The sequence below is a fragment of the Eumetopias jubatus genome, unplaced genomic scaffold, assembly GCF_037043125.1.
Source record: "Eumetopias jubatus isolate StellerSeaLion01/CBP00866 unplaced genomic scaffold, mEumJub1_p1.0 scaffold_9, whole genome shotgun sequence".
NCBI classification, from domain to species: domain Eukaryota; kingdom Metazoa; phylum Chordata; class Mammalia; order Carnivora; family Otariidae; genus Eumetopias; species Eumetopias jubatus.
The window spans coordinates 86055927-86128015 of NW_028274815.1; the positions used below are offsets into that span (position 1 = coordinate 86055927).

At 39.5% G+C, this 72089-nt stretch overlaps 1 non-coding gene across 1 annotated transcript; it reads left to right on the forward strand.

Moving 5' to 3' along the window:
- The first annotated feature begins 22365 nt into the window (after positions 1 to 22365).
- LOC114199399 (U2 spliceosomal RNA) lies at positions 22366 to 22556 on the forward strand. The gene has a single exon (XR_003607282.1). It is a non-coding gene; the product is annotated as a U2 spliceosomal RNA (small nuclear RNA).
- The last annotated feature ends 49533 nt before the right edge of the window (positions 22557 to 72089 follow it).

Below are 72089 nucleotides of genomic sequence, written 5' to 3' on the forward strand. Positions count from 1 at the left end.
AAAGTGCTCAACATCGCTCGGCATCAGGGAAATCCAAATCAAAACCTCAATGAGATACCACCTCACACCAGTCAGAATGGCTAAAATTAACAAGTCAGGGAACGACAGATGTTGGCGGGGATGTGGAGAAAGGGGAACCCTCCTACACTGTTGGTGGGAATGCAAGCTGGTGCAACCCCTCTGGAAAACAGTATGGAGGTTCCTCAAACAGTTGAAATTAGAGCTACCGTTCGATCCAGCAATTGCACTACTGGGTATTTACCACAAAGATACAAATGTAGGGACCCGAAGGGGTACGTGTACCCCAATGTTTATAGCAGCAATGTCCACCATAGCCAAACTGTGGAAAGAGCCAAGATGCCCATCGACAGATGAATGGATAAAGAAGATTTGGTATATATACACAATGGAATATTATGCAGCCATCAAAAGGAATGAGATCTTGCCATTTGAACAACGTGGATGGAACTGGAGGGTGTTATGCTGAGTGAAATAAGTCAATCAGACAAAGACATGTATCACATGACCTCACTGATATGAGGAATTCTTAATCTCAGGAAAGAAACTGAGTGTTACTGGAGTGGTTGGGGGTGGGAGGGATGGGGTGGCTGGGTGATAGACATTGGGGAGGGTATGTGCTACGGTGAGCGCTGTGAATTGTGCAAGACTGTTGAATCACAGTTCTGTACTTCTGAAACAAATAACGCCACATATTTTAAGAAAAAAGAAAAAGAAGAAGATAACAGGAGAGGAAGAAAAGGGGATTATGTCAGAGGGGGAGACGAAGCATGAGAGATGATGGACTCTGAAAAACAAACTGAGGGTTCTAGAGGGGAAGGGGGTAGGGGGATGGGTTAGCCTGGTGATGGGTATTGAGGAGGGCACGTTCTGCATGGAGCACTGGGTGTTATGAACAAACAATGAATCATGGAACACTGCACCAAAAACTAATGATGTAATATATGGTGATTAACATAACAATAAAAAATTAAAAAAAAAAGTAAGTAGCTCTGCAGACAAAGCAAGAGAAAGGCCAAACACACCTCTATGTCCACTGGTTGGATCATCCAAGCACAGATGCCCCTCTCAGCTGCAACTTCCTCTCTGCTGAAACACAGAGGAGATTTCTAACTCCGCCGCTGTCCCCAGATTTCTGGGTGACCTTGTACACAGGACTCTGGCCCCCAGTCCTCACTGTCTCTCCAAAGCTGTGAACTTTGATAAACCTGTCCATTCCAGGCACCTGGGGACCAGGGTGGTCAGCGTGGGGAAGAGAGATGCTAGAGGATGGAAGAAGCAGGTGACCGAGATCCGAAGGGAAGCAGGAAACCTAGCATGGGGGTGGGGCTGGGGGTGAAGGGGCAGGGTAGCACTGGTGAGGAGCTTTGTCTCCCTCCCTTAATGTTAGTTTTCCTTTTCACTTGTTTTGTTTTGTTTCTCTGGTTCCTTGGTGGGTGGCCCTTGGCCCACATTTATCTTTTCAAATGCTTGAGTCCTGCTTGAATAGGTGAAGTGTTAGCATCTTCACCCTCCCCATAATGACTTCTTCAAGTTATTTAAAGAAGCTCCATGTGGACCTGGAGGTTGAAAGAAGGGCAAATGGAAAAGGAGAAAGGAGCTCAGGTGAGAACAACATACACTCAATCACACAGGGTTTGGAATAAATGGTTAAGTCTGCTGTTGTGGCCATTTCCTGAGAGCAATAAGTGATTAAAGAAATCAGTATGGGGTGCCTGGGTGGCTCAGTCGTTAAGTGTCTACCTTCAGCTCAGGTCATGATCCCAGCGGTCCTGGGATCGAGCCCCACATTGGGCTCCCTGCTCGGCGGGGAACCTGTTTCTCCCTCTCCCACTCCCCCTGCTTGTGTTCCTGCTCTCGCTGTCTCTCTGTGTCAAATAAATAAATAAAATCTTTAAAAAAAAATAAATCAATATAACATTTGGCTTCTTTCTGTAAAAACTTGGTTAGGAAGGTTTATTTCTATTTACCACTTATTTTTAAGCTCATTGCGACAAGGTGGAAAAGCAGAAAACTGAGCCTATAATTGGGTTATTTGAAATTGTGCACCATGATCTACAGCTGTAGTTATGTACATCAATTGTTTTTGGTTCTTTACCTGTTGATTTATTTTGACAACATGGTAATAACCCATGGCAGGTATTGAGAGGTCCCTAAGTGTAGTAAGTGACCAGATATGGAACACATACCCACTATTAATAACCCTGCTTCATTGTTGGTGATTTAGTAGTACTGTGGCACAGCATTTCCTCTTGTATTACCTTGTTGTTGTTTTTTTTTAAGAGTTATTTATTCTTGAGAGAGAGAGAGCAAGAGCAAGAGGGGGAGAGGGAGAGGGAGAATCTCAAGCAGAGTGTGCTGAGTGCAAGCCCACTGCAGCGCTCGATCCCATGACCCTGAGATCATGAAATGAGCGGAAATCAAGAACCAGGTGCCCTGTATTACCTTGTTGATTGGGATACACACCCAAAGGCCCACAGCAACTGAGATGCTTGTTAAAAGCAGACTCCTGGGCCCCACCTCCTATCCCCCAAAGCTCTGAGGGACACTATTAACCTTGCCTGCAATGCTGTCTTCTTTCAGGGGAAGAGAAGCTTGAACCACGTTAACCTTCAGAAACAACCATCTTAAATGGGGGACTTCATTATATTAATTTTGACATCACAATGAAGCAAAATCGCATAGTTAGTTACATGGCTAGCAAAGCAGAATCTATAGCCAGTATGGAATCTACTATTTAGAGATTATCTGTGAGACATTTATAACAGCAGTTTTACTAGCGATTCTTTCTCTTTATTTCATGATGACTAAGGTGTGGGAAGATCTAAAAATTCCAGAGAGCACCATTTAGGCTATTATAATTGGCTTCTCTTTGGTAAGCCAGGGATGACTTCTTCCCAGAACTGTGGATGAGATATAATTCCTTTGGAAATATCTGTCTTGTTTTTTGTTTGTTTGTTTGTTCTGTGGTTAGAGAAGAGAAGGAGCTTATAGAGAATCAATAATTGACTCTAATTAATTTAGACTCCTGGGTTTGTCTCTGCAATCCAACTCTCCATCCAACTTGCTTTGTGTCTCTTCCTCCAAATGGAATGATCAGTATAGTTGTCCTCCAGCCCTTCCCTGTACTGACACCACCAGACCTCTACTCATGCTTTTTCCAACACTAAATGAACTCTCTCCCCTGCTTATGCAAATTACACCCATAACCATTCTACCCTACAGCAAATACTTTTCTCTGTTCAGTTTGCAGGATTTATCATGTATAGCCTCCACTATTTTGGTGGCATTTAATCATATTTTCGTTCATTACATCCCTTGCATTGTTATTTAACGTTTTAACATTCTATAAACTCTGACTGTAGTAATCATCTGTTCTATTTCTTTGTTTTCCCCCACAGGCTATCGTGCAGCATACAGAGTATACAGAACATGTACAGTGAAATGACTATTCATTGTTTTACCTCAGCAAATTATATTTCAATTCTGGAAGATTGGAAGCATTTAAACAGACAATTTATTTTTGGAAATCAATAGGATTGTATAAAATATAAAAAAAGATAAACAGATTCTTGAATATTCTTAGAAATTAGAAATGTTCAGTTTCTTAAGAAAGTGTGAGCATCATGTTTTTCTCGTGTACATTTACATATTTTGCAAACATATGTATATGGTACAGGATTGCTCCTCAGGAAGAAGATTCTTTTCCTCCATAGGATAACACCTGGCTTATAAAAATGAATAAAAATTCAAACATTCTTCTCTCCCTAAAAGGAAGCTACTGTCTGCACTTAGAGACCTGTCTTCCACGCAACAGCACCCAAAGGTTTTTTTAAGTGATATTCGATATTCACATCTACCTTACATTGTTCTTTTCTTTCATTCTGTCCTGTTTTCCCTCTATGGATTGTCTTTGAGAATTTCCTGTAGTCATACCTGATTCTGATATTTTCTATTAGTTATTTAGCTTCTGCTAATAACAATGAGCTCTTTTTGCTCCCCAATTTTATTTAATCTTTTTACCAAATTGTACCTTGTATTTAAATTATTTTTATGTTTTTGGGAAAAAATGAAAAACTTAATTTATCAGTCTTCAAAAAGAGGAATGAGAATGAGGATATATCTACTGCCTCTTCAGGCCACCATCCAGATCCGGAATATCTTAAAGTCCTGGAATTTCTTCCTTCTTTTTAGCAACCATATTTATCTAGAATGAAACATGATATATGAGTTCTGAGTTTTTTTCTAATCTATTTATTCATATCAAAACCTTATCAGAGTATGAACTGAAATAACTTCCATTAATGTAATAGAACAAGGTTACATAGATAAGAACTGTTCCACAAAATCCAAGCTGAGTTGTGTCCACGTGTGTGGATGTGGCCAACAGAGAAGTCTGCTTTAGGAATGCATGCTAAGGGGTAATAGTGCTCAGTGGGCTAGACAAATGACAACCTAGTAAATAATAAATGAGGGTTTAAATGAAATACATAAAACCTTAAAACTAAGATTAAGTTTGTAGCCATGAAAATGTTACTGAGACAAAGTGTGTAGGTAGGATTATGGGGTAATCCATATTTAAGTTGACTTTGTTGACAGGAGTAATGTGATGTTTCTTTCTCAGCTTAACACTTAAGGGTTAATTAAATATCATTGGGGGTGCCTGGGTGGCTCATTTGGTTAAGCATCTGACTCTTGATCTCAGCTCAGGTTTTGATCTCAGGATCATGAGTTTGGGCCCCACATTGGGCTCCATGCTGAGTGTGGAGCCTACTTAAAATAAATAAAATAAAATAAATCATTGAATGAAAGTAGTCAAAAAGTACGAACTTCCAATTATAAGATAAATAAGCACCAGGAATGTAATTACAACATGATAACTGTCATTGACACTGCTGTATGGTATATTTAATTGACAGTTACGAGAGTAAGTAGATCTAAGAGTTCTCATCACAAGGGAAAAAGCATTTTTTTCCTTGTACCTATGTGAGAGACCTTCATCATACTGGAGGATAGGTTTCAACATATGAAACCTGAGGGAACCCAAGAGTTCATTCTATAGCAACCTATGAGCTAAAGAAAGAGGAAGTAGAAGGAGAATAGAGGGGGAAAGCAGAGAGGAGGAAGCTTAGTTCTGATCCTTGTGGGTAAGTGAGTGTGGAGCCTGGGATCATGTGTAAATGAACAATGGGAAGAGTGTGTGTGGCTGGACAGGAAGAAGAGTGAGGAGAGCTGGACACAAGCTAGCCTTGAAGTCTACATCGCTCTGGCAACACTGTCCCTTGCCAAGAGTAGGCTTTGCTCACTGAGAGAGAGAAGGACAAGGCAATTTTTAGAAATATAATATAGGGACAAGCACCCTCTACTTATTTTAGCTTGCTCCTTTGTACCTCAGGTGTCTTAAGAACTAAAGGCCAAACATACAAACAAGTCAATAAAAGAAGTAAATTATGTCAAAAAAATCATGTCTTAGGCACTGTATCAATTTATCCATCTATATAAATTGTAACACATTAAGTCATAAAATGCAATATTAGATCTTTTAAATATTCAAAATCCCAAGGCTGACCATAATCTATCTCCCTGGTTATCTCCATGACCTCGAATTCAACTAATCTGTCATGGTAAGCTGGCTTCTGGGTTGGTGGGTCACTGAACTAATGCAGACGTGCTATTTTGATTTCAACAAGGTATATCATAAGGTTCAAAGAGGTCTGTGTGAGTTGAGCCCAGCCTGAAAGCGGCTGGTAAAAAGTGAGATTTTCTTCTAAAGATTTTGTACAACAAATAGAAAGGCAACCTTGATATAGAAATCGAGTCCCAAAGTGTAAAGAACTTTCTGAAAGATTTCAGTTCCCATTCCATACTTTATATGCTTGCCTTCAAGTTAGAAGCTTTAGCAGAGTTTAAAGACTTCATCTCTTTAGATGTGGAGTTCTTTATTTAACACTGAATTCCATCTCTTATACTCATAAGTAAATACATTAATAAAATTCTGTTACAACTTTTAAAGTTTATAAGAAGTGAGCTTGCAGATGGCTACTTAGTGAAGTTCTCAATAGATCTTACTGAGAAAAACGAAGGGGAAAGCAATCACTCCCTCTTCTTTTCTTGTGCACCACATCCTAGATATGACTTTGGAACAGCTGAAGCAGATGCCCTTTGAGTTTTCAAATTTGACAAAGTTGGGATGGAATTTATTTTCCCTCCTCTATTATTTCTGGTATGTCAGTTTCCCCGTAATTTTGGGGCAGGTACCATAGTCAAGTGGCCATTAAATCTCATTTCCTTTTTCTCTGACTATTCCTTTGACTCTGGTGACTAGTCCAGCAGTCTCCAAAGTGGAGTTCATGATCTCCAAAGTGGGGAAGGCACAAGATCTCTTGTGGGGGTGGTGCTGAATGTTGTACCTTTACCTACAAAAATTGGCATGGGAACATGATGACAAGTATGAGTTTTATCTTCTACGTACCCAATTTTTAAACTTCATACTTCTTCCTTTTTAGGAATCAAATGATTTACTGTCTTTGTATGTACACAATTTTGCTAGTATATGGGGATTGGAATGGGGCACATGGTTTAATCACAAGTACCTCAAGAATTGAGTTAAAATGTTTCTTCTGCATAGCTATTTAAAACATAAGACTTATGTCTATTTTGTAATGAAAGGGTTATTAAAAGAATTTCTGGCATGAAGAAATAGATGACAGAAGAGTGCAGGGGAGAATTTGGGTCAGATCTTGGAAGTTCTCAACCAGTCACTGTGAGGCAGTTATTTAGTCCTGAATTGGCCTGAATACCCACTTCTCCTCCTCATCCTGCTCAAGAGAAGGGAAACTGAGCTGTGTCTGTGAGGAACCATATGAACCAGAAAGTGGAAAATCCCTACATGTTTGATCCTGCAGTTCCAATTCTAGAAATCCACTTTAAGGAAATAATTGAAAAATGAGGCAAGTATTCACATATATACATGCTTACTGAAAAATATATTAAAAAACACAAAAGAGAAACAACTTAAACACCCCCAGCTAGGGTACTGGGCACATTCATGCTGATAGACCCGTTCAGTGGATACGTGGACTATCGTGCAGCCTTTAACACTGATGCTGTGTAAAAAAATATGAAAGCATAGAAAATGACTCTTGATACGGAGTTCAGTTAAGAACTAATGATCAAATACTTTACCCTGATACTGATATTTAAAGAGAAACTATAAAGTATTGGAAGAAAATCCACCCAAATCATCCACTGTCGTAATCTTTGGGTGACAGGGACATGGGTTATTTTTACATTAAATTTTTATATTGTGTACGTTAAGATTTTATTTTTTATAAGGAGCATACACTGCATTTACAATCAGTAAAAGAAAGACAAAATATTTAAAAACGAGAGAAAACGATGAGTCCGGCTGGCAGGAAGCCGCAGAGCTGGCGCTTCCTCTGGTAAGTTATGGTTGCTGATGCTCCTTTTCGTTTCCCCCTTCCCTGCTGAGAGAAGGGATGTGCTGTCTTCTCCTTCCCAGCTACCCAGCCCAGCCACACAGTCACTACTTACTCCTTTTAGAAAGGATAGATAGATCTCTGTGAAGAAGTGTGGCCTTTTCCAGATGCACACCAGCCTTTTACAACTTTCCGGAAAACCGTCTCAAAGCAGCAGAAATAACCTCTAACGACGATGAAGTCAGGATCTGTACTTACACGAGTGCCTGACGAGGCACTGCCCTTAGGGAACCCAATTAAGAACATGTAAATGTGATCTTTCTGCCATCAAGTCCGGAGCTCCTGTAGCCCGCAGGGCTATGCAATGCAGCCCCCACGTGGGAAGGGGAAGGCACTGTGCGTGTTCATCCACTTGCTATTATTACCTACGTGTGCTTCTACTTAAAATCCACAGGTTCATAAATAATCTGCTTTGATGAAGCAGTGAAGGCAATCTTTATTCAGACTGGATATTTTCTGCTTTGTTTTCAACTTTTTTATGGAACTATGGTTCACATGCGATGTTTCGTTAGTTTTAGGGGTACAACATAGGGATTGGATGATTCTGTACATCACTCAGTACTCGTCGTGATGAGCGTAGTCACCATCTGTCACTGTGCAGTGTTATTACAATATTATTGACTGTATCCCCTATGCTGTGCTTCTCATTCATATGACTTATTTATTTTATAACTGAAGTTTATACCTTTTGTACCCCTTCTGTTCTCTGTTTTGGATATTAAAAATATATTTTGCCATATTCTTCCAAGCTGTTATGCAAATTGAGCCCCTGTCTTCAAAAGGGGGGTTTCTGGAAGGATCTTAACACTGGCTGCAATACAGCTGACATATGAAATTCCACTGCGATCGAACATGCAAGGTGGGGAGCCTAGCTCCATTGTCCTCCACCCCACTCCAGTGTCTCCTAAGCTCTGGAAGTAAGACAGAGTAATTCTCCTTGCTGACTGTCTACTCAGGGACTCACACTTCTGTGGCTGTCAGGTATGAACAGATTAAAGCCTTTTTGTAATTTTCTATCAGACACAGGCAGCCTTGGGATATCCTTGGCCACCTCATTCCCCTTATGTTCAATTTCCCATCATCAGTCTTGCCTGCTTTTGCCTGCTTTCTCCACAAAAGGGCCTTCGTGGGGGCTTTCGCATGTGTTGGGGCAGTGCAGGAGCTGGGCGGGATTTGTGATGAATTTCTTACCAGAGCTAATACAGATTGAGGTGGTAGAGACACTGCATGATTGGTTTTTCCTTCAAAGGTATGTTTGGGCCTCTGCCTCCGTGAGCTCTCACCCTGGCCTCTTACATGCTCATTCATTCTGTACAGGTCTCAGAAATGCACACACACGCACACAGGCAGTATGAGCATGATCACCTCCCTGGAAATAAAACATTTCAAAGGCTTTTCCCTCCCTTTCTTCAGTTTAAGTCCTTCATCATCTTCCTGCCTAGTAATGCCCACATCTTTTCACATTTTATCTGTAAACCACCCCTTCATCTGTGGATCATTCATCTTTTGGGATCAGGATTGCTTTAAGGATCAGATGGCAGCTATCATAGACACGGTGCTTCTTTGAAAAGTGAGGAACAGTCTACAGGGAAACAGTGGGTTTGTATTGTTATCTCATAATTTCCACAGTTAGTGCATCTTGCCTGGTGTTAGAACACAGTGAGGGATTCTCATCCTGCTCTCCTTCCTCTCATGACTTGGGACTCCCTCCTAATCAGGAAATCTGGGAAGAGGGGAAGGCAGTCTGGCTCACATTAAGCATGGTGTATTATATTCAATCCTTCTTGGAATCTTGTGATGTAAATATGATTACCTTTTCTACTGATGAAGACACTATGGCTCAGGATAGGAAGGCCAAAGCCACCGAGCCAGAACATAGCAGGGTGTAAAAGGGCATGATAATTCCTCTGCAGCTTTTCTACTTATTCCGGACAATGCTTCTCCAAGAGCCCTGTAGTGTTACTTCTGTGGTCCACCTTATAGAGAGGTATGTATATGTGTATCAAGGTGTTTCTCTAGTGGAGGCAACTTGACAGGTTCCTATTGTCCTTTCTCTTGACAATGACCTTACCCAAGTATTTTTATTCTTGGCCTGGCTGGAAAAAAATTATTGCTCATGTAGGGGGAGAAAAAGATTCTTCCTCTATCCTCTTAAGTTCAGTGGTTAGGACCAGAGAATCGAACGGAGAAAAGACAAATTAACAAGAGGAAGAAAACAATTGTTTATTTATGCATGCAAAGCACATACACATGGGAGAATTCAGTGATGAATAACTCAAAGGAGTGGTTAGAATTTGGAACTTATATATATCTTAGCGAAGGGCAATAAATTTGTGGAAGGGTGACAAGACAAAGGAAAGGGGATTTGGGTTTTGGGGGTTGTAAATCGTTGGAAGGTAAATATATGGGGAAACTAATGGAAGACAAGGGGCTTTTTTTAGTAAGATTTTTTTAAATTACAAATCCAACTCAGTACCAGCTTTCTGTCTCCAGGACTAATGGCAGTTCTCCTTCTGGTATGGGAAAGAGGGGGAGGAACACCTTCACAAAGGGAAATTTATGCCCTGCTTTTAGGCGGAAAGAGAGGATAGAGGATTTTCCCTGTGTCCACAGTTTCTTATGCCAAAGTGAAATATTTTGAGGTGGCATGTTCTGATCCCCTTCACTGCTTCTCAAATTCTGAAAAGGGAGGATGAGTCTGAGTAATACTGAGGGTGATGAGGGCCCTTAAGCCACAGAATGTTTTGCAAGCTGCTGCCAACTATGAGATACCAGCACAAACTAAAAAGGACAACAGGCTGACAACCTCTATTTTAATGGGCGTTTAATTTTAAAATTGCTATTATGAGAGTATTACTTGGAAATTGACCAAAGTAATGCTTTGTTAACAATATATTCAGATAGAAACACATAGGTTTTTCTGATCAAAGTAAATAGTTTAACTTTGTATGTTAAGGGGACATACAGGATCTGGGAATTCTAAAGTATATGATGTGCCACATTTACATGTGATACAAACATTTTTTCAAATATTTTGGTCCATTTAAAGTGCTTTTAAAAATATTTTTTCAAACCTGTACTTCATTATGTATGTTATCTTTGACCCCTCTCCCCAAAAAAGAAGAAAGAAAAATTCAGCTTGGATTTTCCTTGCTTCTTTCCCTTCTCAAAGGCTTAATTTATAGTTGGTTTAAATATTAACATACAATGAACATGTACTAAAAGAGTCAATTATGTCAAGATCAACTAACCAGAATTCTCCATTAATGAGACATTAAAATACACTCTGCTTTTTTGACAAAAATGTTATCTTGTAAGAAAAAATATTGAGAGCAAGGCATTAAGAAAAAAAAATTCAGAACATGATATAGAGTAATGACCACAGCAGTCCCTGAATATTCATATCCTCCTATCTTTTCGAAATTCCCCGATGATGACCAGAATCATCTTGTCTTTTTCCTACATTGGACTCTGAGTTCCTGAACCCAGGGATGTGTTAGCTCCTGATAGACCCGGGCCACAGCACATTGCTTGGCTCACAGTAGGTTTTAGGAATGAATTCATAGCAAAAATGAGGACCCAGAGATCCTGATTCTTATTCACCTAAAAACAATAAGTCAGTTCTGTAAGTACCATCTTGATTAAGGTAAGTGGGAACATCATCACTTGATTAAGGTAAGTGGGAACATCATCACTATCTTGGGGTGGGAGTTCCGGTGAGGCAACTGACGGTGAGGGAACCTGCATCTTCCCTGACTACACCAACAGCTCTTAGCCATATTCTACCCTCAACACCAAGGGCTCCATCTCCTTCCAGGGGAATTCATGGCTCATGATGACAATGGGTCTCAATGAGGAATGCGGTGCATTTGCGTAGGCACTTTGGGGGGATTCTCTTGTAGTAAAAGAAGTCATTAAATACTCAAGCTCTGGACAAGAAGTGCAAAGCTCTGCTCTGTTAACTACCAGCTTGTTTAGGTTTCAACAGTTTCTGTGCCTGTTTGTCAACCGGGAAATGGCAGTAGTAACTGTGAATACAGTTGACCCTTGAGCAACAGAGCTTAACTGCATAGGTCCACTCACTCATGGACTTTTTTTCCAAGAAATACAATACAGTACTTTTTTTTTTCTTATAAATTTCTCAATAACACTTTCTTTTCTCTGGCTTACTTTATTATAAGAATACAGTATATAATACATATACAAAATATGCGTTAATTGACTGTTTATGTGATCGGTAAGGCTTCCAGTCAACAGTAGAGTGTTAGTAGTTAAATTTCAGGGAGTCTAAAGTTACACATGAATTTTTGACTATGCGGGGATTGGTGCCTCCAACCTCTGAGTTATTCAAGGGTCACTTGTTCTCCACAGGGTTGGTGTAGAGATTAAAAGAGACAATGCCTTCCAAAGTGCCTGACACACACATACATGTTGATTTCCACGTCTACTTAAGGACTTATTCGGGCACACTGGCCTATCAGCATAACGATCAATGATTTTCCCCTCAGCTAATCCTCGGTGACTGGACAGCCCCCGGTGAGAAGTTCTTAGTCTGCAAGGGTGCAGCTGTGTCTCAGATGCTTTGATGAGCTTATTGTTACTGAACATCTGCTTACATTTTGGGTTTGTTCCTTTGGCTGGATTCTCAGATGCAGACTTACTAAGCCGAAAGTTAGCACCATTCCAAAAGCCACTTTCCAAAAAGTTTGTCTCATTAATCTTCCAACCAGAGACCCTCAGCTTTGTGAAACGTTACTGTACTCTCTATTTTCCCTTTATCTTAAGTTGAGAGTATTCTACATGGAAATGTGAAAAAATAATTTAAAATCTAGGCATAAAATCTATTACAATCTCGGGGCACCTGAGTGGCTCCGTCGGTTAAGCGGCTGCCTTCTCTCCCTCTCCCTCTGCCTGCCTCTCTGCCTACTTGTGCTCTCTCTCTATCTCTCTGTCAAATAAATAAATAAAATCTTTTAAAAAAAAGTCTATTACAATCTCTCAGAGACTGTGCAGAGGTGATTGGCAGCACATATCAGGTGGAGCAGTGGACCAGGTCAAGGTGAGAGTGGGGACCACTGCTCACCCTGCAGACCTACACAGTGGGAGAACCTAACAGATGCCCCCATCCATCTCCCTACCCAGAGCAAGAGCATCCTTTGATCCATAGCACTTCCTGATTCTAGGTATTTTCTTTTCCTTCCATCTTAACTTTATCCTTGGACCAATTCCTTCAAGAGAGCTGAGTGTTTGTGCCCCAGAGTCAGATGAAACTCCTTGTTTCTTTTGTTTAGATCAATAAAAAGGGCAAAAATCATTTGAAGAACTACTGACCTTCTTTGTTGTTTGCACAAATTATTTTCATCTTTCTGTATGTTTGCAGCTAAAGGGATATTTAAAAAAAAAAAAGAAAAAGGCAAGAGCTATATTTTTTATCTCACTAGAGTAATCCCCATTGCAATACTTCCTATATTTGCCTGCCGAGGAAATGTGCTACAGTTCTTCATGAGAGGAATGAAGATTTATATGTCTTGTCTTTGTCCTGTGCACACCAATTCCAGCTCATGGCTTCAATAAGCTACAACAGTTAGGTTTAGAAATGGTCAGCTGGAGGCAACAGATGATTTCTGAATTCAATCAAAAGATGAGCCAGTCAGAGGTGCTTAGAGTTTTCCAAAGCCTATACACGCTTCCCTACATTGTGCTGAGCTGATAGAATAATTTCTCTTAAACCCAGTAGGCCAGATTCTCGAGCTCCTGAAGACTTATGCCCTGGAGAGCCTGAAAACCCATTCATAATGCACTATGTGGCTAACTTATAAAGGAACAACCCCTGCTTCTAAGACCTGTCAGTCAGGTGTAACAGCATGGTGCCTGGAGACCCAGGATGAAGTTAGCAGAAGGCTTTAGTTCATAATCATAAGATGCCATCAACTCACTTTGTTTTTGTGTCAATGGTTTGATAATGAAGTTTTTTGTTCCAAATGGTGCTCTCGTGGAGAAACGGGCAATCATTCATTTTGTTCGCTCTCTCATCTGACACTCATTGGTAGCTTGAATATGCAGTTTCTGCGAATAGCCCTGTGTCCAGACACAGAGATTAGTTGCCTGGGCTTTCTTGCTCCCTGAGTGTTGGCAGATCTGTCGGTGCCTGACAGATAAAGGGGACAGTGTGGAGAGAGAGGGGAGGACTGAGGCCACTGTGCGAATCGGGGGGATTGGGTTGCAGAGAGGGGGAGTCCCACTCTGATAGTGAAGGTGAGTGAGTGGTGTGAGTTCCTCATATTTCAGTTTGGTTTTTGATGACTTATTCGTGCCTTCACTAAGCCAGGTAGTTCTGAACTCAATACGCTATTGTTCATCATGCATAACATATTGAACCTGTAAAGATTTATCAAGGCCAGTTTACTTCAATGAATATTTATTGAGTATCTGATATATGCAAGTGTTCTTTAGGCTTCCAGACAGGAATTCAGTGATGATAAGAAAGCAGAACACATTCTCAGGGCACCTCCTGCCCAGGCAGAGGGATAGCTTTGTGTGCACACCTGAAGTAGGAGGTGGTAAATCCTCATGAAACGGCATGAGGAGTTGGAGAGAAAAGAGCTCAAGTAGGACCAGAAAAAGTCTAGGAAGGAGATAGAATTTCAAATACAGTCATCCACACACCACACTGCACGGTGATCCACACACCACATTGCCCAGTGACCTACACACCATCCTGCATGGTGACCTACACAGCACACTGCACAGTGACCTACACACCACACTACACGCTGATCCACACACCACACTGCACAGTGACATACACACCACACTGCACAGTGATCTACACACCACACTGCACGCTGATCCACAAACCACCCTGCACAGTCACCTACACGCCACACTGCAGGGTTATCTGCACACCACACTACATGCTGATCTACACACCACACTGCACATGACTTACACACTAAATGGTGATCTATATGCCACACTGCACAGTGACCTACACTCTTATAGAAAATGTGAGAAAATGCCCTGTTCTTGATGGGGGGTGGATGTGTTTCCTGGAATTCAAAGTCACTTGGGAAGTTAGAAAGATATAATTTTCTAATGTTTGCGTATAAAAAAAATTTACTTCCCTTTGCTTCTATGTTTCCTTCTTCCTTTTTCTTACAAACGATGCAGATGACTCTTAATCCTGTATTTAAATTGGCTGGAAAAAAAATGAAATTACATTTCAGCTGAGACTGCTTTCCCAAGAAAGGGAAGAAAAGGGGAATGCAGTACATATTTTAATGGAGACTCATTTCTGAAAGTGGCTTGAACTATCCATATTAAGCTTTCAGATAAAGTTTTGGTTGGCATTTGAAGTTTGTGGTTTGTGTGGAAAACTTTAAATTGAGTGGGCCAGAATTTTACTTTCCCTCTTCAACGACTTTTTATAGCTGGAATGCACTGTTTATTCAGACCTGTGCTCTGCTGTCATGTTTGCTATTTTTAAAATCATATCTAATTACATTTTCATCCTTTTTATATCCTACACTTTATAAGATATGGTTTGATTTTATGGGGCTTTAAATGTTATACAGATACAGGATGACTATAAAATATGAAGACTGTTGTTTTGCGGCAGTTTATAAAAATTATGACCATTGTTTATCCTTAAATCACAAAAGCCTCATCCTAATCAGAAAGTATTTTTAGAGATGGCATGTATGCCCCCTGCTCAGTACTGGACACGAGGAGTTTGGAACTGCCCTTAAGGATATTATTCTCCATTTTGAGATACAGGGAAGAAAATGAAGTGGCTCCAGGCTTCCTATCACGTGAGTGACAGGAGCAGAGTAGGGGAGGTGAGCGGGCAGACAGGCCACCCGTCTGGTGGGGGATGGGGGTGTTGCGTGTGTCAGGACAGGAAAATGGGAAATTCCCAAACCTTCCTCTTGATTTTGCTGTGAACCCTAAAATGCTCTTTAAAAAAGTCTTTAAGAAAAAGGATTTCACAAAAAGTTTCCATGTTTCTCAACCACTCTTTCCCCTTCCAGGAAATCTTCAAGTTACCAATTCCTTCTTTCCTTCCAGAGGATATTATGTGCACGTGCAAGCATTGTCCCCCCTTCCCTTCCAACATGATTATAGAATGCTCTACTCATTGCTTGGCAATTAGCTTTTATATAAATATTTTCTATGTCATAAATCTTGAAGATAATTCCAATATCAGTTTAAATAACTTCCTCAATCTTTTTTATTATGGGGGGCGGTGGGTAAGTCTGCACATTATTTCATAGCACAGATAACCCAAACTGAAAATATATTTAACAATTCTCCCTTTGAAGAGAATTTATGCTGTTTAAAATCTTTGATAGTACAAACCATGCTGCAAAGACTATGAGTTGAACCATGTGCAACTAAACCCAGGGGACTATTTTGTTGTGGTTGGGTTGTTGTTTTTCCCAAACAGGTCAGAGAGTGTCATGACCCTCAGCACACTCCATTGCCTGTTTTAAAAACAAATTTCAATTCCTAAGCAGGACTTAGTGCTCAGCTGCCTCCCCTGTGCCCCTTTCGGAGGTATCTCTCCCCAGTTCTACATTCTGGTTTCTGCAGTCTGGCGATCACTGCTTCATAGACTTTCCCACCTCTGAACCTTTCCTGTCGTTGTCACTCAGCCACCTGGATTGCCTTCCATCAGCAATCCCCCCTTTCTCCAGGCTGAAAAGGAATCCTTAGTCTTTAAGATAGCATTTACCTTATCTGTGGAGATTTCCCTGAACCCCACAAGCAGAATTAAAACGCTTTTCCTCTGTGTTGTACCTCTGTTTCCATGAACGTCATTTTCTTTGTGTGTTGTGGCAAGCCCTTTGTGGGTCTCTTCTTCAAGGGCAGACCCTGGGTTTACTATTTCTATTCCTCCCTGTGCTGCCACTGTGACTGGTGTACAGTGGTCACACAGAAAATATCTGTGTTGAAAGAAGTAGAATGGATATAATTTCCTTGCTTCTTCCTCCACCTGTCATACTCGACCTACATTAGGTTAAGGTTCTTGTGCTCAGAACAAATTAGTACTATGGAAAGCAAGCACTCAAAAGCTCTGGCTGGAGAGAATCTTGCCTTTGTGCCAGAGTCACCTTATGTCTATTGATGACTTAGTGACCTTTATTGGTCATCATCTGCCACTTATTTTCAGTTCCTTAACCTGTTGTATGTCTGAGCTGCCTTTGTTTCCTGCTGCTTAATTTTAATCTTGCTTGCCTAGAAATCGCACTGCTGTTTACACTGACCACTGACTCCCAGCTACCTCTTGCCCTCTTCCTTATCTGCCTAGAATTTGAACCCCTTCTGCATCTTAGTTCTTCTAGATTTACTCTTTCTCAATACAATGTGCCTCTTCTAGTTCCAAAATGTATAGCTTTCCAAAGTCATCTTCCATTTATTGGGATAAATAGTTTTCGGGTGTCTGATCTTCATTTGAGTCTTCAAGATGATAATTTCTCTTTCTATTTGTGTTCCTTGTGAATGAGCAGAGATTGGTATGGTTAACAGACAGAATGCTTGGATGATTCTCAACCCCAATGTCTAGATCTGTAGCTGGATAGCAGAGATACATGTCCAGTTTCTAAGCCAATTTCTAATGTGAGACCTGCAGTTTTCAAGCATGAGCTAGTTGGAATTAGAGGATCTCCCCTGAAGTTGCTGGGTTCTCTCACACTTTGTACAGAAAGGGTTCTCCAAAATCTACAGTTCTCAATATGTATTGCTGTCAGGATTCATCTTTGTTTCCACTTCCACTGCCATGCTCTGTGTGTTGAAGTTAGACATCTCCTAGATCAGGGTCCTACCAATGTTTTCCCATAGTTCTGACCTAGGTTTTTCCTGGATTGTGTTCTTTGAATAGAGAAAGTAGGCTAGCATGGGGAGCAGCGAGGGGGACACAGTGGTTCATGTGCAAGGAAGGCAAGGACATTATTCTGACACCATCATCCACTCACAAACCTCAGCATCTTTAATAGAAAGAAAGAAGAAAAAAACAGCCTTAATGAAATAGGAACAGAATGTTAGATGGAGAATAGATTAGAAAGAAAGTTATAAAGAAGGGGGTTCTGAAGGCTTGAGTGTAAACTGAAAAGTGCAATCATGAAGTGTCTTACATTGGTTACACTAATGAGCACAAATGATGCCATGGAAAATTAAATCACTAATATGGTAAACATGGACAAAAAAATCTTTCAGTGTACAGATACAAAAAGAGAGCTAATGGCACATCCACTTTGGTTGGCACATTGGCAGTTTCTTATAAAGCTAAACATAGTCTTGTCATAGAATCCAGCATTTATACTGCTAGATATTTACCAAATGAGTTGAAATTTTATGTCCACACAAAAGCTTGCATTCAAATGTTAATAGAAGTTTGATCAATAATCACCAAAAATGAATACAATCATGATGTCCTTTGACAGATGAATGGATAAACACACTGTGGTACTTCCAGATAAATAAAAATAAAAATAATTTTATTATTATTCAATAAAAAGAAATGAGCTCTCAAGCCATGAAAAGATATGAACTTAAATTCATGCTCAGTGAAAGAAGCCAGTCTGAAACTGCTTCATACTGTGTAATTCTAAGTGTATAACATTCTGGAAAAAAAGCAAAACTACAGAAGTAATGAGAAGATCAAGGGTGCCCAGGGGTTTGAAGGGAGGAGGTAAGGGTTGAACAGATGAAGCACAGAGCATTTTTAAGGCAGAGAACGATTCTGTGTGATACTGTGATTGTGGATACATAACATTACACATTTTTCAAAACCTGTAGAACTTTACAGAGCAAAGAGTGAAGCTTAATACATGCAGGGTAAAAAATAAAAATCATCCCCAGGAAGGAATATAGACTGTGAAAAAAAAAATCTCACTGCATTTTAAAAATGCATGAAACAACCTCACTGAAGGAGAGGCTGATACTTGCTGTCTCTCTTGGATCACTTGCTCTAGGAAAAGCCAGTTGCTATATCATGAAGACCCTTCAAGCAGCCCTATAGAGAAATCTACATGGTAAGGAACTGGGAACTTCTGACAATAGCCATTTTGAAGCCATATATGAAAGGTCCATAGCAAGTATCAATCCTCAATGGGGAAAAACAGAGACGTTTTCCTGTAAGGTCTAGAAAACAATAGGGATGTCCACTCTCATCACTGTTCAACATAGTACTGGAAGTTCTAGCCTCAGCCATCATACAACAAAAAGAAATAAAAGGCATCCAAATTGGCAAAGAAGAAGTTAAACTTTCACTCTTCACAGACAACGTGATACTCTATGTAACATAGACAACCCAAAATATGCCACCAAAAAAATTGCTAGAACTGATACAGGAATTCAGCAAAGTCACAGGATATAAAATCAATGCACAGAAGTCTGTTGCATTTCTATACACTAACAATGAAGTGGAAGAATGACACTGTATGTTAACTAAATTGAATTCAAATAAAATTTTTTTAAAAATAAATTTTACATGAAAAGAAAAAAAATAGTCATTTTGAAAGTAGATCTTCCAGCATTCGGATAATTGCAACTTTGGCCAACCTGGTGGGACAGAAACAACCAGTGAAGTTCCTTTCAAATTCCTAACTTACAGAAACTGTGAGATAATAAATGTGCTAAGCTGCTAGAAAAGACACAGAAAGAAAGAGAAGACTGAAGGAGAGAGAGAGAGAGAAACAGAAGGAGGGAGGGAGCAGGGGATGGATAGAGAGAGAGAGAGAGAGAAAGAAAGATCAAGATATTGAGGAAGAAGTTGATAGACATGGAGGAAAGACCATGGAACTCCAATCTAGAATGAAAAAAGAATAGTCAATATATAAAAGTAGAAACTTTCACGAGCTTTAAAAGTATTCAAATACATTGATTCAAAGAGTTGGCTATATTTTGAACCAAAAAAAGGGGAGAATTCCAAGTTTAATACAAAAGAAAAGGAAAAAAATAAAAGAGGGAGAGAGAGAGAGAAAGTCGTTCAGGTATCCCAGCAGCCAGAAAACACAATAAAACAAAAACAAAAGGAAACACGTTATTTCTAAGAAATCTGCATGACCTCAGACATTTACTCTGCTATACTAAATTACAGCAGAAAAGAAAAGAAATAGTAGGAGGAGTGATGTCAGCAAAATGGCCAAATATCCTCCCTTGAACAATAATTTGGCATCCATCCACAGACAAAGGAGCCTCTGTGGGATCTGGGGAGCCAAGTAGGATTTGGAAACCTTGGTTTTGAGAAGGCAGGCTCAAAGCCACGTCACGGAATCACTGACTATATGTGGTCTGGTTACAGAAAAGGGAAATCCACACCCCTGGGAACTTTGAGACAGGCCACTTTGGCTGTGGGTCTATGAATCCTTTCTTCTCTGCTCCTTGGAATATATTTTTATTCTCAAGTTTATGTTTCATTGGCATTATTGCACAGCATTAGGGAATATTCTTAAAATTATAATGAGTAATGCCCTGATAATGACAATGAGTAATGTCATTGTAATGATGAGCTATAAGATTGATAAAGAGGATGGCTTGTTAATGAAATGGAAAGTAGATTAAGTAAAATGTCAAATTAATTAGAAGAATGCAAGATTATGTAGAAAGAGTCAGATATCAGCTATATTTATTTTTAGGTGCTTTCAAAATCAACCTGATAGTAATATATCAAAATTATAGGGGTGACCATTTTAGGATAGTGGGATATAAGGTGATATATAAGCTAAAGAATAGGCTAAATTGCTGTAACAAAGAAGCTAAAAATAGAGTTGTTCAACAGAACATAAGAGTACTTATCAGTCAAGTAATAGTTTGGAGACAGGCAGGTGGTTCGGAGCTGGTAGGAGGCCGTGCAGTTAGAACTCCTTTAGGAGCCCTTGCTTCTGAACCACATCCTTCACTGTGGTCCCTGCCCACTAGCTCCAAGCTGGTTGGGCAGTGCCAGTCTGTGTTCTAGCCTACAAGAAGGATGGAGGGAGGATGGGCTAAATAGCTTTCTTATAAAAATGTGATCTAGAGTTGGTATATAGCACTTCTAGTTTGATAGCCTCATGGAGATGAAAGAGGTCCTAGCAAAGACAGTCAGCAGCTGGGCTTCAGTCTAACTTCCTCAAACGCAGGGGAAATTCTATAGCTGGGAGTAGCAAAGGAAAGGAAGCGGCCAAGGTCATTTCATCATTAACTGGAGGACTTCTTTTCTTAATATTTGTCTATAATTTTTAATTAAAAATAGGCATGTATTCCACTTATGATTTTTATAGACACACACACACCTACACACAAACACGTAAACAAGGAAGAAAAAAACTCTCAATGACTTCATTCTATAATACCTCTTAAAATAAAGATATTTATTATAGGTAGCTGTGTGTTCTGCAGATGCTTTACTTTTTTGTCAGATTTCTGATTTGAACACCAAGGAGAGAATGATGAAATGAATTATCTAACAGAACCCATAATCTCAAAGTAGTTTCTCTGGAGCTTTCTAATAGAACAGATTGTTGTCCTGATTTTATGTATTGTATTTTTATGGCAGATCAGCCTTCCTGAATGCAGTTGCTAGTTTGAGTGGTAAATTGAGACTATTCACTCAGTGACGCCCAGCTCATGTCCGGGAGGAATTAGCTGGAATGTGATGGGTGGCTGTGAGAAGTTGTCCTGAGTTAGAAATTCCCACAGACTACCCAGAATTTGTTCCATATCGTTATTTTGTCTTTGGTCTGTGATCATATGTTTTCTAGTTGGATAGATTGCAACACTTCCCCTCTGCAGATTAGAAAGAAATATCAAGAGATTCTCCGAAGATTGTGAAAACTTCAGACCTATTTATTTCTCCAATTATAGGCTTTGGCTTTCAGATCAAACCTTATGTCCCTTTCTAAAATTTTAAATCATTGGTGGGCTTTAAAATATTGCTAATTACCAGAGGCAAAAAATGTCAAAGTGTTGAAAATATTAAAAGTGAGCAATGTGCCTGCAAAAAAATGTCTTCAACTGAATTTCTCAGCTAATGACAATGACAATGTGGGTGTTATTTAGTTGACTATTTAACTGACAAACACATATGATGCAGTGGCACATGAAACACAAAAAGATTGATGAATATGAAAGCTATTGAGTGGAAAACACTGGACATGGATGGGATGGTTTTATAACTGGCAGAAAATGTCCACTTAGGAACAAGATAATTGCTCTGTCAATCTAGATCCTATGGATTTAATAGTCTACTTGTCTATTTTTGTTGCTGTGATATTCTCCCCCTATGATTATGGCAATGACTTTTAAGTAAATAGAACCACTTAATAATTTGATATTAGAGGTCACTAATGGCAACCATTTATGGACATAGCATTGCCTCAAGCTTAAAATGAGTGAGTAATAAAGCTAATAATAATGGCTAATGTCATGGGCCAGGGATATTTGAAATGCATTACCTATGTCAATTAAATCCTCACAACAGTCCTCTGAGAAAGGTACTATTATTATCTACATCTTATAGATGAAAAAAAAATCACTGTTAAATTGCTTTAATAATCTTTCTAGGTTCATGTGTATTTTAGAAGCACAGTGAGGGTGTGCATGTGTGTGTGTGTGCGCTCCTGCTACAGAAGATTAGCAGAAAGTACATTGTAGAAAGAAGCAAATACGATTGACCCTTGAGCAACAGGTGGATTAGGGGCACGAAACCTAATCAAATATCTGAATATATTTTTTGACTCCCCAAAAGCTTAACTGCTAATAGACTACTGTTGACCTGAAGCCTTACCGATAAAATAAACAGTAGATTAACATATATTTTGTATCTTATATATATTATATACTGTATTCTTATAATAAAGTAAGCTACATCACTTCTCGGCCTTTTGGCTAAAATCAAGTGTAGTATCTGTTCTTATCAGTTTAATATCTGAAACATCCTCAATCCAAGGGCAATATACTACATGGATTTTTAGAACAAGGAGATGGAATAGGAGCTTGCTCTGTCCACCTCATGCATCAACCTGGTATTTCAGTAATTCCAAGAATGTTGCACTTTCATCGGGGGATAAAGGAAAAGTAAGCTAGAGATAAAATAAAATGTTATTTACCCTACTGTCCTGTATTTAGCTCTACCACAAATTTACATCAGCTATCTGTAAGATGAATCATCTGTTAGTACGCACATCAGTATTGTCTTATATGATACAAAACACCATAGATGGTACATGTATTATTAACACTGAGCATCAAAAATGAAAAGATAATGTACAGTATTTGTGTGCATAAGTTTTGATAAATTTTAACTTTTTATAATAGATTGTAGATATTTTATAGTAGTCAATGATAAAACAGAATTGCATCTGCATATATTTTATGCATTTATGAGACACCTAACTTTTTCTTAATTTTTTCAATATTTATAAGCTATGTGGTTCATCTGCAAGATTTTCAAACTGTCACAAATCTCCAGAAATTTTTCCAATATATTTATTAAAACAATTTGCTTATAAGTAGACCGACACAGTTCAAACCGATGTTGTTCAAGGGTCAAATGTATTTGTAGAAATGTCCCCAAGAAGTCAGTTATACACCCCAAAATGTGGTTGCATACTTGAAGAGCCTTCTGGTAGATGAGGTAGATGGATTACGATGAACAACAGGCCAGGAATAGGCTTTGGCTTTGTTCAAAAATTAAAAGTGATGTCTTCTGGAAAGGAAAAGTAATAGTAATAAAGGGGAAAGAAAAGGAGAAAGGGTGGGAGAAGAAGGATAACTAATAGCTAATATTCATTGAATGCCTACTGGGAGCAGATGATGTGCCTGTGTCACATTTTTCCTTTACAGACAAGGAAACTGAGACACAGACAGAGGAACACCACTGAAGTTATGACCAAGCAGGGACTCCCACCCAGGTATCCTGACCTTCGAATAGAACACGTCTGAACACATGGCTATCTCACGCATGCATAGCTTGTCTTTTTAGCTACAGCAAGTGCTTCTGTAAGAACAGGTGTTCCGTTTTCTTCCATTTCTATATTGTGCTGTGCAGCCCTGCTTCGTGCAGTCCTCATTCAACTCTTTAAGAAGGCATAGTGAAGTAAAGTGATGGTAGTTATATGCAGGTTGGGGCAGGAGAAGTGACACATCGTTTCTCTGTCTTACTTTATGATTACCAGGACACGTTCTGTGGACTCCTCTCTCCATGTCTTTGCTCATGGTGCTCCCTCAACATGAACTCTGTCCATCCTGCCAGTGTTCTTTAACATCGATCCTGAACGTTGCATTGTCCTGGCAGGTGAATTAATCTCTTCCTCTGCTGTCCTTCCAACTTATAAAGAATACTTACTTCTGGCTTGCTTTTGTTTTTGCCTCCTCCTCTTTAAAGACAGTGTCCATTTATTATTTCCCCTGGGGTCTGTCACACTCTTGGCATCCTGCCTTTGCACACACTCCTGGCTTTGCCTGGAAATACCTCACATATCCGCATGGCTCACTTTTTCACTGATTCAAGCATCTCATCAGAGAGACCTTGTGTGCTCCTGTAGGAAGAAAACATGCCAAGGAACGGCAAGTTCTCAGTTCCAGCACTGGGAGCGTAGAAGAAAGTGTAAGGGTACAATATGGGCAGCAACCACATTGATGCCACTGTGCTACCTACAATAGTCCTCCAGCTGCCTCTTTTGGGTTTGTTTGTTTTAAAGATTTTATTTATTTACTTGAGAGAGAGACAGAGAGAGCACAAGCTGGGGGAGGAGCAGAGGGAGAGGGCCAAGCAGACTCTCCTCTGAGCAGGGAGCCCGATGCAGCCAGGACCCTGAGATCCCAGCCGGAGATGAAATCAGATGCTTAACCAGGCTGAGCCACCTAGGCACCACCCCAGCTGCCTCCAACTCACTGGGTTTAGCCTCATAGCAGGTGTCTGCTCTAGTGTTTGCAACCTCCTCCGGAGCTTCCTGGGTGTAATCTGAAACCGGCTCCCCTGGGCAGAGGGCAGAGAGAGACTGAAGAAAGACAGCCACTCCAGGTTGGCAAGTTTATTCAGCAAGAAAACTTACATTCAAGACTTGTCTTGGGGGCTGCAAGCAAGAGGAGTAGGTTTCTGCACCCACCCACCAAATCGTAAAGGTTCATGAAGAGGCCTTACCCAGGTTCAGTCACATACACTGTGCAGGTGTTCTCAACACTGCATCACTATCTTGAGGCTGTGTCCCTGCAGCAGCTTCTGGGACTGGGGAAGGCAACTGAACCCACAGTCCAAGGATGGGGATATGTGCATAGTTTTATTTTTTGTTGTCTTTCTCCCCCTAGATTTCATACTCCATCAAACAGAACAAGTGAGTGGACTGACTTTGTTTAATTCCCTGTGGTGCTTTCAGCACAGTATCTGGCACATAGTAGGTGTTACTTTATAGATACTTGTTACATGAAGTAACAAATAAATATGTGTTAGGGATTAATTGACTGTCTTGTTTTGTTGAATTTTTATTTAAAAATAAAGTGTGGTTCTGGGTGCCTGGGTGTCTCGGTTAAGCGTCTGCTTTCTGCTCGGGTCATGATCTCAAGTCCCAGGATCAAGTTCCGCATCGGGCTCCCTGCTCAGCGGAGAGTCTGCTTCTCCCTCTGACCCTCCCTCCTCTCATGCTGTCTCTCTCAAATAAATAAATAAAATCTTTAAAAAAATAAAGTGTGGTTCTGGGATGTCTTTTAAAGCATTATTTGTTCAATACTGTATTTCAAAGATTCTATTTTTTAATGTGTGGTAGGGCCTCATTAACTGATTGTGTTTGCAAATGACCTCAGCTTAGGCAACTATCCCTTATCTGTGACAACTTTTGCACAGTAACACTTTTATTATGTTTATTGGTATATTTTCTTTTTTTAAAGATTTTTATTTATTTGAGAGAGAGAGAGCACAGGTGGGGGGAGCGGCAGAGGGGCAGACTCCCCACTGTGCAGGGAGCCCGATGCAAGACTCCAACCCAGGACCCTGGGATCACGACCTGAGTCAAAGGCAGATGCTTAACCAACTGAGCCACCCAGGCACCCCTATTTCCTATTTTTCAATAACATAGAGAACCTGTATGTCAAACACTTCTTTGTTTCAACAAATTTGGGGAAGCCAACCCTATTCTCTCTCTTTCTCGCCCTGTCTCTCTCATCATCTATCATTTGTACATATATATGCGTGCAGTAGCCATGGCGGTGTAAGATGTCAGCAAAGACAAGCTCTTTGAATACAGATGTTTTGGCTTATAGATGAGCAAATTGAGTCTTGAGTGTTTGTGATGCCTTCAAGGTCATGCTGGGAAACAGTGGCAGAAGGTCTGCAATCCAGATTGCCTGCCTTCTAGAGAGACATCCTTTCTGCCACACAGCACAGCCTCCTTTCATGAACTGCTGTGTTGTACCGTGAAGCTACGTTCCTTTCACATGGCATGGCTCTTATAAGATGAGCTTTTTAAATGTTAGGTAATTCCTCAAGCGAACATCTGAGTTTGAGTGATATGATTATTCCTTCTATGTACACGAAGGGAGACATCTGCACGAGGCTGAAGGATGGGCCATAGGTCACAAGAATGATTTGTTTGAATTCAGAGCCTTTCTTGGGTTTTGGAACAGCCCTTTCCTGTGGTTCAGAGAACAAAAAGTTATGCAAATTGGAACTGTAGTCTGACTTCAGCCCATCTGGACCCTGATTACATGGAAGCAATTTCCTTATAAGCCTTATTCTAGTACGTGCTTCCTCTCTTGACTCTTGAGCCATTGCTACATGAGGCCAATTCAACTTGAGTGATTTGCTTCCACATAACTTTATTTTTGCCTAGATTGACTGGATATTTTGCATTTACCTTCAGCAACATAGGAGAAGTTATTTTTAGAGGGGAGACGTTAAAAATCAATGTGTTATTATTGGGTGTTGAATTACAGTAACCCAGGGAAATTGTCATATAATTGTTGCTGCCTCCTATAATCTACTTTCTCTCTTTCTAATACAAAACATGAGGAGAGCTCAAGCACCCTGATGGCTATATTTTTGTTTCCAGAGCCAAAAGCACCAAAGTTAAAGAATATCACCCAGGCTGCCCAGGTGGTAAGTGCCGCAAGCTTCACTCAGGGCATAAAGGTGCTGAGGCGTGTGCATGTGCTGGCCTGACACGTGTGCACTGTTGTTCTCCTGGCCGTGTGCAGTGGCTCCAAAGCCATGATGAGGCTTAGTCTGCTAGAACAAGCAGTGATGGATTTAACCAGATCATCTCCAAAATTTCCTTGACAGAGTTTGTATGGGCATTTCTATTTTTATACAATTTCAATGTTGGGAAGTAGGTCAGACATTGCAAATTTCCTCCCTTAAGCCATGGACAGAAGGTTTCCAGAATATGAGCATGTGTATGGGTATGGGCATGTTTCTGAAAGAGAGAACGGGTGCTTGAGAGAGACAGACAGAGAGACAATGACAGAGACAGAGAGACAGAGAAAAACAACAAACTCACTTTTCCTGACTGCGTCAGTTTCTTCTTTATTATTTCCTCTTACCCTAGCTTGGGGTTATTCAGCCATACTTTTACTAAATCTTTGAAACAAATGCTTAACTCATTGCTTTCCAAACTCTCCTTTTTTTTTTTTTTCCAAGATAGGCCTTCAAAAGGATCCTTGCATTCTCTACAGCCATATTCTTCATTCTTGAGGCTGACCAGTCACCTCCAAATGTTCACAGAAGTGGGCCTGGATCCTTGTATGACCTGGCAAGTCCCATTCAAGGAATATTTAGGCCAGCAATGATCCTGGCCAGCCAGATTTGCTCAGTGTCATTTTGGTAATACCACCTCTGGCCTCAGTGCTCCTGAGCAATGGGGTGGTATCCAATTCTCCTGATACATTGGCTCTGTCCCATAGGAGCTTACCACAGAAACCAAATCCCTGGAATAGCAACAGCAGCAACTACAACTCCAGGTTGCCATATCAGGTCTTGGAGGTTGTGCACTGCACAACTCCAGGGGGTAACAGGCATCTCATAGCTTTCAGAGATTCATATATTTACTCCAAGAAATTTTCAGCTGATAGGGAGAGAAGTGTTCAGAGGAAGTGGTGCTTCTTTCAAATTTGTACATCACCAGATGGGATGTCAGTGAGGCTGCTTTCTTTAAGCAGGAGAAACTCTGAAAGCCCACCCTTGCCCTCTGGCTCCATAGTGGTCTTCAGCCAGCAGCCTTAACTCACCTATGACTCAAAATGAGGAGTCCCTCTGACCCCAGTCTTGCTCTCCCTGCTCTAGTTAGGACTTTGCCTCTGCTGTAGACAGTGATGGTCCCAACCCCTGCATTCTCATGCCAGACACATGCACATGAAGACACTGCTCTTGCTGTTCTGTATTGCATGTAGATAATGCAAGCCCATCCCAGCTTTGCTCCATAGTTCCAGCATGAGGTTCTGACACAGTCGCACTTGCCTAAGCTCTCCCTCTGAAAGCGCTCAGTGTGCATTTTCCTTGCTGCTGGGTCTTCTCCTCTGTTCTTGGCACCCCTGGACCACTGCAACCATATCCACTCCCAAAATACAGTTCAGGCTGAGTTGTGGAGGACAGTCTAAGTCCACAAATTCCTAAGACAGTAGGGGCATTTGTCCATGCTTGCACATTCTCCTCTCTTCCTGGGCTGGCTTGATTTTCACTCTTTTAACACCAGAAGGCGTAAGTGTAAAATTTGGGGTAAGCCTGAAGAATGTACTTAGGTGGATATTTGATGAAAAAGCAGGGTGGTTAGGTTTATTTTCCAGAAAAGAAAACAGCAGAAAAAGCAAGAAAAACGTCCCATTCCATACACACCTATCCGTCAGGAAAGATAGAAGCAGAATAAATAGCATGTTGCTTATAAAGACACTGCATTAACAGAGATGAAGATTTTATACTCCAGTCATTTGCTGAGCCATGAGGTTGCTTGAGGTCACTAAAGTCCACTGGATTTTTGGGCTGTCTCAATTCTGCCAGGATCCTGGGCTTTTAGATTCAGACCGATGGTTCCGCTAAAAGTTACACAGGCACACTCAAATACACATGTGTGCACTCACATAAACAACAGGGTGGGAGAGCAACATGGATGCTGTGGACATGCTAATCCATCGGGTTCCTCAATGCAAAGAGACATTCTGTCTTCCCATTATTGTCTGACAGGGGCTGAAAAGTATTGTATTTGACACATCTTTTATAGTGCCCTACTTTACTATGCATTTCTATGGCAACGATCAGCGTAGCACTGGGATCCTCATTAATCCTCTCAATGTCCCTATTTGGTAGGCAGCTGACAGCTAATATAATCTTCATTCTGTAGGTAAGGGAAACTTTGCCATCATTTGTCAATATTGCTGGGAAAAAAGAAATGTATAAATGATCTATAAGCAGACATATTAGCGCATTAAAAGTTTTTGGAGAAGAGTTTCTTGCTTTCACTTTTCTGTTCTCTCTTTTTTGGGGGCTTCATCCTCATCTCATATCCTGCTTTCAGAAGACTCTCTCTCTTCCATTTATGCAGAGAAATAGAGCAGGATTGCTGCCAATTTCCCACGTTCAGAAATAAATCAGTGGAGGAGTCTCCTAGCGCTCCTCTGCCTCTTGCCTGCTTTGGATAAAGGAACCCACTGCTGAGTTCAGGATTATGTTCTGGTCTGGGCTAGGCTCTTCACAGAGGCAGTTTGTCTGCCAGCACTCACCTTTTCCTTCAGCAACTTTATAGCATTTTATGTATTTATTTCATAATGCCACCTGATTGCAAGGCTTAGCGTTCAGTCAGTGGACATGATGTCACTGGAAGGGCTTCTACAGTGCCCTACCTGGAAGTGTGCAGCCTGGCAGATGAGTAAAGACTGGGCACTGAGTTGCCTTCCCTGAGGGCAAGGGGCGAGACCCCCTTCGACATGCACAGGACATTGAGGACCACCCAAGAGTACTAAATAATTTTAGGTAAAGAGATAACTTTGAAAGAATAGGCGATTTGAGAGGCAATTACCAACTTACACATTAGCTCTAACTCTCACTCCAGTTAAGCTATTTACCTATTGAAGTATGGAGGTAATGTCAATATTGTTCCAAATGTAGCAAGCTTTAAGTCAGCCAAAGAGTATCTGTTCATGAAGGGGGAGATATTTTAGAAAACAATACTCCAGGAGCTCATCCATCCACTTGAAGCAAGAGCTATTCTTTTTGGATATGATGAGATGTGATCAGATACAGAGTATTTGAGGTTTTCCTATAATATATAAAACTGTGATGGGAACATTACATTTCATCTTTCTCACCAAGCCTGCTGTTCTTTGTTGCCAGCCTTAATATATGGTAAAAATAATAATAGACTAGCATAAGCAATTAAAATACCTGCAGTGAGTTGAAATATGCCCCAAGCTTAGAGCTATATAGAAAGAACTTCAATCACGTTAGAAGATTATGATCATAACTTCCAGTGATTAAAAAAAAGTATCCATAAAGGTACCAGATGTAAAAATCTTTAGCATTGAGAGAAGGAAAAGATTAATTTCCTTCTGTATTAGAGTTTTTATGTTTCTTTGTAAAATCTGGATTCTCTCAGTCAAACCACACCATGGAAAGCAAGCAAGCATCATTAGCAATTATAATAAAAACCGAGAAATGATATTGAATGCCAACTCCACACCCAACAGAGTTCCTGGACCTTGGGATATTTCAAGCCCTCCCTTGTCCCTCAGCAGGGCTATTTCCTGGAACTGCTACACCTTTTCCTTGCCCTACCATTTGGTGCTCAGTCATAACTGGTGTCTTTGTCCTCTGCTGGTCCACTGTGGATGCTGGTGGCTGCCTGTGTCTGGGGGTCTCACCCTACAGCTGCTGATGCTGTTCTCAGTGGGACAGGAGGGAACTTTCCTTCCACCAGAAACTTCTTTCAAAATAGCGATCTTGCTTTTGACACCTTATTGGACAAGCTTGCAAAGAATTAGGCGCAAAAATGCTTTAGGGCTGAAGAGGATGTAGAGAACCACAGGGTCTGAATCTTGGAGTTCCATTCCCCAGTGACCAGTGTCTCAAAATGGAGCCTCAACCTCCATCAACTGGGGATAGGGATCTGGACACTCTTGGGCTCTTTCCTCAGAGGCTGTGAGGTTTGAGGATTTTCAGCTGAAAATTGTAAATCTCCATTGTAGATCTCAAATCTCCTCCATTATTTGACCAAAAAACCTAATTGCTTCACTTAGAGTCTTGATCATTATTGTGGATTGGAATGTGCCCCTGCCAAAAATTTTATGTTGGAAGACTAAGTCCCAGTACCCCAGAATGTGATCTTATCTGGGGAAAGGGACTTTACAGAGGTAATCAAGTTACAATGAGGTAATTAGAGTGGACCCTAATCCAACATGACTGGTGTCCTTGCAAGAAGAGAAAATTTAGAGATGGACTCGTACAGAGGGAAGACAATGTGAAGACACAGGGAGAAGGCTAGCCACAAGCCACAGAGGGAGGCCTGGCGCACATTCCCTCTCAGCCTTCAGAATGAACCAAACCTGCTGACACCTTCATCCTAGACTTCCAACCTCCAGAATTGTGAAACAGTAGATGCTGTAGCCACCCAGTCTGTGCTACTTTGTAATGGTGACCCACATTGACCGATGCAGTGGTTACCCAGGATAATTCTTATTCCCACACGATCTTTATAAAAATTAATTACCGTTGGATGTGGGATAGATTGGCTATGTACTTCTTGACTGATATAGGGAGTTAATAAGATGGGTACGATGACCATATTATCATCACAGAAATATTTTGAGGGTCATCAGTGGTGATATCACAATCACCCTGAAAAAACAGGGATAATTAGGGACTCCTTTTGGCAAACAGGACTGGTCATTCTCTGTAACATATAACATAACATAAAACAAAAGGCTCATAACAATAAAACAAAAAGCTCAATGCCCTTTGTATTCTACTCTGATCCATTGATTGAAGAACCCAGGCCAGTTGCCTTGCGTTTTCACAACTAGATTTTGCTAATGCATGCCTGTGATGTTATTTTTATATGTATATATAAAATATATATTTACATATATATTATACATGTACATAAACTATATATATATTTGTGTATATAGTATACATATATACTTTTCACTTCCTTTAAACTGCTACTTAGGTTATGGAGGCCTTATCAGATTCAGGTTCCTTTTTTTTTTGCAAGAAGACTTATTGGTGGTGCTTTGTACTTCCCATTACATACCATCAGGAAGCACCCACTTTCCTGTTGTCTCCTCTCTTGCGGTATTGAGGTTGAACAAAGGATTCATACATCAATGCCTGGTCCAACGCCTATAGACTTCCCCTCAACCTTTCATTTAAAGGTAGTGTCAGCAGCTGGACTGTTGAACGGGTCAATTGTTTTTACTTGGGTTTGCAAAATGATGATGTTCTGCCCCTCCTTCTGCTTTTATCAATTGCAATTCTTCTATAAAGAAGAACTTTCCTTATCATATATTTTGTTACTCTGCTGCACATTTTTATAGGAAGAGCAGGAAAAATCCTTGAGTCTTTCCCTTTATTTGCAAATTTTCAGAATACAGTGATGGCCTAACAATCTCCAGAGTTAACTAGCTTGGACTTAGTTACTGTCATTAGCATCTCATGGATTTTAACATATTTGATGAGTTTCAGTTCATGCTCCAATTATCCTGAGTCTGGCCTGTTGGAGCTCTTTCAAGTTGGCTCCTGTGTACTTGTGAGCCCAGAATTCTTTATTAGTGTCTTTGCTTTCAGTTACAAGATATTCCAGACTCATCTTGGACATTTTCAGCCCCAGACCTGAAATCAGTCATTTGTCAAGGAGCCTTGGTTCTTTTTAGTGAGAAATACTCTTTAGAGACCATAGTCTGAAAAGTAGCTATGCTCATTGTAACTGAATTAATCATTGTTTCAGAGACTTTCTGGTAGAGAGAGGTAGAAGATGCATATTTTTAAAAGGAAATTATATTATGAGTTCATATTGATATTTCCAATTCAAATCTAAGAATATAATATTTTTACATAACTTCTTTGACTTTATGCTAAGGACGTTGGTTCCTAATATCATTTATGTAATTATTTATTTGCCTTATCCTATTACATATATAATAGTTTCAAAACATTGGTATAATTTTATTATGAAGATTTAATTACCGGTTGTAGTTTAAGATGTATTTGTCAGTTCCTTCTGTCCTTTGCTCTCTCTGGGTAATTTTATTAGATATTGTCACTCCTGTCCATGGTGGCTGAGTCATTTTGCAACCTTATCCTAAAATATGAGAGTGCTGTGTCCCAAAGCTTTGCTTCAGAGTATGACATACTTGTAGATTTTGTTCAGTTTGAGTGCTGAAAAAAAAATCCGTGTGGTTTACAAAAAAATGTTTTCCTTTGTAAACTTATGTATTTAATTTTATCCATTTGACACATCATTCCAAAAAGAAGTCCATAGTTTAAGCCCTGGTCTAAAGAGGTCCAGCTAACACTCTGGTCTTTTTTAACAGCAGGATTCTACACAGAAATGATGGTGAGCAACGTTCCTCCATGGTGTTTTAAATTGTCTTAATATCTTACTTTACTTTCTCTTTTAAGGAACTGGAATGAACATCTTTTATTTTGTAAAGGCCATTTGCTTTTTTGTGAGTTGTCTGTTCTTATGTCTTGCCCATTTTTCTATACTCGTTTTTCTTCTACTTTTATAGTTTTCTGATCTACTTTTGGAAACTATTTTAGGACCAGCAAACTTTTGTAAAATGGATTATGAATAGATTTTTCCATATCTCATTTTATTCCATTGTTTATTTTGCTCTTTTTTCCAGATAGAAATGTTTGGGGGTTTTGAGTAGTAAAAGTTATTCTTTTTCCTCTTCTTACTTGTGATTTGTGAGCTACAGTTAGAAAAGATTTCTTATTTCCAGGCTTTTAATAGACTCACCCATGTGTCTTCCAATACTTGTATGGGGTTATTTATTTGTTTTTTCATTAGTTCATTTTTTGGCATTAATTCTTTAAGCCATTTGGTTTATCATTTTTTTTCCTGTGAGAAATTGCTCCAATTTTATCTTTTTCCACATCACTTTTACAGTTATCTAAACATTTCTTGTTCAGAAGTCCTTCTTTCTTTCACTGATTTGAGATGTAGCCTTTTATATCATCATATTGCAGAAATTTCCATCTGCAGTAGGGTCTTCCCTTGGATTTTGGATTTTGTTCCATTGAGATTTCTGTTTATTCATATGATATTAGCATTTTTAATGACAGTATTTTATATTATTTTATGCCTGGTGGTCCTAGCCCTCTCATTCAAAGCTTTCCTGGCCAGGCTGGCTAGCTTGCCCTTCCAAATGAGCTTTATGATAAATTTGTCTCGCTTCAGAATAAGTAAAAATCTGATGCTATTTTTTCCTGCCGTGCATATTATGATTCAACTTACTGTCTTTCCCTCTATCTGCATCTCCTCCCTCTCCATCATTCACTTTATAATATTTGCAATAGAAAAGCACACATTCAATATAAAAGAATTCAGTTGATGCAGAAAATGTAAAAAAAGAAAAAGAATCACTCAAATCCCAGATAAAATAATTGTTTTAAGCTGGAATCATTTGATGCATGCCCTAAATGTATCTCATCATTTAGCAGTTTTGGTAAAAAGTACTCATTGGGACTCTATTGGCTGAGGTTTTTCATAGTGGAGACTATGTGGGGGTTGCCTTTGTTCTTGGACACCTTGATTACTTACAGTGACACTAGGTCATGTTCATGGAGGGGAGACTATATTGCAGAAACAAACTAACTCAAAATATTAGTAGCTTCACACAGCAAAGGTTTCTCTCTGATCAGATGCCCAGGACCACAGAGGTCCACATCTTGTCCTTGTTTCTTCTATAATACATGGCCGTCCAATTGCCCCGGGCAAGGGAAAGAGAAGGTGAATTCAACTGCCTTGGCTCTCGAGTGAGCCAACTGCCTTGGCTCTTGTCACTCAGCCAGAATTTGTCACTGGCCTCAACCTAATTAAAAGGAGGCTGAGAAACACGCAGTACATTTGGACGTCATAACTACCTATACCTGTGGGTCAATGTAAGTGTTACTCTCTACTCGTGTGATGATATGAAGAAATCTGACAGGTCTGTTCCCCCATGTAGTTGACTTATTTATATTTCCTGAATGCCTGAAGTTTGTCTTTATTTTTGAAATTCAGATCTTAACTAGAATAAGTACTATGTTAGCTAGTTCTTCAATTTTTTCCCTAGAATTGATCTTTAAAAATCAACCTCAGATTTTATCCTTTATTTCAATTTTTCCTTGAGATTTTTATTCAGTTAGAGATTTTAATATTTTCTCCATTTCACGTGTTGAGTTTTCTCAACACAAATTACCCTTTTCTATGTCATGTTTTCTTTTACATTTCTCATTTCCTTTGAACTACTCTTTTTTTTCTTTTGAAATCACAACAATTATTGCAGTTTTCTTCTGTCTTAATAGGTTAGAATATTAATATCTTTATTCTGTCTAGTAGCGTCTAAGTTATGCAACTAGTGGTATGAAAGTATTGATGTAAGTCCTCAAAACTCTCTGTGATCTCACTTCATCATCATCCTGTGGTTTAACCACAACTCCTTTGAGCTCCAATTTTCATGATATTATTATTGTATTAAATGTTCTTGAACATGAAAAACTCAATGAGTTACTTCCTTTTTCCCTCTCATTTTTTTCCAGACCAAATTCTTGATCCTCATTCCAGAGGCTGTTCTTCTCCCCTTCCCTTCTTCCCCTCCCTTTCCTTTATAGAATGTGAGACATTTGCCATGACATTTCCTGTCATCTTGATCAAGCAATCAGACACTAAAGCAGGCTGCCTGGTCCAGAGTTTTTATTTTCTCTAACTTAATGCATGTAAATCCATCATTCTCCTCATGGCTGATTGCAGGCTGGTTATTTTCAATTTCATCCATTTTTGAAGCTTAAGATAGGAGACTAGGGAGTAGGGTGGTGGGTAGCTCAGATATAGACATGGTTAGGAGACTAGGCTCTATCCTCCCTTCTGAGATGGCATTAAGGACTTCAGGGCTCACCTTATCAGCTGGCATGTGTATTTTATTTTCAGACAGAAATACCTATTGGCTTTGAATCATTCTCCAAATCCAGTAAGTCCTAAGGGTTTCCTTCTGTAAGACCTAGTCAGTCTGTTGGTTGCTTGCTTGTTTGATCTACTTCATGGGCAGCATTTTCACCCACATTAAGAAAATTATAAAGAAAAGAATATTTCCTATATTCCTTAAGTTTACTTTAGATCACTTTACTAGGCTTAGAGGTCAATCATCATTCTCAAATTGTGTTTGCTTCTGTTCTTGACGGCCACTTCCAGAAGTTTTCTTTGTGAGCTTATATTCCCTGTTTGTGTGCTGCTGGTACATGCTTTAAAATGTTTTCATTAAGTACTGGGAGGGTTCTGTGATCTGATTTCATCCCACCAACTTTACTCGGAAATCTTTGAGGATATGTGCTTGAAAATGTGATAGTAGAACACTACACAACAGAAACCCTTAGCTGCTTCTTAAACACATGAATTCCTGGCTCTCAGCTGAGACAGACAGATACAGAATCTCTGGGAATGAGGGCTAAGACTGATCACGCTACAAATTGAAAATCCCTGACTATGAGAGCTTCCACTTTTTCTGTTTCTAGCCCATTAAGGATTTTCAGGGCAATATTTCTTTTCCATTAGTTTTTAAAAGCATCTGAACATTATCTAAATAAGGTATTTGTAGCAAGAAATAAAGAGATCCCTTCTTGGTATTCAGGGATGCCCATAATTCCATACATATCTGCTCAACCTAGTTTAGGAAAAAAATGATCTGATATTATTCCAGATAGCACTTTAAATAAAAGGGAAATATGTGCAAGTGCTGATGTCTGCACACCCAGAGGTCTTGTTAATGCTAAATAATAATTTAAGTTAATGCCTGGGTTTGCATATAGCAACAATATGTAATAATTAGTGCTAAGTTTTAAAGCTTTCTCTTCCTGTAGGTTTCTCAAGAAATAAAGATGGATTGCACCACTGTAGGGTGAACCACAGGGAGCTCAGAGGGAACAAAATGAAGTGTTTGCTTTTCAAGATGTTTATTTCCATTTCAGAAAATTATAATATTGTACATGAGCATTAACTCCATTTATAAAGCCCCTAACCTTATAATATACATTATCTCAAAAAAAAAAAAAAAGTATCTGATTCGGGTGCTTGGGTAGCTCAGTAGGTTAAGCATCTGCCTTTGGCTCAGGTCATGATCTTGGGGTCCTGGGTTGGAGCCCCGCCTCAGGCTCTCTACTCAACGGGGAGTCTGCTTCTCCCTCTGACTTTCCCTCTGTGGTTTCCTTTTCTCTCTCTCTCAATTAAATAAATTTTTTTACATGTCTGATTATATTGCTTATGTAGTTCTCAAAATCATATATTAAAATATGAAGGGTGTACACATGAAACAAATGGAGAAAATGCAGTCCTGGTAAATTTTGAAAGAAGCACTAAGTTGCAAAAAAGGTCTTCACCCTCTTCCCCTCCATGGATGTCCACTCCTCTCACCTCCTGCTGGAACCTTCTTTATAAAGATTACTTTCAGGGGCACCTAGGTGGCTCATTTGGTTAAGCGTCTGCCTTCAGCTCAGGTCATGATCCCAAGGTCCTGGGATTGAGTCCCATAGCAGGTTCCCTGCTCAGCAGGGAGCCTACTTCTCCCTCTCCTCCCCACTCCTGCTCTCTGTTGCTATCTCTGTCTCTCTCTCTCAAATAAAAATAAAACCTTTAATAAAAAAAAGATTGCTTTCAGTACATGACTTGGCTCTTTCTGTGGTTCACTCTGAATATTATTCCGTGTGCCACTTTTCCCAAGAATATTAGAACATAAACCAAGTTTCCTTAGATATCATCAATCCTTGGGTGCAAATTAAGTTAATCTCCTAAAAAAGACAAATGAAAACTGAAAATACAAATATTATTATACTAAGATGGAATTTATAATTTACAACATTACATAATACAACAATATACATTATCATAAAAGATAGGTAAATGTAATTATACCTTGTGATGTTTGATATGTATAATATTAATTTTAAATAGGTAGTGATAATTTAAGAATGCATATTTGAGTCCATTAATCAAAAAAAATTAATAAATAAAAGGGAATATAGTTAAAAAGCTAAGAGGAGAGAGGAGCGGAGCAAGATGGCAAAGGAGTGCGAGACCTGGATGTCGTCTGGTCTCAGGAATTCAGCTGAATAGGGATCAAACCATTCTGAACACCTACGAACTCAACAGGAGATCAAAGAAGAGAGTAGCAACAACTCACTGAACAGAGAAGCGACCACTTACTGGAAGGTAGGACGTGCGGAGAAGTGAATCTGAGGTGATATTCAGGAGGATAGACGGCGGGAGAGGGGGCCTCCGACGGCCGCTTCTGGCAAGTGATAGAGCCGCGGAGCACAAAATTGTAACTTTTAGAAGTCAGTTCCGCTGAGGGACATCACTCCAGTGGCTAAGCGGGAGGTGGAAACCTCGTGGTACAGTGTGGTCTCAGGACCCTCGGGGTCACAGAAAGACCGGGGGTGCCTGAGTGCAGCAGAGCTCCCAGGAATCAGAGCGGGGAAGCCGGCTGCAGAGACAGAGCCGAGGCGTGGGCTTGCAGCTCGGGGTGGCCATAAACTGTGATCCCCGGCCCACTCGGGCCACTGCTCCTCCAGACCCAACAAGCAGCAGAGCTGAGGAGACTCCCTTTCCTCCCCCAGGAGGAGCGGCGCGGGAGCGCACCGCAGGGATCTGCTGGATTTGGAGACTCCACACGGGGTCGGGTGCCAGAGATAGAAACACTCGGTCACAGGACGGGTGAGCACGGAGTGCGGCTGGAGACCGGGGAGACGGGAGTGATTGACTGCTGTTCTCTGGGGGAGCACTGAGGAGCAGCGCCCCGAGTTCTCAGCTCCTCCGGGCAGAGAGTGGGAGGCCACCATTTTCATCCTGGTCCTCCAAAGCTGTGCGGAGAGCATGCAGGGAACAAAAGATCCTGAAAGCAAACCCAAGCAGCTTGCTTAGCCCTGTCTGACAAGGGCAGGGCTATTCTGCCTCTGGCAAAGACATTTGGGAACCACAGAAACAGGCCCCTCCCCTAGAAGATCAGCGCGAACAGCCAGCAAGCCAAGACCAAGTTTACCGATCAAGGAGAACGGGAGAACTCCAGGACTAGGGGAATACTGAACATAGAATTCATGGCTTTTTTACCACGATTCATTAGTTTTTCAAAGTTAATTTTTTTAACTGTTTTTTGTTGTTTGTTTGAATTTTTCTTTTTTCCCTTTTCAACCAACATCTTATCAATCCCTTTTTAAAAAAAATTTTTTTTATTTTTCATTTTTAGAGTCATATTATCTCCCTTCATAGTAGTTGCCCTTATTGTTGGCATATATATATATAAGTTCTTCTCTCTTTAAAATCTTGATATACAGTTTCTTCTAACATATCAAAATATACCCTAAATCACTAGTGTATGGCTTTGTTCTACTCTCCTGCCTTATCACAGTCTCTCCCATTTTTTTTCTTTTCTTCTTTCCTTTTTTTAAATCCTCTTTCTTCTTTCAAACAACTTCTTATCAATCCCGTTTATAAAACCTTTTATAAGTTTCATCTTTACAGTCATCTTCCATCCCTTCATTGTATCAACCCTTATTTTATACATACATAAGTCTTTCTTCCTTTAAAATTTTAGGAGGCACTTTCTTCTAACAGATCAAAATACGACCAAAATCTAGTGTGTGGCACTGATCTATGCACTAGCCTGATCATATTTGATCATATTCTGTTTTATGTTTTGTTCTCGTTTTGTTTGTTTTTAACTTTTTCTTTTTTTTCTCTTTCGTTTTTCTTTCTTTCCCTTTCTTTTCCCCTGGTTTCAGGTCTTTCGGCTTGGTACAGAGTATATTTGCTGGGGATGTTGTTAAGCCGTTAGCATTTTGTTCTCTCATTTATCTGTTCTCCTCTGGACAAAATGACAAGATGAAAAAAATCAACTCAGCAAAAAGAACAAGAGGTAGTACGGTCTGCCAGGGACCAACTCAATAGAGACATTAGTACGATGTTGGACCTAGAATTCAGAATCATGACTTTAAAGATACTAGCTGGGCTTGAAAAAAGTGTGGAAGTTATTAGAGAAACGCTTTCTGGAGAAAAAAAAGAACTAAAATCTAACCAAGTCAAAATCAAAAAGGCTATTAATGAGGTGCAATAAAAAATGAGGGCACTAACTGCTAGGATAAATGAGGCAGAAGAGAGAATCAGCGATATAGAAGACCAAATGATGGAAAATAAAGAGGCTGAGAAAAAGAGAGAGAAACAACTACAGGATCACGAGGGCAGAATTCGAGAGATAAGCGATACAATAAGACGAAACAACATTAGAATAATTGGGATCCCAGAAGAAGAAGAAAGAGAGAGAGGGGCAGAAGGAATATTGGAGCAAATTATATCAGAGAACTTCCCTAATGTGAGGAAGGAACCAGGCATCAAAATCCAGGAGGCACAGAGAACCCCTCTCAAAATCAATAAAAATAGGTCAACACCCCGACATCTAATAGTAAAACTTACGAGTCTCAAAAACAAAGAAAAAATCCGAAAAGCAGCTCAGGAGAAGAGACCTGTAACCTACAATGGTAGAAACATTAGATTAGCAACAGACCTATCCACAGAGACCTGGCAGGCCAGAAAGGAATGGCATTATATCTTTAGAGCACTAAACGAGAAAAACATGCAGCCAAGAATACTATATCCAGCTAGGCTCTCATTGAAAATAGAAGGAGAGGTAAAAAGCTTCCAGGACAAACAAAAACTAAAGGAATTTGCAAACACAAAACCAGCCCCACAAGAAATATTGAAAGGGGTCCTCTAACCAAAGAGAGAGCCTAAAAGCAAAATAGATCAGAAAGGAACACAGACAACATACAGTCACAGACACCTTACAGGCAATACAATGGCACTAAATTCATACCTTTCAAGAGTTACCCTGAATATAAATGGGCTCAATGCCCCAATCAAAAGACACAGGCTATCAGATTGGATTAAAAAACAAGACCCATCAATATGCTGTCTGCAAGAGACTCATTTTAGACCCAAAGACACCCCCAGATTGAAAGTGAGGGGGTGGAAAACCATTTACCATGCTAATGGACACCAAAAGAAAGCTGGGGTGGCAATACTTATATCAGACAAATTAGATTTTAAAACAAAGACTGTAATAAGAAATGAGGAAGGACACTATATATTACTTAAAGGGTCTATCCAAAAAGAAGATCTAACAATTGTAAATATCTATGCCCCTAACATGGGAGCAGCCACTTTTATAAGGCAATTAATAACAAGAGCAAAGAAACACATTGACAACAATACAATACTAGTGGGGGACTTTAACACCCCCTTGACTAAAATGGACAGATCATCTAAGCAAAAGATCAACAAGGAAATAAAGACTTTAAATAAAACACTGGACCAAATGGACTTCACAGACATATTCAGAACATTCCATCCCAAAGCAACGGAATACACATTCTTCTCTAGTGCCCATGGAACATTCTCCAGAATTGATCACATCCTAGGTCACAAATCAGGTCTCAACCGATACCAAAAGATTGGGATTATTCCTTCCATATTTTCAGACCACAGTGCTTTGAAACTAGAACTCAATCACAAGAGGAAAGTCGGAAAGAACTCAAATACATGGAGGCTAAAGAGCATCCTAATGAAGAATGAATGGGTCAACCAGGAAACTAAAGAAAAATTAAAAAATTCATGGAAACTAATGAAAATGAAAACACAACTGTTCAAAATCTTTGGGTTACAGCAAAGGCAGTCCTGAGAGGAAAGTATATAGCAATACAAGCCTTTCTCAAGAAACAAGAAAGGTCTCAAATACACAAACTAACCCTACACCTAAGGAGCTAGAGAAAGAACAGCAAATAAAGCCTAAACCCAGCAGGAGAAGAGAAATAATAATCAGAGCAGAAATCACTGAACTAGAAACCAAAAGAACAGTAGAACAGATAAACGAAACTAGGAGCTGGTTCTTTGAAAGAATTAACAAGATTGATAAATCGCTGGCCAGATTTATCAAAAAGAAAAGAGAAATGACGCAAATCAACAAAATCATGAATGAAAGAGGAGAGATCACAACCAACACCAAAGAAATACAAACAATTATAAGAACATATTATGAGCAACTCTATGCCAGCAAATTAGATAACCTGGAAAAAATGGATGTATTCCTAGAGATGTATCAACTACCAAAACTGAACCAGGAAGAAATAGAAAACCTGAACAGACCTATAACCACTAAGGAAATTGAAGCAGTCATCAAAAATCTCCCAAGAAACAAAATCCCAGGGCCAGATGGCTTCCCAGGGGAATTCTATCAGACATTTAAAGAAGAATTAATACCTACTCTCCTGAACCTGTTCCAAAAAATAGAAATGGAAGGAAAACTTCCAAACTCATCTTATGAGGCCACCATTACCTTGATCCCCAAACCAGACAAAGACCCCATCAAAAAGGAGAATTACAGACCAATATCCTTGATGAACATGGATGCAAAAATTCTCACAAAATACTAGCCAATAGGATCCAACAGTACATTAAAAGGATTATTCATCAAGATCAAGTGGGATTTATCCCTGGGCTGCAAGGTTGGTTCAACATCTGCAAATCAATCAATGTGATACAATACATTAACAAAAGAAAGAACAAGAGTCATATGATCCTCTCAATAGATGCAGAAAAAGCATTTGAAAAAGTACAGTATCCTTTCTTGATCAAAACTCTTCAGAGTATAGGGATAGAGGGTACATACCTCAATATCATAAAAGCCATCTATGGAAAACCTACAGCGAATATCATTCTCAATGGGGAAAACCTGAGAGCTTTTCCCCTAAGGTCAGGAACGTGGCAGGGATGTCCACTCTCACCACTGCTATTCAACATAGTATTAGAAGCCCTAGGCACAGCAATCAGACAACAAAAAGAAAGCAAAGGCATCCAAATCAACAAAGAAGAACTCAAACTCTCAGTCTTTGCAGATGATATGATACTGTATGTGGAAAACCCAAAAGACTCCACCCCAAAACTGCTAGAACTCATACAGGAATTCAGTCAAGTAGCAGGATATAAAATCAATGCACAGAAATCAGTGGCATTCCTATACACCACCAACAAGACAGAAGAGAGACAAATCAAGGAGTCGATCCCATTCACAATTGCACCCAAAACCATAAGATACCTAGGAATAAATTTAACCAAAGAGGCAAAGGATCTGTACTCAGAAAACTATAAAATACTCAGGAAAGAAATTGAAGAAGACACAAAGAAATGGAAAAGCGTTCCATGCTCATGCATTGGAAGAACAAACATTGTGAAGGTGTCAATGCTACCTAGAGCAATCTACACATTCAATGCAATCCCCATCAAAATACCATCCACTTTTTTCAAAGAAATGGAACAAATAATCCTAAAATTTGGATGGAACCAGAAGAGACCCCGAATAGCCAGAGGAATATTGAAAAAGAAAAGCAAAGCTGGCGGCATCACAATTCCGGACTTCCAGCTCTATTACAAAGCTGTCATCATCAAGACAGTATGGTACTGGCACAAAAACAGACACATAGATCAATGGAACAGAATCGAGAGCCCAGAAATAGACCCTCAACTCTATGGTCAACTTATGTTTGACAAAGCAGGAAAGAATGTCCAATAGAAAAAAGAGAGTCTCTTCAACAAATGGTGTTGGGAAAATTGGACAGCCACTAGCAGAAGAATGAAACTGGACCATTTCCTTACACCACACACAAAAATAGACTCCAAATGGTTGAAAGACCTAAATGTGAGATAGGAGTCCATCAAAATCCTAAAGGAGAACACAGGTAGCAACCTCTTCGACCTCAGCCGCAGCAACTTCTTCCTAGAAACATTGCCAAAGGCAAGGGAAACAAGGGCAAAAATGAACTATTGGGATTTCATCAAGACAATAAGCTTTTGCACAGCAGAAGAAACAGTCCACAAAACCAAAAGACAACTGACAGAATGGGAGAAAATATTTGCAAATGACATATCAGATAAAGGGCTAGTATCCAAAGTCTAGAAAGAACTTATCAAACTCAACACCCAAAGAACAAATAATCCAATCAAAAAATGGGCAGAAGACATGAACAGACATTTTTCCCAAGAAGACATCCAAATGGCCAACAGATACATGAAAAAGTATTCAACATTGCTCAGCATCAGGGAAATTCAAATCAAAACCTCAATGAGATACCACCTCACACCCGTCAGAATGGCTAAAATTAACAAGTCAGGGAACGACAGATGTTGGCGGGGATGTGGAGAAAGGGGAACCCTCCTACACTGTTGGTGGGAAATCAAGCTGGTGCAACTACTCTGGAAAATAGTTTGGAGGTTCCTCAAACAGTTGAAAATACAGCTACCATACGATCCAGCAATTGCACTACTGGGTATTTACCCCAAAGATACAAATGTAGGGATCTGAAGGGGTATGTGCACCTCAATTTTTATAGCACAATGTCCACAATAGCCAAACTGTGGAAAGAGCCAAGATGTCCATCAACAGATGAATGGATAAAGAAGAAGTGGTATATATACACAATGGAATATTATGCAGCCATAAAAAGGAATGAGATCTTGCCATTTAAAATGACGTGGATGGAACTGGAGAGTGTTATGCTGAGTGAAATAAGTCAATCAGAGAAAGACATGTATCATATGACCTCGCTGATATGAGGAATTTTTAACCTCGGAAAACAAACTGAGGGTTGCTGGAGTGGTGGGGGGTGGGAAGGATGGGGTGGCTGGGTGACAGACACTGGGGAGGGTATGTGCTATGGTGAGCGCTGTGAATTGTGCAAGACTGTTGAATCACAGATCAGTACTTCTGAAACAAATAATGCAATATATGTTAAGAAAAAAAAGAATAAGGTAACAGGAAGGGGAAGAATGAAGGGGAGTAAGTCGGAGAGGGAGACGAACTATGAGAGACAATGGACTCTGAAAAACAAACTGAGGTTTCTAGAGGGGAGGGAGTTGGGGGGATGGGTTAGCCTGGTGATGGGTATTAAAGAGGGCACGTTCTGCATGGAGCACTGGGTGTTATGCACAAACAATGAATCACGGAACACTCCATCAAAAACTAATGATGTGTGGTGATTAACATAACAATAAAAAAATTAAAAAAATAAAGCTAAGAGGAGAAATAAAGTGGAAGACAAAAGACATTTGATGAACTATAAAGAAATCTAGAAAAGATAACAGAGACCAAACAAAAACAATGACAGCAGCAACAACAGTTGGGACAAACAGAAAACAAATAGCAAGATGATAGACTTAAACCAAACTGATCATTACATGAAACGTAAATAAGCCAGACATTCCACTTTAAAAGTAGCCACTATGTGACTGGATCAAAATTACTTAACTGTGGGCTATCTATAAGAGATGTACAATAAACATGAAGGCACAGATATGTTGACAGTAAAAGACTGGGGAACAGCAAATCATTCCTATGGTAAGTGATAGGAACCTAGTATGGCTATATTAGTATCAGACAATACCAGTATTAATGTTAGTATTTATACTACCAATAATATCAATCAAACAAGAAGTATTATCAAAGATAAAGACTTTCATTTAATAATGGCTAAAGATTGAGTCAACAGGAAGACATAGCAATACTGATTTTGTAGGCACCTAGGAAAAGATTCTCAAAATACACAAAGCAGAAACTGATCATTTAAAGGAGAAAATAGAGGAATCCACAGTAAAAGTTGGGTATCTTTTTATAACATGTAGAACAATTCAACCAAAAAAAAATCTGTAAAGAAAGAGGAGATCTGAACATTGGCAACAACCTTGATCTAAATCAACCTTTGTAGAAAATTACAACCAACTACGGCAGAGTGTGGGTTCTTTTCAAGTGTACATGGAAGATGCATCATGACAGAAAATCTACCAGGCATAAAATGAATATCAAATATTTGAGTTACTGGAATTTTACAGAATATATTCTTTGATTGCACAGGAGTTAAATTAAAAATAAAAAAGGAAAGCAATAACATACCTAGCAAATATCCAACTACTTGGAAATTAAACCAAGCATTTCTAATAAAAAAAATCACCCAAAAATGATAACAAAAATGCAACATATCAAAATTTGTGGGATGTTAGCAAAGCTTCATATAGTAAGAAAAATATCATTTAAAGACCTATGTCAGTAACGAAAAAAAGGCTTCAAGTCAATGATTCTAAGTTTCCACTCTAAAAAGTTATAAAAAGAAGAGCAAATTAAATACAAAATAATTAGAAGAGAGGATATAATATAGATGAGAGCTGAAACTAACACAATGGCAAACAAAATGAACTAAGGCTGTTCTTTGAAAGAATTCATAAGCATAGTCTCTAAGAACTTTGATTAAGAGAAAGAAATAAAATGCAAATTACAAATATCAAGAATTAAGAAGGTGATGTCACCATAGTTATAAAGGACAAGAAGGGAATATTATAAATAGCTTCATGCCAAGAAATTTAAAAATCTAGAAAATACACACAAAGTACTTGACAAGTAATTTTATAAAACTAACATAGGAAAATATCTGAATATTTCTTTTTTTTAATTATTTTTTAATTCATGTGACAGCGAGAGAGATAGAGAGAAAGACGGAATATGAGCAGGGGAGAGAGGCGGAGGGAGAGTGAGAAACAGACTCCTCGCTGAGCCAGGAGCCTGATATGGGGCTCAATCCCAGGACCCTGAGATCATGCCCTGAGCTGAAGGTAGACGCTTAACCATCTGAGCCACCCAGGCGCCCCTGAATATTTCTTTATCTCTAAGAGAAATTGAACTTTTAATCAATAACGTTCTCTCCCCAAAATTCCAGAAGCAGATCTTTTCAATGCTGAATTGTGCCAAATATTTCAGGAAAAATTATACCAGTGTTATACAAACTCTTACAGAAATTTGAGACGGGAAGAATGCATACCTGGTTATTTTATGAAGAACGTCCCTTTAATATAAATACCTCCATAAGATGTTGGCATGGAAAATTTAAGCATACATAAAACATAATCACAGCCAAATGTGGTTTACATCAGGAAAGCAAAGTTGGGTCAACATTAAAAAAAAATCAATCAATATACTTAATCACATTAATGTAATTAAGGAAAAACATGTACAATTACCTCAATAGGTGCAGAAAGAGCATTTGATGAAATTCAACTTCCAATTATCATAAAATTCTTTCAGTAGGGGACGCCTGGCTGGCTCAGTAGGTAGAGAATGAGACTTTCGATCTTGGGGTTCTAAGTTCGAGATCCACATTGGGTATAGAAATTACTTAAAAATAAAGCTCTTCAGAAAACTGGAAACTGAATGAAACTTATTCAGTTGCATAAATAACATGTACAAGAAATCTGCATCCTACAATTTTGATTCATAAAGATTTATATCTCTTTTACCCACTGTCTATACAGTTTATCATTAATTGTGACTAGGTTTTGTTTTGTTTTGTTTTGTCTTTTTGAATCACTTCTTTCTTAGAATCAGCCTTGTTTGATAGGACTTCATTTTGTTGCCATTTTGATATTATGTCTTTATACTTTTCTCTATCTTGTAGCCTCAAGTCAATGTGTTTTATTGATATTTCTTATGTACCAGGTTTTGACCTAATATGTGTTTTTTTCCTTAAAGAGCTAATGTTATTTCTTTTCCTTTTATTAATAGAAAAAATGTTTGATTTAGTTCTAAAATTTTATCTTATATTTTCTGTTTTAATTCTTCCTTGTGCTCTATCGTTTGTTCCATTGGGCATCTTGGTGCAGTATGTTTTTGCGTATTTATTTTAAAAACTGCTAAATGTTATGGGTGAAGCGGACTGGAGATAGAGGCTTCCATTTATGGAATGAGTAAGTCATTGGGATAAAAGGCACAGTATGCGGAATATAGTCAATGGTATGGTAATAGACTTGTATGGTGATAAATGGTAGCTATACTTGTGGTGAGCATGGCATAACATATAGACTTGTTAAACCACTAAGTGTACACCTGAAACTAATGTAACATTGTGTGTCAACTATACTTGAATAAAAAAAAAATAAAGAAGAAAAACAAAAAATCTTGTAAGTTCTGTATTTGGTATTGGCTTACTGTTGTCAATCAGTTGGGGTTTGTTTGCAAGAAATGGAAATCTGGGTGAGGAGCAGCGGTTCTAAGGTAAAGAACTGAGAACTGAGAAGTGGGTGAGAGGGGTGTGCTCTTGGTTGGCCTCCAAGACAGGCTCAGACTGTACCCTAACACTGGCTGACTGAGGGTAAACTGCCAACAAAGCAGGGAGGAGGGTGGTAAGGAGCTACCACTGATGACAGGAGCCCCCTGCCATCACTGGGAAGCCAGGATCAGGAAGCTTTCTCACCACCATGTAAGGGGGGAGTAAGGGGCACTGCGGCAGTGTTCAGAGGACCCCAGCATCTCCAAAACCACTCTTGCCAGCCATAACTACCCCAAAGAAAAGAAATTTCCTTGTACCTGTCTTCCATCTTCCAAATCTTGATGGAATGCATGAATTAGCAGACCAAGCTTCATGCAGTTCAGTGAAATGCAGTTTGCAGCTTTCTTCCATACAGGGAACACACAGAAAAGTTGGAATAAATGGTGATTACAGAGCCAGTGCATGGGTTGGTTTTTAATTAGCAATTAAATAATCTTTACAGGTGACATTTTCTAGGGAATCCCCTATTTAGTTGATATAAATTCTCCAGAGCTATCCATTTAGCTAGAATTATTTATCTGAATCAGTTACCTGGAGATTTCACAACTGTACAATTCTCTACACGAATTCTGGCCTGAATTTTTAGAACTGACCTCATTTCAAACTGTGTACTTCGTGGGTATTCTGCTGACCTATTTGAAAGTTATTATCAGATATTACCTTATTCTTCTGTCATTTCACAGATAGTTACACACATTCCAACTAGCCTTCTTTCTTCAGTATCACCCTAGTTTTATTTAAGAAATCTTTAATCCACATAGTCTGAATTATTTCTTTGGTTAAAACAATACAGCTTAATTGGAAGAAACTGGAAATCCACTTCATAATACAGGATATATAGATGTATATGGTACAAGTACGAAGGGAAGTGTGAAGTTGTCATGCACCATTTGGAAAAAGTCTTCTTTTTTTGGTATTCAAATAAATCTCAGTTTTAATAAGATCCTCTACACACACATTTGCTACTAAAAATTGAAATAGCACATCAAAAAATTTTTATTACAATTCCAATTTTTGAAAACCAGAAAATCTAGCATATGCACCCTGCCCTAATTATGCTCTAGCCAAGCCACCCAATGTTTTCTATGTATTCCTTCTGCACAAGTTACTTGGCTTCCAATTTTTAATGTTAGGTTTTATCTTAATGACTTCAGGCTTCTCAAACACATAGGCAACACTCAAAACCTATTAGTGCTTCCTTGGGTCAAGTCAAAAGTGAAACTAACATATACTGAAGTCTTTCAAATGCAAACTACACGATTCCTCACCAATTACTGGCATCAAGGTAGAAAAGATACAAAAAAGACAGAGCTCTGGGCACCTGAGTGGTGTAGTCGGTTAGGTATCCAACTCGGTTTCAGCTCAGGTTCAGATCAGGAACTCCTGATCTCAGCATCGTGCGATCCAACCCCTAGTGCGGCTCTGTGTTCAGCATGGAATCTGCTTAGATTTTCTCTCACCCTCTCTCCCTTTGCCCCTTTCCCCTGCACATGCATGCTCTCTCTCTCTAATAAATAAATAAATCTTAAAAAAAAGACAGAACACATATCATAGATTATCAAAATACTATAGTTTGTCCTAAGATAGAGCAGATTTCCCAAGCTGCTGCATAATGATCCTAAAATTACTAGCAAGAAAAAACAGTACAAGAATAAGGTTTATGTTTACATCAACTCCCTGTCATAATTATTCTTCATGCTTGGTATCCTCAGATACATTCTGTATGATACAGGCAATAATGACAGCTACATTTAAATCTTTCCATTCTTGATTCAACCTCAAGTTCCCTCTGCTGTAGTTCTTTTTTGAAACATAGAATGCTGTTTGAGGTGGTGCTGGTGTTTATTTATTTATTTTTAGATTTATTTTTGATTTATTTATTTGAGAAAGAGAGAGGGCATGAATGTGTGTGGGGGAGGGTGGCATGGGAGGAGCAAAGAGTCTTAAGCAGACTTAGCCCTGAGCACTGAGCTGGATGCCGGGCTCAGTCCCATGACCCTGAGATCGTGACCTCAGCCAAAACCAAGAGTGGGAGATTTAACTGACTCTGGCACCCAGGCACCCCGGGAGTTCTGGTATTTGATAAATCACATCATCCTTTCATCTTCTCTTTCTGAGCAGTTAACAGTGTCCTTACTCCATACCTCCTCCCCCTGCTGAACTTGCAGTCAACAAGCCCCTGTGGTTTCTTCTCTCTGTCGGCTGTTGGGGTGGATATTCTGGTAGAGAGGAAGCGAGTTTGATACTAAGGTTGAGAGTCAATTTACTAAGGTTCTTTTTTTTTTTTGAAGATTTTATTTATTTATTTGAGAGAGAGAGAATGAGAGATAGAGAGCACGAGAGGGAAGAGGGTCAGAGGGAGAAGCAGACTCCCCGCCGAGCAGGGAGCCCGATGCAGGACTCGATCCCAGGAGTCCAGGATCATGACCTGAGCCGAAGGCAGTTGCTTAACCAACTGAGTCACCCAGGCGCCCCACTAAGGTTCTTTATTAATACTTCTGAGATAGTTTGAGAGTCTGAGCCTTCATGGGAATTCTCTTCACTGGCCATCTAAGAAGGTTCCAGGGCCCAGTTTGGGTAAAGCTTCTTCGTCAAATCCACCTAAAGCCTAGTCACAGACCGAAGCTCCTCCTAGAACTTTGTATTCCAGTAGGAGGTGATGCTCACTCTCAACTTGCTACAAGTTGGAAAGAACTATATCTATATAGCCCAAAAAGAATGAGAAAAACCCAGACTCCAAGAAACTGTGGCAAAAAAACCAACAAACCTGAAAAAAGTATTCTTTTTTTATCATGTTATGCTAATCACCATACATTACATCATTAGTTTTTGATGCAGTGTTCCATGATTCATTGTTTGTGCATAACACCCAGTGCTCCATTCAGTATATTCCCTCTTTTTTTTTTTAACATATAATGTATTATTTGTTTCAGAGGTACAGGTCTGTGATTCAACAGTCTTGCACAATTCACAGCTCTCACCATAGCACATACCCTCCCCAATGTCTATCACCCAGCCACCCCATCCCTCCCACCCCCCACCACTCCAGCAACCCTCAGTTTGTTTCCTGAGATTAAGAATTCCTCACATCAGTGAGTTCATATGATACATGTCTTTCTCTGATTGACTTCTTTTGCTCAGCATAATACCCTCCTGGTGGAAAAAGTATTCTTAAAGCCTGTGGTTGGGTGCCTGGGTAAGAAGAGTGAACTCTGCCTGCCAGTTCATTAGTATAATGAGGCCAAGCACATTCTGAGTGCTAGTTCTTAACAAGGAATAAAAGGGAAGAAGATTTTGCTTCAGGTGATCCTAAAATATGGTAGAGGTGGTCTGCAGTACTTCTGGGGAAATAGCTGATTGACACAAAAAAGAATTATATGGCTTTCTCAGACCTTTGTGCAATTTTGTTTAACCACTCCATGAAGCCTAAATGCTATTAAAAATGCCTCAAAGGGAATCAGGGAAGGTTTGTGCAGGCAAGAAAAGATCCTGTCAAGCTGAAGAAAAGGCTGGTATTTTGTATTACCCTAGTGTTTGTCTTAAAATCTAGAAATTTTAGGGAAAAATAGGTAGAAAGTTTGAGAAATCAAGTCTATTTTTTCTTTTTGCATTTTCCATGGAATCAATATTTCTGCTTTTAGTCGATAGAAACCTCTTGATTCTGACGCTTCTCTGGATTGTTCTGTGAATCACTCCATGCTTAGTTAACATTCATTAACTTTTCTCTATAAAAGCCTTGGAACCTTTTGTGTTTTATCTACATTCAAAAATTAAACTAAAACAGAATAACTATTGAAAATCTCCCATTTGTGAATCATTTAATACTTGAATATCAGTAGGATTATGCCCTTATGTGTGGAATGATCTTAAGTTACAAACAGCAGTCAATCTTTCTGCCTGCTTTGGGAACAATGCCAATACCATGTGACTGAGGCTGCCCCAAGAACGGCGATTGCCAGCCAGGGGCTAAAATGATCAGATTCACCATAGATGTGGGTAGGAAGACAGGGCCATCATTTCCATTCTACAACAGAGCAACTGAACCAGGGAGGACAGAGTTAAATGTGAAAGTTGGTCACAGACCCCAGCTCACTGGAAACCTGGTTATTCTCTTGGTAGACTGGTCAAGACCTCTTACCCCAAATTTTGAATTACAAGAGAACTCTTTATATGAGCTATGAGCTATCTTATCCATTATTTATGAAGTTATTAGACCAGTTATTGTTATTATTATTACTAACTGGATTGCAACTCAAAGAAACTTGGGGAATATTTTAGGACACATTGCAACTCAAAGAAACTTGGGGAATATTTTAGGACACACATATTTAGGACAAATAAGAAGGGATTGAAAGAATTTGTACTGAAAGATTAAGTGCTGGTACGAAGAAAAAGAAGTATTAATCAGAAAGGTTATGTTTCAGTAAAACGTTACCTTTTTCTCAGAGGATGGTTTGTGACGGTCAATGCCATCTAATCTGCCCAAGAACCCCTTTTCCTGTAGCAGACATGATCCTTGGGCAGGGCAGGATGGAGTTTTATGAGATCTGCTTTCTCCTGTGCATCATGTTTAAAGTTTCTTTCTTAGAGGGGAAAGAAGCACATCTGTGAGACCTGGAGTGGCCACTGTAAGCCCAGCACCCACAAAGGTGTCACCTCCAATAGTGATGGTGCTGTGCTGATGGTGCTAGAGAGACAGAGGTGGAATAAACGCTATTGGTTGTGGGTCAACTACTTGCCCTTGACTTTAGTTTTTATTCAAGTCAGTAAATTTTCACTGAGCACCATCTATGTGGCATGCACCATGTGAGCTGTGTGTTGGACATAGGCAGGTGAAGAACCCACAGTCCTTCTTCTGGAGGAGCACACGGTCTGATGGTGAGCCTATCACACAGGTGGTTTCCATCCAGTGTGGCAATGGTAGAGAGGTTAGTTCCAGGGCCTAGGGAAAATTGGAGGCAATCCACATCTCCGGATTGGGGGGTTCAGGAGAGCCTTTGCAGAAGAGGTGATGCTTTAAGATGGGTTTTTCACAATCAGTTAACCAAGTGGATAAGCTAAGAAGAGCAATTCAGGAAGAAGAAGGAGCCTGGAAAAACCTGATCTACAGGCAGCTTGGTATTACTAAATTTAAAAGTGTAAAGTAAAGGGGCACCTGGGTGGCTCAGTGGGTTGAGCCTCTGACTCTTGACTTCAGCTCAGGTCATGATCTTGGGGTCATGAGATGGGGCCTGGCATCAGGCTCTGTGATCAGAGCACGGTCTGCTTTCCCTCTTCCTCTGCTTCTCTCCTGCTTGCACACATTCTCTCTCAAATAAATAAATAATATCTTTTAAAAAAACTGTAAGGTAAAAAACAAATGTAGGATACAGGGGCCAGGTCTATTTTAATAACAGGCTATTTATAATATTTCATCTAAAAATTGTCACAATATGTAATCTTTGCTAAACACTTTGCTGAAATATTTAACTGTGTGATATATAGAGAATCTGCATTATGAGATGATGCCATATTCTTTACTATCTAGGACTTCCAAGGAATAACTAGCTAGCTTCAATCACCTTGGGGTTTGTTTCAGCCATTTAAATGAATGTTTATAGAAATGGAGGTGGCCAATCTGTATGGGGTCAGTGGCCACACATACAGAGTTGCTCAGGAAGGTGGGGAGGGGTGTGCAGGGTGAGGTGGTATCAGTGTGGGAAACACCATCTGAAAGACCATCTCTCTAGTTGCCATAGGAATAAACAAATGACTAAAAGTATGGATGGTATGGATAATCTCATTCTTCCTATGTGAATTACCAAGGTTTTACAAGGTACTTTGACATGGAAGGAGGATATTGGGAAACAAATCAGTAGATGGATGTGTCTGAAGTGGAGGTAAGACTCTCCTTGGATGCCACACTAAAGAAAGGTAGCCACTTGAGATAGTGCTTTATCCAACTGAGCTCTCAGTCCCTTCTCACTTGGCTGATGAACCTAATATATGGGTTTCCAGAATTGGCCAGAGCCAATACAAGGATAGTATCAACATCTTGCTGTTTTGTTCTTCTCATAATTACTTGATTAATAATGATGACTGAGCCACTTCAAACTGCATATGTCTCTTGTCTGCATTATTCCTTCCCCGAATAGCGCAGAAACTCTGCTACCTGAATTTCACCCAGTGTATTATCAACTCACAGTTATTCAAGTTTTTTTAAAAAGAAGGTGTATAGTCCCCAGCTAAAGGGGTGTTTTGGACATCCTTTTGTTTTTACATTCACTCCCATCTCATTCCTATGTTCTTGGGATATCTGTGCTCACAGCACAGAAATACCATTATACTCCTTTCTTCACTGGAGTTAACAAACAAAATTAACAAACTATCTGGCCTGTGGGCCAGAATGTATTGATCTGCTAGTATTCATATGTACTAGCACATCTTATAGAACTGTTTGTTGTCTTGGATTCATATTCAGAGCATTATATTAACCCATGTTTACTGATTTGTATTTAGTGGCTAAATGTTGAAATACAAGTTAAACTACTTGATTATATCTATTGTTTTTATCTATAGTTCAGGTGAGACTTTGCCACCTGCTGTATAGTGTGGTTGGGCTAAACCATCGTGCATCAATTATACCTAACTTTAAATAAAGTATAATTTCACATTTTTATAAGGTAATTTCTAACTCCTACTATTCATTATGTATGACTGGAGATTCTTCAGTCTTATGCTATTTTCTCTTTCTTTAATAAAGTTAAGAAGAGTGTAATTTGTACAATTCAGCTAAGTTTTCACTGTGGACTTGCTTCCAGATTATCGCCCGAGGCCCTGAGCCCATCGTGCTACCTTACTTTTGCATAGTACTTTGTATGACTGAATAATGTGATTCTATAATACATACATTATATTGTAGTTACTGTAGTTTTTCAGAGAATAATTACTAAAATTTCTTTTATTGCATTTTATACAGTGCCTTTCACCTGTGCTGTTTAAAACAAATGTGTAAGGTAGGAGGAGAGAAATAATTGTCTCTGTTTCACAGATCAGGAAACTTAAATTCAGAGAAGTTAACTGTCTCCAAATCACATGGCACATAAGTTACTAAGACTTCCATTCAAATGTCTTTATTTCTGGTTCATTGCTCTTGTCAGTATTCCCCTATGCTCATATGATGTATTAGTTACTCAGTGTATGTTTGTGTGTGTTTGGGGCTGGGGGTCTATCTGGGGAGGCAACATCTTAGGTTTCCCATGAGCAAGCCAGAAGTGCCCCTCTGCTGGGATGAGGTGCCGTCTGTGCTCTGTTACTCCTCCGTAGTGCCCGGGCATGCCCGAGGTGATTCGCTTCTGAAAGAAGATGCAGTGGAGGCATCTTAGGAGCAGCATGGGGATGGTGGCCATGAGAAGTTCACATGCCACTTGCCAGATGCTGCAAAAGGCAGCTGGCAAATCCAGCTTAACAAGGGACACCTGGGTGGCTCAGTCGGTTAAGCGTCCAACTCTTGATTTCCACCCAGGTCATCATGATCTCAAGGTCATGGGATCCAGCCCAGAGTTGGGCTCCATGCTGAGTGTAGAGCCTGCTGAGATTCTCTCCCTCTTCCTCTGCCCCTCCTCTCCTTGTTCATGGCCATGCACACACACCTACTCTCTCTCTAAAAAGTAAAAATAAATAAAAATAAAAGTAGACTTAACAGTAGCAGCCTCCATTGTCTAATGCTGGGGAGATCATTCTCTCATTGTCTTTTTTTTTTAAAGATTTTTTTTATTTTTATTTGACAGAGAGAGAGAGCACAAGCAGGGGGAGAGGCAGGCAGAGGGAGAGGGAGAAGCAGGCTCCCCACCGAGTAAGGAGCCCAATATGGGGCTCGATCTTAAGACCCTGGGATCGTGATCTGAGCCGAAGGCAGATACTTAACCATCTGAGCCACCCATTTTCTGATCCACAATGGTGTCAAACTCTACAGGGACAAAACAGGAGAGGGGAGAGAAGGCAAGAGAAGCCTTATCTCCCTCAGGTCCAGGAGCCAACACAAGTAATGCTTTCCTTGACCCTGTGGAAAATCTCTAAGCATTTTGGAATATTTTACATTAACACAAGTACCTTATAATTCTTACTAGTGTCCTCTCTCTCTCTCTTTTTTTTATGGTCACATCTTGATTAATGGTGCTTTGTAAATAAATAAGTAAAAAAAGAAAGACATGTAACTTCTCAAATGCCTTCTGAGAGGTTCTTTGCTTATGAAAAAGGGAAATTCAATTTATGATTTATTTTTATTTCATTATGTTCCCCTGCTGATGGCTGACATTCCACTGAGAGCTCTTCACAGCAAATGTTTGTACAAAACACGACACCTTTCCCCTTCCTTTCTCTCCCTTTCTTCCTCTTTTTCTTTTCGAGAGCTTTCTGCAAAACACTAACTCAACTGAAATGGAATTCAGAATGTGTAGAAAACTAAGTTGGTCATTATAAGGGGCAAGTGTCCACAGTAGCTCAGGGAAATGACAAACTGCCAAATTAAGAATAAAACTGCAGATGTCCTGTGTGCGCACTGAAAGTTGTATCAGTTAGTCCAGGGAAATCTTCCAGAGTTGTTAATGTATACCCTACAGTCTTTAACTCTTGACTTCAAAGCAGCAGAAATAAACTGGTTACCTAAATTCTACAAGAAATAAGATTTCGCAAGCTATAACTGGGCTCTATGTGTAAATAATGTAGATAATAAATTTCACGGGAGCTGTGTGGTGGCTTCTTTCATGCTATAGATTCGTAGGCTGACCATATGTCCTACTTCAAACAGGACAGTCTGGATTATGCCTGTTGACCCAGTATAATTACTAACAGTGACTCTTTTGACTCCCAGACATGTCCTGGTTTGAATAATAAATTGTATGTTCATGCAATATATCAACAAAGTATTTACATATAGGTATCCTTGAGTGATTTTAGACATTCAGTCGTCTGGGGTTCACACTTCACTGGCAGATCTTTTAGGGTGAAAGGGATTCACAGATCTAATTATGGTTGAGGTTCTGCTTAAACAGCACACAGAACTGAAATTATGTCTGTCAACACTTTAGAAAGTAATAGCCTACACAGGCTGGGCTGACACACGAGAATAACTGTCAGACAACCTCTGGGGGAGGGTGGGTCCTGGATAAGGAAAGTTAGAGTGTTTGGTGAGAAGGATCTGGATGAAGTTATGAGCAAAATAAGGTAATGAGTGATGATTGTGCAAATCTGAGTCATCAGCCTGATAAATATAGAGAAAAATGATCTCTGCACCGTGACACTGCGGTTGACCTTTCCAATATAAAAAAGTAGAATATCAGTCTCCATTGTTAACCACACTAATCCCAACTGCGAAAAGGAGCAGGGAACAAAGAAATCCAAATAATTCAAGAGTGCTGAAGTCTATGAATCACAGAAGGTAGAGAAATACAAAATCTAGAATGTTAGTAGGAATGATTCATGTCTCTAGAGTTTGGGTTCACATAATGGTGTTATCACTATAAGAGAAATATATGTTTTATTTAAAGAAACGTTTTCTGAGCTTCAGAAGGAAGAATTTTAAGAAAAGTAATTTTCAGAACTTCAGTCTTCAGGGTATTAAGAAAAGTGAGATTCTATGGTTATGATCTACCTAAATGTTATTTTACATTTAGTAAATTCTTAAAGGTCAAAGATTACTTTCAATCATTATCATCAGACACGAGAACATGGCAAGGTGTGGGCAAGAACATTGTCTTTTGATTACAGAAAGATGTTCGGTTTTAAACCCTCACTTAACATCCCTCTCTCAGACGCTTCTCAGTGAGAGCTGAGAGAAAAAGTAAGAAAAGGATTTTGGGAGGCTTAATGTCAGGCAGGTATTACTTGCTGTGCTTTTTAAAAATCTCTCTCTGTGTGTGTATGTGTGTGCACGTACATACACATTTCTTTTCTCTGCTGAACTTATACTCTCCCATAAGTAGCAGTAACAAATTTTATGTGCTGCCATAGAGATTGGTGCTGACTCTGAAAATTTAGTAACCACCATAAAGGGTATCCGATGTAACTGCATCTGTCACTCACGTGGATTAGGTAGAAATACCAGGACAAAGAGAAAAGTTCATTGTCACTTTATCATCTGATGTGTCAGGGTTCAGTATAGCCTTCTTGGATATATTCACCCAGAATCTTTTTTAACTGTATAGATGTGGTCCATGACTTGTTCTTGTTTGGGACAGGTCTACACATCAAAAAAAAAAAAAAAAAAAAAAGTAAAAAGTTGAGCAATTTTTCAATCCCAAGAGTTATTAAATATTACTCAGTCTAAAAAGGAATGTGTTTAAACTATTTGCCTTGATATGTTAGACTGTTCAAAATTTAGCAGCCTATTTAAAAATCTTCCTCTTGGCATTGGCTACATAGAACTACAAAGTTAAAAAAGCTAAATCAATCTTAATTGAACAGGAAATACCTCTGCCAGAAACAACAAACTTGATAAAAAATGATTAGGATCATTTTTTGCGAGTATGGTCAAGTAAATCTGGATCAAAATGTTCTCACTCTTTATTTCCTTTAAGAATATTTGATGTACTGCTCAACTGTCAAATCATAGAAAAAATAAATAAGGAATTTTTACAAAGCTATCAGAAATTTTAGAACATTTTCTGCCATGAGTGTTACATCTTCTGTTGGCTCACATAAAACTCTCCAAATCTTTGTTATTGTTGAGTCACTAAGCATTTTGTAGAGCTGAATCTGGGTGTAACATGTAAAAGCAACCAGATAACGGACTAAATATGAAAACAGGTTACTTTGTGACAGCTAAACAATGTCATGAATTAAATATATTTTTCTTTAAAAGAATCAAGCGTTTTTCCATAAGAGTGTTTTCATTTGATTCTAGAAAGTGTTTTAGCATAGTGTTACTTATAGCATGGCTTGTAAGCCAAAAAATCGAGTCTTGGAAATTTTTACAGTCATTTGAGAATTGAGAGTAATTTTTTTGAGAGTAATTTTATATCTGTTGAATTTTAAAATTGGGACTTTATTTTATTTTTTCTCCAGTAATTTGATTTTTATATATTTTATAAAAGTGGAAATTTAAAAAAAAATGTTATTTCAACACACACAGTTTGGGAAGCATTTTTCTAGCATACACAAAACACTTCTAATGGGTTTTCCAAAAATGAAGATGTCCAATGACTTCCAATTGTCTCTGAAAATCACAAGTTATTGAGATCAGAATACACATCAAAGTTAGTAATAGTAGTAGTATTTATAACTTATTCCCTGGTTATTTTTCTAAGGGAGACAACTGAAGCAAAATTGATTGAGAATGTATTTTGGAAGCATCTATAATTTATAATATCATTTGTATGAAACTAGTTAAAAATTTAAGGCCATGAACTTTAAAGAGCAGAAAGAACGAAGAGTAGCCCAGTTAAAATCCTAAAGCAGGAAATCTACAGCTTCACCCAGACGACATTCTGTCAATGGATAGCTGGCTCAGCTGTAAGTTGTTTTCCTTGCGATCTACCTAGGCCTGCGAACTGGCATCAGATAAAACAAGAAGGCTGGAATGAACTGGTCTCGGGCTTATCTCCTGTGCAGGGCACTTCACAGTTCTGTGGGATGAGGCCAATGCCAATGCCCATGTCCAATATCAGCAGCACCCACAGAGGCAGTCAGCAGCTCTCCCTCTGGGGTCTTTAGGAAGACCTGTGTTCAATAAGCTGCACCAAAGGGGTTAGACTATCAAATCCAAGATTGTTTATTTTTTTAATTTGCAAGGAAATGAAAACTTTATATAAACATTCCTCAGTTTTCAGCTTTCGATTTACCACTCTTTTAAAACTCTCAGGTCTTCAGGGGCACCTGGGTGGCCCAGTCGGTTAAGGGTCTGCCTTTGGTTGGGTTGTGATCCCAGAGTCCTGGGATTTGAGCCCCTGTTGGGCTCCCAGCTCACGGGAAGTCTGCTTCTCCCTCTCCTATTGCCCCATGTGCTTTCCCATGCTCTCTCTCTCTCATGAGTAAATAAAATCTTAAAAAAAAAAAAACTTAAAAAAAAAAACCTCTCATGGTATGCCTCTCTGGAGCTGCTCTCCAATGGTAGCTGTAAAAAAAAACAAAAAAAAAAAACAAAAAAAATTGCCCAAAACTTGAAGGGCAATTTTAATGTGATTTCTTATAAATATTTCATATACTAAAAATTTTTAATTGAAGAGGTATGTATTACATGGAGCTATATATTTTTGCTAGAAAATTATGTTCCTTGAACACAAAGAGGAATAAGTCGCTTGATGTTGAAAAGCAACATGACATAAGGTGTTTTGCACCTGTATAAATTTTAAGACTGATGGGTTTAGATCAACGTGTAACCAGTTTTTCTATTCTGAATAGGTGGATCATCCATTTATAAATGAAATCTGCAGCTAATCACTTCAGGGATTAGGATTTTAAGGGACTGTTTTTTTTTTTTTTTTTTTTTTTTTTAACTCCCTGAGTAGTGTTCTTTTTGAAGGCATTGTGCAGAGCCCTCTGGTCACTCTGTTGTCAGGAAATTAATTGCCTTTGTGCATTCATTCATCAATAAATATGTATTGAGTATCATCGATATGTCTAGTGCTGGGCTTGTTACTAGGTACCCAGTGGTTAATAAAACACCAAGATTCCGGCTCTCATGTAGATCACAGTCCAATGGGAGACTCAGACAATGAACAAAAAGATAAATATTTAATTAAAAACTGTGCAAAATGCTAAGTGGGAAACATGAACAGAGCAGTGACAGAGAAGATGTGGGGCAGCCCTCTCACTGCTACTTCATTTGGTCTTAACTGCCTGCTCAGCTCTTCCCTGGAGATGGTGTGCAGTTTATCTATGTTCAGCTCATGGCTCGATAGCTCTGTGCAAACACAGCCAATGTCTAAACCCTGCAGTTCTCATAGAACACGTAATAGAAAAACTCCTTCCTGGTCCCCATCTCCAACCAACTGAAACAGAATCTCTGGGCATGGATTCCAGGCATATTTCTAAAAGATCCTCAGTTGATTCTAATATGCAGTGAAGGTGGAGGGGCTCTGGAAACATTCCATCGGTGGTGTCCTGGCAAGAATACGCTACTGGGTCCCATCCCTTGACTCACAGGGAACTCCACCATCAAGCACAACCAGCGGTATTGACTCCAGCAGACCAGATTTTACAGCCTTGCAGGAGCCAAGGGCTACAACTGCCATCTGGTTATGACCAGGTTCTCCTAGAGCAAGAGTCCACATACTTCACTCTCTATTCCTGTCCATCAGCCTGCTGCAGAAATAAGCAGGTGAGCTATGAGTTGCCAAGGTAAGAAAAATATCTACAACTAGAAACTGCTTCACCTCCCCAAAAGAATATACCCCGGGTTTTCTGTTTCTCTTATCACCACCTCTCCCCCTGGTATTGGGACAGGGAGACTGGATCCTCTCATTTTTCAATTCAATCTACTTTGAGTTCCTGTGCTTTCTTCTATCTGATCTGTTTCTTTCCTTTCACTGTTGTTGCTCCCATCCCAGGCATAATCCTTGGACATCCACATGATATTTCATGATTTTTTTCCTGATAGGATACCTTCTAAAGTGTCTTCATAGATTTTCCATTGTTAAGTTCCATTTCTTTCCCCATGTGTCATTGCCTTACCCTGGAATGCCCTCCCTCCCACTGATCATAATTTCTATATTTTTGGAAATCATTTTGGGACCAAAAATTGTTTCTTTATCATAAAATTAAACACCATTCTAATGTCTTAAAAGTCCGGTGTTTGAACATAACTATATTCAAAAATTACTCCTTGTGCCAGAAGCATATTAAAAAAGAAAGCCATGAAATCCCTCTACTTTCTGAGAAAGCATGATGCCATTATTTCTCTTCCATTGCTCCTTGTTGAAATCCTACCCATTTTCTATGGTCCACTTCAGAGGCATCTGGATCAAACAGAAAAGAATAAAACTGTTTTTTCTTTTCTGAATTCCCAAGGCATACTCTCTGTGTATCTTTAGGAACTCATTACATATTGCCTCTTATTATAGATGTTTTTTATAGGTATGGGACATCCCTACTCCTCCCTACTCAACTGTAGGTTTATTGAAGGCTTTATTTTTACCCTTTTTTAGGATTTGTCACCGTCCTTTGCAAATAAGTATTTTTGAAATAAATGGAACAATGGATAAGTCAATGAATGAAAATGTTAATCTGAAATATCACTTTACCTATGATTGATTGTTTAAGCCAAATTAATCACATATTTCAGCAATGAACATAAATCCCATCGTAATTACTTATGGACTTTCCACCAAACTGTTCATATGATCATAATATCAGACAACATTATTAAGCAGCTGCTATATTCTAGGCCCTGTGCTCAGAATGTGGGATTTTATGGGAAGACAAAAGAGAACAGCAGGAATTATCCATGCTCTCAAGAAAGTTATAGACCTGTGGGGAACATAGACATTAATCAGTTTATCACACAAAGAAGTGAGTAATAACAGCTATGTAAACAACTTGGAGGGAAACTTCTTTCCTTTTTGAAAGCCTACTGACCATCAGGAAGGCAAGGCAGGCTTCCCAGAGAGTGCACAGCTTGAAATGCGATCAGAAAGGGAGGGAAGGGCATTACAGAGGGAATGGCATGTGTAAAGTATCTGAAGGAAGAGAGAACATGGAGGGAAAGGTGCTAGGGTGGCTGGAGGTGGTTGTGAGATGTGCATGGAAGGTGTGGACAGGTGAAGCAAGTGAGGATGTGACATGATCACATGTACATTTTGCACAGAGCTCTCGGGCCATGGTGTTAACATCAGATGAGAAGGCAGAGTGTGTCAAGCTGTAAGAGGCACAGGCAGGAGAGACATGATAGGCTTGGACCAAGATGGTGATGATGGAGAAGTAGATACAATGAGTGATGTTGGGAGACATGCATGACATGAGGTGGTGAACATTTGGACAATAGAGCATGTGCAGCAGGTCAGGGAAGTGTCTTGGAGGCTTCTCAGGTTTCTATCCTGCTTACCTAATGGGATGTTGACATTCACTGACACTGGAAACCCTGGACCAGAAATTGGACTGAGTGGGGAAGTGGGGAGGGGGGAGGTGAAATGTCAGGAATTCAGTTTCAGATATAGTGACCATTATGTTTAAAACATGTCTTGTCCTTGTTGCATTTCTTCTATTCTTCTTATATATTCACTAGGCTCTGGCTCCAGAGCTGAAACAGTCTTAGAAAATCTATTGAGAATGAATTTGTGTAGTGTCTGTCCCACTGGTATTTAGCATTTCAGTCAGTGCTGATACACGTTAGGTATTTTCAAGAGGGCTCATAGCCTTGACCGTGGAGATCTTATGAGGGAGCTTAGAAGCTTAATTCTGTCATTAGAGAAAAAATGCCCTTGGATCCTTCATTGTGAAAGTGGCATTTGAGAGCATAGAAAAATGATTCAATGTAATATAATCATTTGGAATGATTTGACTTTGATGCAAGCAGATTTATTTCCAAGTCCAGTGAAATTTGAACTTTTTGAGGTAATCAATGCTAGAAAAGAGTAGATGTTTTTAAATCTAAATTTTAATAATGCTTTCTCCCTTTAATGAGATTGCAGGAGCCTTTTATATGAGGTGTTTTTTTTTAATATTTATTTATTTATTTATTTGACAGAGAGAGAGTACAAACAGGGGGAGCAACAGAGGGAGACAGAAAAGCAGGCTCCCTCCTGAGCAGAGAGCCCGATGATGCAGTGCAGGGCTAGATCCCATGATCCCTGGGATCATGACCTGAGCTGAAACGAGATGCTTAATCGCTTAATCGCTTAATCGACTGAGCCACCCAGGGGCCCATGAGGTTTTTTTTTTTTTTCTTATAAATTTCAAATTTTTAAAAGCCAAGATATTTCATTTTTATAATTTTAAAAATCACGTTTTTCAGCTTATAAAATTCAATGCTCTCGATTCAAGTAATACACAGATTTTCCATTGAAGAGATAAATGATCTGCAGTATGAAATGTACAAGAGGAGGGGCCATGTCAGATGCTGACATTCCGGCATCTGCTTTCATGTTAGGAATCATGGTGGAGGTTGATATAGATGCTATCATGGCAGGTACACATTCACCAGGAGTGAGAACCTCTTATTGGTGAATGCCTGGGCTTCCAAAACAACTGTTCTCCATTAAATTTCCTGGGCCAATAAGCAATTACATGTACATTATATATGCAGTGTCCTATGATTGGAAAATCCCCTGCTTGCTTTGGGTCGACACAGTCCAACAATTGTTTTGTTTTGAGCAAGAAGAGCCCTTCACTTCTCAGTTGGCCTTCAGATTGCAAGCCCACTCGCTTTGTGCTGTTTTATGATGCTTTCTTTTGTATTCGTGTTACCATGGCCCCTGTGTACTGTTCTTATACTTAATGAACTTTTATTAGACAAGTTCCCTGAGGGTTTTTTTTTAAATGGAAGGCCCAACTTTGAAAATCTAGTCCATATGTGTGTGTGTGTGTGTGTGTGTGTGTGTGTGTGTGTGTGTGTGTGTGTGTGTATGATGGGGTTTTGGAATATAGGGTTCGGTGGGATAAGGCCCGGAGCTGATGACCAAGAAAGAATTCTTGAGACATCTTTGGTGCAAAAAGGTGGTCTATTAAAGCACGGGGACAGGGCGCCTGGGTGGCTCAGTCATTAGGCGTCTGCCTTCGGCTCAGGTCATGATCCCAGGGTCCTGGGATCGAGTCCCGCATCGGGCTCCCTGCTCCGCGGGAAGCCTGCTTCTCCCTCTCCCACTCACCCTGCTTGTGTTCCTGCTCTCGCTGTGTCTCTCTCTGTCAAAAAAATAAATAAAATCTTTAAAAAAAAATAAAGCACAGGGACAAGACTGGTGGGCAGAAAGAGCTGCTGCATCAGGGTTGTGAAGGGTGGCTGATTATATACTATGGGGTTGGGGGAGGTAAGGAAAACGGAGGTTTCAAAAGGATTTTCATATGTTAAAGAAGACTCACCGGATACCAGAGGCCTTGCCATTGTCAAGTTCAGGTTGTTTTTCCCCTCTAGCAAGGCATTAACATGAAGATAGTTGGGAGCTTCCTGGAGGAACATTACACTCCGCCTGCTTCAGGTATCTGTCAATAGGCTGCGTGTCATAAGAACGTTTAATTCTAACTACATTTCCTTCTGGAAGCTAGGTTATTGATAGAAATACTTTGTTCTTGTAAATTGCTAAAACCTTTGTAAACTAGGGAGACTCATGTCTTGCAGGACTGTGATCTCTATAAGTTAAGTATTTGTTTTTTCTTTCCTTAGCTTTAGGGCAACCAGAAGTGCATGAGAAATGTCACATATATCCCATGGTGGTGGGGAGGTGGGGAGGTGTCAGCTTCTGCTTTGTCCTCAGCTTGCCTTCTGTTCCCTCATCATATATATGTATATACTCATATATATATATGTTCAAGTGGGCTTTGACAAAGAGAGGAGAGTATACTTGGTGTAATTCTTCCAGATGCTGATATTTGCATTTGTTATAAATAGCACCAGCATTTCCTTATCTGGTGTCTTAGTTAGCTCAGACTGGAATAACAAAATACCATAGACTGGGTCGCTTCAAATACAGACATTTATTCCTCATAGTTCTAGAGGCTGGGAAGTCCAAGACCAAGGTGTCAGTTGATTTGGTTTGGTGAGAGCTCTTTTCCTGCCTTGTAGATGGCCATCTTGCTCTGTCCTCACATGGCAGAAGCTGGGGGGGGGGGGCGAGGGGGGCACTCTGGTGTTTCTTCCTAAAAAAACACTAATCCCATCATGGGGCCCCACCCTCAAGACCTCATCTAAACCTAATCTGATTATCTTGAAAAGGCCTCATCTCCAAATACCATCACATTGGAAATTAGGGCTTTTACATGGGAGTTTTGTCAGGGCTGGGGCGAGGGGAGAAACAACTTAGTCCACAGCATCTGGCCTCTACTACCCTCTTGTCATCTCATTCTGGGTTGGGGCAGGAGAAGGTGAGGGGGTCACATGATGTGCACAGTCTGCCTTTGAGCCAGTGGGACCTACATTTCAGTCTTTCAAAGGTCCATTGTTCGGTCTTATTATATAGTATGTTTCATACTTTCATTTTATTGTTCTTTCTCCTACATGAACTTTTTGATAATAGGTATATTTATTTATCTTTAGTTACAAAGTGGGCAGTTCATTTTTCCATTGATTTCTATTTCTAAGAATTCCTCATAAATGACTCCTATTGTTAAGTTTCCAGGTTGTGAGTACTGGTATAAACAAATCACCCCAAGTGTGGTTAGTATGTGAACAGAGAATTGTTAACTGTTTGAAACTACCTGCAATTAGGTCAGTCCCAGTGTCTGCCCCTAATGTGCATTCACAAAGTTGCAGGGTGTATGTAATACCTGTCTTTTCTGTGAATACTGCCATCTGAGTTTTATTTGGCAAAGCACGTTGATAGTCTTGTCTGAAGTATATATTAATATCTAGTTAAACAAATTCCGAAGATAAAAAAAAGTCCCCAAATAAAATGTTTTCCTCTTAAAAAGATTGACAATTCTTGTACTTATATATTGCATGATTTATTTAACAAAATTATGGAAACATTTATGCACAAAATTAAGCAAATTTTAAGGGAGGTATGTTTTCATCAATTTGCTGTATATGTTAAGAATGGAATTGCTTGGTCATATAGTAACTTCATGTTTAACATTTTGAAGGAGAGCCAAAATGCTTTCCAAAGCAGCTGTGCCATTTTGTAATCCCATCAGCAATGTATGAGGGTTCCATTTTCTTTATGTCCTTGCCAACATTTATTATTGTTTGTCTTTTTTATTCATCCTAAATGTGATGTGAAGTGGTATCTCATTATGGTTTTGATTTGCATTTCCCTAATGACTAATGATTTTGAGCACAGCATTTGATGTGCTTATTGGCCATTTGTATATATTCTAACCCTTTGCTAATTTTTTTCCACATTATTTGAGGCATATCTGACATATAACATTGTGTAAATTCAAGGTGTACAATGTGATGATTTGATATATATTTATATTGTGAAATGATTACCACAGTAAGGTTAGTTAGCACATCCATCACTTCACACAGTTATTGTTTTCATGTGAGTGGGGGGGGGGTAAGAACGTTTAAGATCTACTCTCTTAGCAACTTTCAGGTATATAATATAGTATTATTAATTATAGTCACCATGCTGTGTATTATATTCTCAGAACTTATTCATCTTGTAACTATAAGTTTGTACTCTTTACCAGTATCTCCCATTTCCCTCACCACCAGCCCCTGGCAACCAGAATTCCACTCTCTGTTTCTTTGAGTTCCATTTCTTTAAATTCTGCATGCAAGTGAGATCACATAGTATATGTCTTTTACTGTTTGACTCATTTCACTTAGGACAGTGCCTGCAGGTTTCATCAATATTTTCACAAATAGTAGAATTTTCTTCTTTTTTATGGATAATATTCCTCTTAAAGTACTTGAATACAAATACTTATTAGCAGCATTATTAATAATAAGAAGAATTGAAAAGTACCAGGTATCTATCAACTGATGGCTGTATAAACAAAATATGGTATATCTGTACAGGGGAATGTAATTGGCAATTATAAAGGATAAAGTGCAGATATACTCTATAACATGGATGAACCTTGAAAACATCTTGGGAAGTGAAAGAAGCCAGTCACCAAAGTCCACACCGTATGTTTCCAATTATGGTTCTAAAATAAGCAAATTTATGGGGACAGAAAGTAGATTAGTGGTTGCTGGGAATTACAAAGAAGGGGAGAATAAGGCATGATTCATACATACATATGATGTGTATGAGATTTCTTTCTCAACTGAAGAAATTTTTCTAAAATCAGGCAATTCTTTAAATATATTAAAATAAATAACAAAACACTGAATCACACTTTCAAAAGATAAATGTTATGGTATGTAACTTGTATCTCAATAAAACTGTTAACTTTTTTTTTTTATTAAGCAAATGTCATTTTTGTCCTAAGTTGCAGGAGTGTTATGGTCTATTACAAGGCCTGAGCAAGATTAAAGATTTGGAAAATTGAATAAATTTAGCCATTTATTTCCTCAATTAAATTATCAGGGGCAGTCATAGATTCCCCCCCTTCTATATTTTAAAAATTTCAAACCCACCAAAAAATTTAAAGAATAGTACATGGCTCAGTTGGTTGGGTGACTGCCTTCGGCTCAGGTCATGATCCTGGAGTCCAGGGATCGAGTCCCACATCGGGCTCCCTGCTCAGTGGGGAGTCTGCTTCTCCCTCTGACACTCTTCCCTCTCATGCTCTCTGTCTCTCATTCTCTCTCTCTCAAATAAGTAAATAAAATCTTTAAAAAAAAAGAATAGTACAAAAAACACAGTTTGTCCATGTTCAGCAATTATGAACATACTACCACATTTGCGTGTGTGTGTGTGCGTGTGTGTGTGTATTCTGAATCATTTGATTGTAAGTCACAGATAATGATCTTTTCTCATCAAATACTCCAGATCCAGAATGTGTCTATGAAGAACAAGTACATTCTCATACATCAGCATGGCGCCATCATCAGGCAAGAGATCCAGGGTGAGAGTATCTGTAGCACACCAATTAATGATAGGCAGCCTTTAGTCATGTTTTCCTGATTTTCCCAACGACACACTTTCCAGCTTTTTAGTTTTTAGATCCAGGATATAATCACTGCATTGTGTCTAATATCTTTTAATCCAAGACAGCTTCCCTTTCCTTTTATCTTTCAAGCCACTGACATTTTTAAAGAGTCAAGACCAGTTATTTTCTCAAATGTCCCGATTTTTTTTTTTTAATTTAGGTTCATGTTAAACATTTTGGGCAAAAATGTCACATTGGTCATAATGCATCATATCTGGAAACATGATACTAGCTGTCCCCTTAGTGAAATTCAGTAGAATAACTTGTTTAAGGTGGTATCTGTCAGACCTCTCCACTACAATCGTCCTGTTTTTCTTTGTAATCAGTGAATAGTCTTTGCAATTAATAAGTAATAAAATGAATTATTCTGTTTCCCCAAATAATGGAACAGATTAATATTTTTTAAAAAGCAATATGTTTAAGGTGTTTTGTTCTTCTTTCAGTGCTAGGAATTTATGGAGGATGTTTCTGATTTCCAGTGACCATTGTTGGCTGTGCCCACACTGCGTGCGCTGCCTGGTGGGAAAAGTCAGGGGATTGTCAATTCTCCAGCTAATTGCATCACCAGAGCAAGGTTGTGGGTTGGGGAGTATTTCCTAATCTATGTCAGTAGTATAATTAATCACATGGAAATCGGAAGGCTGAACAGGGCTTTATAAAGTAAAAACACATATGCCCTATACATATACCGCTTATATTTCAAATAGATTTAATAGTACCTAATTCTGTAAGATATGCCAGAGGAGTGGAGCTGGATGATATGGGAATGCCCATGGAAAATGTCATATGCTCTTCGACTTAGATACATTTTTGTTTCTGACCCAAGAAGAACGTATGTGAATGAACTGCACATTGAAAAGAAGCTTAGAAATAACACTTTGCCTATTGAGGGCACTTGTGTGCTTAACAACATGGTGCACCTGCAAATCATTCTCCAGTCTACCTCTAGGAGACATACAAGTGGCAATATACTAGCAACACCATCTCCTATGAAGGTTGGAGAAAACCAGAGCACAGAATTGTGACCCATTACACGAAGCCATTACCTGTTCATTTCTTTAACGTTAACGAGCAGTAGATTTATTTTTTCATTGGAGGATGCTGTGAACTAAATAAAAGGTGAGGTCAGCTGAGCTTCTTCCTGCTTAGAAACTGCATAGTCACTTCTTCTGAGACACTCCTAATTCTGAAAGCATCTTGGAGTAATATGAGTAATTTAGACAAAGAGAATGAATCAATGCTGAGGAGTGGAAAACAAAGAAATTAAGAAACCACTCAAAAACATTTCAAGGATTTAGTTCAGAGGCAGAGCTGGAAATTTAGAACCTTATTATCCTGGTTTTGAATAAGATTTCAAAACACTAATTAGGACCTTAACTCACCTCCCCAAAAAGATTGTTTTACTCAAAGGCCAGTAAAGAAGCAGAATTCTCTAGGCAGGTTTCTTGGCCTTTCTTCCTTGCCCTACTCGAGTACTAAGTTCTTGGGAGAATACCAAGACTGAGAACAAGTTGTAAGACTGTGTGGGAGAGAAAAGGGGGCCCCTGGGACTGCAGGTTGCATCAGGCTTACTGCTCAGAGCAAGTGGGAATGGTCAATGAGCAGTTGGTGGAACAGCAAAAACTTCTTGAAGAACATGGACTTGGTAGTCAACTTCAAAGAAGATCATACCAGAATGGCTTGAGGCTCTTATCCATAGAGTCACATATACAAATGATATGAGGCATCACAGTCAGATGTTGGGACCATCAACTCCAGCTGCTATGCCTTCCAACGAGAGTCAGGCTTGGGGATTTCCTGTCTGCCCTAAGGGACAACTTGCTGCTACTCCTTTAACTCAGTAGGTATGTCCCCATCTTCAGAGTGGACTCTGTTTTAGTAGCATAGATCATTTTCCTCCATGAACTTATTTAGCCACCAATAATACTTGATTGTGTAATATTTGTTTTAATGCCCTCTCTGCCCATCTTGAGGGGTTTGGATTTCATATGCATACAATTTCTAATACAGATAGCATCTTGTTCATGACCAAAAAATTTATATTACCCCATGAGGAAAGCCAATCAGAAGTTAATAGGCTTGCTCAATTTCTTACTGGCTGAGACATGAATGCCATCTTTGAGATGCCAAGCCTGAAGATTTCTCATTCAGTAGTGTGGGAAACATCTTCTTTGCTGGAGTTCACTATGTTCCCCATTGAGTTTTGCAGTCTCTACTGCCACACTAATGCCACTGGAGGAGCTGGGATGGTAATATTGAACTGACAAATTTAGCAGAAATGCCTGTAATCAGTAGTATTTGTAAATGCAATTTTTATGGGATTTTAGAGACTTCTGATAATATACCATATATATATATATATACCATAAATGTATAAATATATATAATATAAATATACCATAAATTAACCCTCTCAAAAAGTAAGGAGTCATTTTGATATCCAGAATAATTTATTTAAAATTCTTTTATAGGGGCAGAGCAAGATGGCAGAGGAGTAGGAGACCTGGATTTCATCTGGTCTCAGGAATTCTGCTGAACAGGAATCAAACCATTCTGAACACCTACGAACTCAACAGGAGACTGAAGAAGAGAGTAGCAACAACTCTCTGAACAGAGAAGTGACCACTTACTGGAAGGTAAGACGTGCGGAGAAGTGAATCCGAGGCGATATTCGGGACGATAGAGGGCGGGGGAGGGGACCTCCGTTGGCCGCTTCTGGCAAGTGATAGAGCTGCAGAGCACAAAATCGGAACTTTTAGAAGTTGGCTCCGCTGAGGGATGTAGCTCCAGTGGCTAAGCGGGGCGTGGAACCCTTGCGGGACAGTGTGGTCTCAGGACCCTCGGGGTCACAGAAAGACTGGGGGTGCCTGAGTGCGGCAGAGCTCCCAGGTATCAGAGCGGGGAAGCTGGCTGCAGAGACGGAGCCGAGGTGTGGGCTCTCACCTCGGAGTTGCCATAAACTGTGATCTGCGGCCCAGTCGGGCCACTGCTCCTCCAGCAGGGACCCAACAAGCAGCAGATCTGGGGAGACTCCCCTCCCTCCCCAGGGAGGAGCGGTGCAGAAGGGCACCGCAGGGATCCGCTGGGTTTGGAGACTCCACACAGGGTCCAGTGCCAGAGATAGAAACGCTCGGTCACAGCCCGGGTGAGCACAGAGTGCAGCCGGAGACCAGGGAGACGGGAGTGATTGCTTTTCTCTGGGGGTGCACTGAGGAGCGGGGCCGCGAGTTCTCAGCTCCTCTGGGTGGAGATTGGGAGGCCACCATTTTCACCCTGGTCCTCCAAAGCTGTACCAGAGCTTGCAGGGAACTAAAGTTCCTGAGAGCAAACCCTAGCAGCTTGCTTAGCTCGGACCAACAAGGGCGGGGCAATTCCACCTCCGGCAAAGACATTTGGGAACCACGGCAACAGGCCCATCCCCCAGAAGATCAGCAGGAACAGCCAGCAAGCCAAGACCAAGTTTACTGATCAAGGAGAACGAGAGAACTCCAGCGCTAGGGGAATACTGTACATAGAATTCATGGCTTTTTTTACCATGATTCATTAGTTTTTCA